We start from the raw sequence: 71,335 nt of genomic DNA on the forward strand, positions 1-71,335 counted from the left end.
AGATTCAGGAGTCTGGCTTGACAGGGAGTGAGTGCCCCATTGAGGGAGGTATTCAAGCAGAAGCTAACATTGGTCAAGTGTGTTGGAGAAAGCATACAAGGGTCTGCTGGAGGAGGGGTCTGGAGGGAATAGACTCAGATTTGATTGAGACTGGAAGAGATCTTCTTTGTAGTCCCTTTTCAGAAGCAAAAGTTATTCTTTTCTTTCTTTTTCTTTTTTTTTTTTTTTTGAGGTGGAGTCTTGCTCTGTCGCCAGGCTGGAGTGCAGTGGTGTGATCTCGGCTTACTGCAGCCTCTGCCCCCTGGGTTCAAGCGATTCTCCTGCCTCAGCCTCCCGAGTAGCTGGAACTACAGGTGGGCACCACCACACCAGGCTAATTTTTGTATTTTTAGTAGAAACAGGTTTCACCATGTTGGCCAGGATGTTCTCAATGTCCTGACCTCATGATCCTCCCGCCTCAGCCTTCCAAAGTGCTAGGATTACAGGCATGAGCCACTGTGTCTGACCAAAAGTTATTCTTTAAAGGAGTCAAGATTAGGTAGGGATTCAAGAGACTTTCACTCTTGTGCAGTGTTGGTGAGAATGTAAATGGTACAGCCACTGTGGAAAACAGTATGGAGATTTCTGAAAAAATAAAAAACAGAATTACCGTATGATCCAGTTATCCCATGAAAAGAGGTCTACTCTCCTGTGTTAATTACAGCATTATTCACTAAAGCCAAAATATGGAAACAATGCCCGTCAACAGAAGAATGAGTAAAGAGAATATGGTGTACACATATAACACCCTCAAGCCAGGTGCGGTGGCTCACACCTGTAATTCCAGCATTTTGGGAGGCTGAGGCAGGTGGATTACCTGAGGTCAACAGTTTGAGACCAGCCTGGTCAACATGGTGAAACCTCGTCTCTACTAAAAATACAAAAATTAACCGGGTGTGGTGGCATGGGCCTGTAATCCCAGCTACCCAGGAGGCTGAGGCAGGAGAATAGCTGGAAACTGGGAGGTGGAGGCTGCAGTGAGCTGAGATTACACCACTGCACTTGAGCCTGGGAGACAGAGCGAGACTCTGTCTCAAAAAAAAAAAAAAAAAAGATAGAGAAAAGAAAAGATTCAAATAAAAAGAAAGAGTATTCAGCCTTAAAAAGAAGGAAATCCTGCCTTTTGTGACAACATGGATGAACCTGGAGGACATTATGCTAAGTGAAATGAGCTAGTCATGATGCCGTTTATAAGAAATACCTAAAATCATCAAACTCATAGAAGCAGAGAATTGGATGGTGGTGGTGGTTGTCAGGAGCTGATTGGGGAGGGTACCAGGGAGTTGTTGCTCAGTGGGTATAAAGTTTCTGTTATGCAAGATGAATAAGTGCTAGACATCTGCTGTACAAGAGAGTGCCTGTGGTTAATAATACTTTATTACACACTTAAGAATTTTTTTTTTTTTTTTTGAGACGGAGTCTTGCTCTGCCACCCAGGCTGGAGTGCAGTGGCCGGCTCTCAGCTCACTGCAAGCTCCGCCTCCCGGGTTCACGCCATTCTCCTGTCTCAGCCTCCCGAGTAGCTGGGACTACAGGCGTCCACCTCGTCCGTCGCCCGGCTAGTTTTTTGTATTTTTTAGTAGAGACGGGGTTTCACCGTATTAGCCAGGATGGTCTCGATCTCCTGACCTCGTGATCCGCCCGTCTCGGCCTCCCAAAGTGCTGGGATTACAGGCTTGAGCCACCGCGCCCGGCACACACTTAAGAATTTAAGATGGTAGATCCCATGTTAAGTGTTCTTGCCATAAAAAAAAAAATGAAAACAAACAAAAAAACAAAGGGGCACAGGAAACTTTTGGAAGTGATGGATATGTCTATTACCTTCATTGTGGTGACGATTTCATGGGTGTATGCATATGTCCAAACTCATCAAATTGTTCATATTAACTATGTGCAGTGTTTTTGTGTTTTGATTATATCTCAATAAAGCTGTTTTTTAAAAAATAGAGACTTCCATTCTGATGCTTGGTTTGCTATTGACTTGCACTGTGACTCTGGATAATTCACACCCATTCACATTCCCCACCCCACTCTTTGCTCAATTCCTGGCTTCCAGTAAGCCCTGCAAAGATTTGTTGAACAAATGGGTGAATGAGTGAATTAGTTGGACTGAGTATGAAGTTGACATTCACAATTGTGCCTGTATGAGTAATTTCGTTTTTTTTTTTTTTTTTTTTTTGCGGGGGGTAAAGCCTATATCTTGAATTGCCATCACCATTATTTATTGAGAAATTACTATGATATGCTAAGGGCTTCATATACTTATCACATTTAATCATCAGAACCCGGAAGGGAGACCAGACGGGCTACCACTTCCACTGTATTAATGAGGAAGCTCAGGTTTGGGGAGGGCAAGTCTCTTGCTTAGGGTCCTACTCTGGGATTTGAACCTAGGTCTACCAGACTCCACACCTGAGCTCTAAAGCCCAATGGTAAATTACTTCAGCTTCTCAAAGAGATCTGTGACCCCAGAAGGGTGAAGAGAAAAATGCCCTACTGCACTAGATTCTAATCATCCGACAGACTTTGGGGGAACAGGTCGGGTGGTTGCTGGGGCGGGAATGGAGGAGAAAGCAAGTAAGCAGGAGCACAGGAGGGCAGAGCCCGAGCCAGTAAGGGCTGCTATTTACAGTAGCCCCAGAGCCCCCAGAGAGGATGATAAGGGGGCGGACTGGTAAGAGCCGTTGTAAGAAGAGCCAGGGAGCGGGAGGGTGCAGTCTCCTCCCAGACGCCCTGCTGCCTCCAGCTCACCCTGTCGCCTGATGTCTAAATAAGGCGCAGAGACACACTCCCAGCAGCTAAAAATAAACTTCCGCTCCCCCTCCTGCCCTTGGGCTCTGGCGACCTCCCCAGCCCCATCGGGGCTCTCCCTTGGCCCTACCGGCTCCCTCTTGGCCCTGAGGCAAGCCCTCGCCCGAGCTATAGAATCATCTCCCCGGAACCCCGACTGCAAGTACATCTGGACCAGAAGGCAGGGGGCGTGGGTTTCACACTTGGCTCTGCATTGACAAACCTGGGCAAATCTCTTTTCTTCTCTGGACCTCAGTCTCCCCACACGTAAAATGAAGGCATTAGAATAGTGACGTAAAGCTCTAGCATTTTTGAATGAAGCCAAGATCCCACACTCTGGGGTCACATTTCACCAGAGTTTGCCCACAGGAGTTTTGTAGATTCGGCAGATCCATGCAGATTGTTTTTGTTTTTGTTTTTGCTTTAGACGGAGTCTCTCTCTGTCACCCAGGCTGGAGTGCAGTGGCACGATCTCGGCGCACTGCAACGCCCGCCTCCCAGGTTCAAGCAATTCTTCTGCCTCAGCCTCCTGAGTATCTGGGATTACAGGTGCCCGCCACCACCCCCAGCTAATTTTTTATACTTTTTGGTAGAGATGGGGTTTCGCCATTTGGCCAGGCTGGTCTCAAACTCCTGACCTCAAGTGATCCACCCGACTCGGCCTCCCGAAGTGCTAGATTACAGGTGTAAGCCACCACACCCACCTCCACGTAGAGTTTTTTGTTTGTTTGTTTTTGTTTTCATAAATATCGGAATTATCTGGCCTCCATTAAATATCTGGAGAGTTCACATGGAAGTGGATTTCCAGCTTCTCTTGAAAAATCTGGCCACATTTGGCCAGCGTGTGAGCCTGACACAAGAGCAACAATGAGCCTGAGTTGGGTAGCGGCCGCCCCCTCTTGGCGACACGGGTGTGCTACAGGTGGTTGGAGGCATTCTTAACGTTTCTTCCAGCCCTGCAGTCAATGGTGTGTGAGGTGCTGGGAGCGATTGCAGTGAGTATTCTGAGTTCAGGCAGATTCTGTTTGTATCCCAGAGCCCGGGACACTGGTATTGCTCTGCCTGGCAAATGTTTGCTGAATTAGCCAGCTAATGGAATGCTTTGGAAACTGTAAAGGACCCATGATGATGGTGCCCCCTGCCTGAAATTTGGTGCCGGAGCACTGCTATTCCCTGTACTGGAATCCAGGCTCCAAGCCCTAAGGGACAAGGTCCTCATACCCTCACCCTAAACCCAACCCCATCCCTCCTTGGGAGGCATTAGACAATTAAGACTCTTTTGGGTACTGCCTGGGCCTTCCAAGGCATCGGTGGGATTATCCTTCATTGGAAAACTGCTGGCACGAACAGCCAGGGTCTGCTAAACTCAAATAATTCTTGACAGCCACTTTGGAGGGACAAAAGGAAGAGGGTAGGAGGAGAGGTAGGAATAGTAGAGCAGAACTGTTTAGAGAACAGATTTCTGGTCAGCCTGCTTGGATTCACACACCTTCTCTTGGGCAACTCATCTGAGATAAACACTTCACTGAATTAAAGAGTACTGAATTTGGGCGGGGTACCATGGCTCACGCTTGTTATCCCCTTCTCTACTAAAAATACAAAAATTAGCTGCGCGTGGTGGTGGGCACCTGTAATCCCAGCTACCAGGGAGGCTGAGGCAGGAGAATTGCTTGAATGTGGGGAGGGGGGGTGAGGGCAGAGGTTGCAGTGAGCTGAGATCACACCACTTCACTCCAGACTGGGCGAAAGAGCAAAACTCTGTCTCAAACCAACAATAAAAAAAAGAGTACTGAATTTGGACTCATCCTCAGACATCACAGAATGAACCTATTTCAACATACAAGTGTTGAGTGATAGGGCATAAGGAAGAGAATCTAGGAAGAACTGAGGCTCTGTCCTTCCTGTCCTGTTTCAGTAAGGAGAAGGGGTGGGGAAAGTTCCCCAGGCACCTTCCTTAGGGGGAAATAGTTGGCTCCATCTGTATCCCACTCCTACCACCCAGTGGTGGAGAAAGCCAGTCTAATCTAGACCCTAACTATTCAAACCCTGGGGCTCAGACCGGCTGCTTTGGTGTCATGGGGAGCTAGTTAGAAATGCAAATTCTCAGACTCCACTCCAGACTTGCTGAATCATAATCTGCATTTTAGTGAGATCTCAAATATTTTGCATGCATGTTACTGTTAGGGAGGCCTTTAGAACAGTGGTTCTCAATATCGGCAGCATATTGGAATCCTCTGGGGGACTTTAAAAAAATGTTAGTACATAGGTCCCAACCTGGTGTGCAACCTAGGCCTGGGGAGGGTTTCAAGCACCCTGATGACTCCAATGTGTAGCCAGCATTGATCATCACAGCTCTAGAAAAAAGCTCTAATGAGATGAAAATCTTTGGGAATCAAAGCAATGCCTGCCTACACAGACGCCACCCATCTTGGGCCCTCAGACTGAGGCTGGTGAGGATGCTGCTCCCAAGCCTGCCTTCCATAGCCCTCCCCAGCCTGCTTGACATCCCTGCTCCCCATTGTCCAGCCTCTAAGTGCTCTCCAGATTCAGACTGGTGAGGTGAGAAGGGGATGGTTCTCTTATCAGCTCTGCAATCTTGCCCAAAGGTGTGGCCCTGAGCTGGGAGACTGGAAACCTGAATACTTACCCTAGCTCTGCTGTGTGGTCTTGGGCAAGGTAATTTCTGTCCCTCACTAAGTTTCAGTCTCTTTTCCACTAAAATAACATCTAGTGTTCCTTTCATTTGTATACACATATATGTACAGAGACTCTCAAAGTTGAATGGGATTTTCTAGTTTGAACTTACCCTCTTACAAATGGGGAAACTGAGGCACAATAAGATTAAAGACTGCCTATAGTCAGAAACATCATCACCATTTAGAGAGAAATTTTGACCAATGAAAACTTTTTCATTATCTAGAATATACCCTTCTACATTCCTGTGAACCCTGAAAATCTGAGGTCTCAGTTAATTTAGAAAGTTTATTTTGCCAAGGTTGTGGACAAGTGCCTCAGGAAGTCCTGACAACATTTGTCCAAGGTGGTCAGGGCATAGCTTGGTTTTATACATTTTAGGGAGACATGAGACATCAATCAAAGTATTTAAGAAGTACATTAGTTCCATCCAGAAAGGTGGGGACAATCTGAAGTGTGGAGGGAACTTCCAGGTCACAGGCAGGTGACAGACAAATGGTTGCATTCTTCTGAGTTTCCAAAGGAGGCAGTCAGATATGCATTTATCTCAGTGAGTGGAGGGTGACTTTGAATAGAATGGGAGGCAGGTTGGCCCTAAGCAGTTCCCAGTTTGACTTTTCCCTTGAGCTTAGTGATTTGGGGGCCCCAAGATTTATTTTCCTTTCACATACCTATACAACCTGTTTCTGATTGTATCGGGGCACTGTGCCTTTTATTGCCCTGAAGTTATAGTTAGCTCATAACAATGAAAAATTATCTTTGCCTATATACATGTACATTTTTGTCCCTTGGAGTTTAAATGGACTTCCTTCTCCCACTATGGAAGAGGCCAATTTTCCCTCCAATTTGCACATTTATTCCACTATTCCTGATCTATAAACAAATGTTGTTTGGATTTTCCTTGAACTGGTTATAACGTCTTACAGGTTCCCTCCCTCAGTGAGTTAAATACAATCTTTAACACCTGTTCATTTTATATGTGTGTGACAGTTAGGATATCTTCTTTTTGAAAATTATCTTTTAATAACAAGAATAGGCAAGATTTAAAACAAGGTGTCCTGACTACATTTGGGGTCGAACCCTCACAGAGAGCAGGTGATACCAAAAATGGGAGCTGCATATGCTATAGGGGCTGTGGAGGCTGCAGGGCCTGGCCCCACCTAGAGGGTGGTGGCAGCACAGCTTCAATGAACTGTTGCCCTGGGGAAAAAAAGCTGGTGTTTCCAAATTGTCTGATTTTTCAGAAAAAGCTGGAAATCTATGGTTTAATGAGAAATCACTTTTTATTTTTTTGAGATGGAGTCTCACTCTGTCTCCCAGACTGGAATGCAATGGTGCAATCTTGGCTCACCGCAACCTCCACCTCCCTGATTCAAACGATTCTCCTGTTTCAGCCTCCCGAGTAGCTAGGATTACAGGTTCCTGCCACCATGCCCAACTAATTTTGTGTTTTAGAAGAGACGGGATTTCACCATATTAGCCAGGCTGGTCTCAAACTCCTGACCTCCTGATTCACCCGCCTCGGCCTCCCAAAGTGCTGGGATTACAGACGTGAACCACCACGCCAGCCGAAATAATCTTTTAAAATTGTACATTAGCAATTAAGTGATATTTTCTAAGAAACTCCATGGAGACCAACAAATCATGTTTGAGGCTGGCATCACCTATCTGTGACCTCTACATCTGACTCACATGACTGCCACACACATAGTTGAGGTGTAAGTGTTATTGATTGAGGGTGTCCAGGTTTTTGGCGTTTTGAACAAAGAACTGGACAAAATGCACAAACAAAGCACGGAAAGAATGAAGCAATAAAAGCAGAGATTTATTGGAAATGAAAGCACACTCCACAGGGTGAGAGGGGGCCCAAGCAAGTGGCTCAAGGGCCTGGTTACAGAATTTTCTGGGGTTTAAATGCCTTCTAGAGGTTTCCATTGGTTATGTGGTGTAGGGCTAGAATGAAGAGGCTAAATTGAAGTTACAAAGTTATTTACTTGGTGTACACCCTATGTAAATGAAGAGGATGAAGTAAAGTTACAAAGTCATTTACCATATAAATAAAGAGGATATTTCTTGTCATAGCTAAAGTGTTTCAGTTTGATTGACTTCTAGGAAGTCTTTAGGTTCACTGCCTCGGGGCCCTTTTCTCCTGCCTCCTATGCACTTTTAACACTCAGAGCACACACACACACACACACACACACACCCCAGCCTTTAGGTATGTGGCTGGTCCCCAACAACACCCATACCCACCACACATAAGCATGGCTGGTAGGTTGTACACTGGGCCATATTATTTCAAGGCCCAGATCCTTGCTGTGAATAGTAAGCTGGCAATAATTTCCAGTTTTTATTTTACGTTTTTTTTTTTGAGACAGGGTCTTGCTCTGTTGCCCAGGCTGAGGTGCAGTGGCACAATCGCAGCTCACTGCAATGTCCACCTCCTGGGCTATGGCAATCCTCTCATCTCAGCCTCCTGAGTAACTTGAACTACAGATGTGCGCGGATACTTTTTTGTATTTTTTGTAGAGACAGGGTCTCACCGTGTTGCCCAGGCTGGTCTCAAAACTCCTGGGCTCAAGTAAGCGAGCACCCACCTCTGCCTCCTAAAGTGCTGGGATCACAGGCATGAGCCACTGCACCCAGCCTAATTTCCAGTTTTCTAATCAATCACTCTTAGAAGGTGAGTGTTTTGTTTAATTTAATTTAATTTAATTTAGGAGAGCTAAATAATTAAACATGAGGCCAAAGTACATCAGAAAGTGGCAGTCTTTTATTGCAAATATGCGCACACTCTTGGGCGGGATTCCCCGGTCCTCAGGTATGGGGCCAGGGAAGTCTCGCCGGTGCTCTCGGGTGAGGTTCTTCCGTCCACAAATGCGGGGCCGAAGAAGTCACACCGGTTCCTGCCGGCAGCGGACTTTTATGCATTGGTACTGGAAGCGGGAGGGCAGTGGGCGGGATAAGGGCGTGATAAGGGCGTGATAGGGGCGTCTCCATAGGCGTGGCCGGGTAAGTTTCGATCTCTTCGGATTGACGTCACCTGGCGCATGCTCGGTTGATCTGCATCGTCCCACGCGCGGGCTGCATTTTCCTGCGCACGGGAAAGTTGGTGAGGAAGAACCCAGAAGCAACATGGATTGTGCCTTCTTGTTCACCTTCTTCCATCTTGTCCTTTGTCCCTCACCCAAACAGTGAGTTCTTCAAGGACAGAGGCCTTGCTTTTAATACTTGCCACTTCTATGTATGTGTGCACTTATTATATGTATGTCAGATACTTTACATCACTGTATGTCAACCTTGGCTGCACATTGTAGTCACCTTTTTTTTTTTTTTTTTTTTAAGTATCAATGATTAGGTCTCATCTGGAGAGATTTAGATGTCTAGACTGTGGCCTGGGGGTTGGAATTTTTAAAAGCTCCCAGAGGACTGCAATGTGAGGCCCTGGCTGGGAAGCATGGCCTGATGATCTTGACCATGTTTAATTTTTCCATTGGCTCTTTCCCCAAGTGTTTCTCATTTCTCCCAGGGACAGTCAAAGCCCACCTTCTCGGAGAGTTCTTATCAGACCCCAAAAGGCAACTCACCCCAATTTGTGCTACTTTAATCTGATTTTTTTGTTATCTAGTATTATTACTTAATGCTATCATCTTGTTTCTTTCTTTCTTTGCTGATTGCCCTTTACTAAGATTCTAATCGTAGGGGGATGGGGTGTGCCTGTGGGGGTAGGGGCAGGGCCTTTATCTTGTTCAGTAGTTAAATCAATGAGTCAGTGAGTGAATAGTTTGTCACTGAGAGGTAGTTTCATTATTATCATCTTGAATCTTCATTTTGCAAATGAGAAAACTGAGGTCGGAGAGGTTAAGGCCCTGCCCAAGTTCTCTCAGCAGGAGGTGGCAGGGCCAGGGTGCACCTGGGGTCTACCTGACTGGGAACATGTCCCTTCCCTTCTTCCATCTTGTTTATGGCTTGGTTTCCAGTCACTGTGTCTGTGACCTTCCAAAATTTCATCCAAATTCCTTTATGTGGAGATGCCAGGTACTCTCATCTGAAAGGAATATGCCACCGAGGTGGCTGGGAGAGTTAACCTTCCACTGCCTGAGGGTGTTGACCTCTTGTATGATGGTGGAGTGTGTCTGTATTTAGGAGTTGAAAGCAAGTGGGTAACTGGGTTGAGGGGACTTGGCTGCTAGAAAGATAGACAAGGAATGATGCTGGAAGGGTCTGTGCAGCCCCTTCCTATTTCCCAGTGACTCTGCAGGGCACACCATGCTGGCATTGTGGTTACCCTGAGCAACCACCCAAACCTCCACCAAGAAGCAGAGCCACAGGGGTGTCTCTCACCCACATGTACCAAGGAGCGGAGCCACAGGGGCATCCATCACCTACACGCCCACTGAGGACCAGAGCCACGGGGGATTCGCTCATCTACACATGTACCAAGGAGAAGAGCTACATGAGCATCTCTCACCCACATCCACCAAGGAGCAGAGCCACAGCAGCATCTGTCACCAATATCCACCTGGAGCAGAGCCACGTGGCCATCTCTCATATAATCTGTAGGTTCAGCCTTAGGAGAAGTGATGTCTAGTTTCACTTCTTCTATGTACCACTGGGCAAGTCCTCTTCCTCATGGATCTCATGAAGAGGTTGTGTTACCGGTAGAGGGTCTTGACTGCAACTTGTCCAGATTCTTGGCATTTTGAACAAAGAAATGAACAAAACGCACAGCAAAGCAAGGAAAGAAAGAAGCAATGAAAGAATGCAGCTGGGTGCAGTGGCTCAAGTCTGAAATCCCAGCACTTTGGGAGGCTGAGGCGGGTGGATCACCTGAGGTCATGAGTTCAAGACTCAAGATCAGCCTGGCCAACTTGGCGAAACCCCGTCTCTACAAAAAATTTACAAAAAATTAGTGGGGCGTGGTGGTGAGTGCCTGTAATCTCAGCGATTCGGGAAGCTGAGGCAAGAGAATCACTTGAACCCAGGAAGTGGAGGTTGCAGTGAGCGGAGATGGCTCCACTGCACTCCAGCCTGGGCAACAGAGAGAGACTCCATCTCAAAAAAAAAAAAAAAAAGAATGAAAGTGGGGATTTATTGAAAATGAAAGTACGCTCCACAGTATGGGAGCAGCCTGAGCAGCAGCTCAAGGGCCCCCCAATACAGAATCTTCTGGGGTCCAGACACCCTCTAGAGGTCTCCCATTGGCTACTTGGTGCTCCCTTCATGTAAATGAAGTGTTGGCCCACAATCAGTCTGATTGGTTGCTGAAGCAACCAATAGGAGGCTGAAACGTCAAAGGTCACCCTCCTGTGCAAACATCTGATTGGTTGCATAAAGCAACCAGTTGTCAGGGCACAGTGACTCAAGCACTTGGGAGGCTGGAGACAGGCGGATCACCAGAGGCCAAGAGTTCGAGACCAGCCTGGTCATTTCTCTACTGAAAATATTTTAAAAATTAGCCAGGTGTGGTGGAAGGCACTTGTGATTCCAGCTACTTGGGAGGCTGAGGCAGGAGAATTGCTTAAAACCGGGAGGCAGAGGCTGCAGTGAACTGAGATTGTGCCATTGCACTCTAGCCTCGGTAACAGAGCAAGACTCCATCTCAAAAAAAAAAAAAAAAAAAAAAAGGCAACCAATCAGAGGTACTTTTGATTTCCCATCTGCTATACAGACAAGGTGAGGGTTTGCAAAGGGAGTAGCCTCTGGTCCTTTTGTTACTTAAGTGTGGAAAGTTAGAGTTTTCATTTCAATTTAGTTCTAGGAAGTCAGTGTGAAACAACCTTAGGTTCCCTGCCTCCAGACCCTGTTCTGTTGCCTCATCTCATCCCTGAGAGACGTAATACCCATAAATCTTTATGGAAGGCAGAGGGACTGACGGACTTTCTTCTGTAACTGCTTCATGCTGACTTGGGCGTAGTCCCTATCTGTTGGAGATCACGGAACTCTCTCCCTACTCTGTCTGGTGGAGACAGGGTGGCTTCTTGATGGTCAGGGGTGGTGTCTTCACTTGAAACTGGCTGGAAACCTTGTTGCATGATCATCTGAAGCTTGATAGTCTCTATGCGAGAGAAAATGAATTCAGTTAAAAGACTTAATGGGAACTTTGGGTGTGGATACCTATGCTGTCAGGAATGTTTGTTATAAAAATGAATAAAACATTCAGCTTAATTACTACAAAGGAAATGATTCCACCCATTTGGAAGAAGGCAATTAAACTGCAAAAATAAAATAAATGACTACTATTATCCAGCCTACAGTAATTATGCAACAAAGACACCAAGGAAAATTGGTAGGCATTTACTCATCTTTTGGCTGTCTTCTAAACAGGTACTTCAGGGCTTCTGCAAGTTCACAAGTGTAGTGGCTGATGGAAACTTCAGGTTCCTGGGCCGGAGCTTCTGGTGTTGCTGGTTTGATCCTTGAAAGATGTACCCAACTATCTAATCCTTGTACTTTGATGGCAGAAGGCATAGCCAGTATTACTGAACATGGTCCCTTCCATTTGGGTTGTAATTGTTGAACAGTTGATCCCTCCTTCTGTGTTTTAACAAGTACCTTATCTCCTGGCCTGATTTGGGGTTGCTGGTTAGTGGCCAGTATGGGGAGCCTTTGAATTCCACACTTTTGTAAAGCCTGCTGAAATTGTCCTAGGTTGACTAGGTATTTTACTAAACTGGACATTTCTGGATCAGTAATTATTAGTTAAGAATGGCCTTCTGTATAACATTTCATTATATTCGCTTATATTAATTTTTGCTCTAGAGGTATTATGGATCCTTAAGAGGGCGATGGACAGTAAGCTGACCCGAGTTTCTGATGTTTCCTGACATAGCTTAGCTAACACCTGTTTTAGAGTTTGGTTACCCGTTTCTACTTTCCTGGAGGATTGAGGCCTCCATGCTGAATATAAATGGTATTTGATTCCAACAACCTTAGCAACCGCTCAAGTTATTTGGAGATAAAGGACAGGACATTATCACTTTGGAGGCTCTGAGGTAACCCAAACTAGGGGATTATTTCTTTTAAGAGAACCTTTATAATCTCATTAGCCTTCTGTGTTCTGGTAAGATAAACTTCAACCCAACCAGTAAAGGTATCTACTAGTACTAACAAAAACTTGTATCCTCTGCAAGCTGGCATATTGGTGAAGTCTAATTGCCAGTCTCCCCCTGGAAACTTTCCTCTCCTCTGGACTGGTTCTATTAGAGGGGGCATTTTGTTTCCTGGGTTGTTAAGTGCACAGAGTAAGCAGGCTTTGCAGACCTGCATAGCCACTGAAGTTAGACCCAGTAAAGAGCTTGTTTACCATAATCAGAGTTGCATCCCTCCCAATATGGAAAGAGTCATGCAGGGCTTTTATAACTTTCTACTGGGCTGTCTGAGGGAGATATATTTTTGACCCCATATACCACCAGGATCCTTCTTTTTGTTCCCCTTGTTTCTTTATTAACTGTTCTTACTAACCAGTATTCCCCTGAAGAACAGGTAAGATGGGGGTATTGCAGGGAGAATTACAGGGTTTTAAGAGCCCATGGGTAAGTAATACCTCAACTATGGGTGCTAGGTCATTTCTCACTTCCTGCTTAATTGGGTATTATTTTTGATTGGGAAAATAGCTGGGGTCTTCAAGCTGTATTTTGACTGGCATTGCTGTTTTCGCCTTCCCCGGTTTTCTAGTATACAATGCCAGCAGGTTAACCTGTTTATTAATGTGGTCTTGGACATTGTCTGTATTTTTGGCTATTAGCAATTTCACTGGATGATGTTTAAATTGTAGCCGTGCCCTTATTTTAACCATAATCTCTCTTCCCAGCAGGGGGTTGGGTAGCTTGATACTACTAGGCATTCCTGTTGGAAGATTTGTTTCTTAAATTGACAAATCAAAGGAGGAGTAAAAAATCTGGTTTGTGGCTTCCCTTCCATTCCTGTAACACTCATGGACCAGGAGGAAAGTTTCCCTGCATAAGCAGTAAGGACAGAGTAATTTGCCCCTGCATCAGAACGAAACTGAATTTGGGTGCCCATGACATCCAGAGTTACTCGGGGCTCCCCAGTGGTAATTATAATGTTCCTGGACAGGGGCAGTGAGGAAGATCCCGGGCCCCTTCAGTCTTCATCTGATTCCTCCTTTCGCACTGCTAGAGTTTTGCCTAACCCAGCCCCTCCGTGGGAGAAGGGCAGTCAATTCTCCAGTGCTAAGGTTCATGACTGGTGCCTTTGCACTGACAGCAGGGGCCTTGGGCAGGGAGGGGGGAGTATTTAGTATATTCCTTTGCCCAATGCCTGCTTTTCTTGCATTTGCAGGAAGACTTGCCTTTGCTGGCATTATCTTTACGGTCCTTCGGGTTTCTCTTAGACACTCTTTGGGCATTCAGGGCATCACCAACGATGGCTGCCATAATTTTGGCTTGCATCTTTCTTTACTCTGTTCTCTTTTTCCTTCCTCCAGGTCATGATTGTTATACACCATAAAGGCAGTATCAAGAAGCTGATTTTGATTAGTTTGTGGCCCCGTCTGTAGCTTTTGGAGTTTACATCTAATGTCTGGGGCAGACTGGCTAATGAAATGCTGTGCCATTAATATTTTGCCTTTGGGAGAGGAAGGGTCCACATTAGTATATATTTAAAGGCTTCCTCCAGCCTACCATAAAACATGGCTGGATTTTCCTCCTTGCCTTGTGTAACCTCCCTTACTTTATCACAGTTTACTCCTTTAGTTAATCCCTTTCTCATTCCTCCAAGGACAGCCTCAAGAAATTTAGCCCAGTGGTTCATTCCCATGGGGGCATTATAGTCTCAGTTAGGATCAGTAGTGGGAACTGTGTCTGGGCCTCGGTAATTGCCCTGAGAGTTTCAGGAGGATAATTCATCCACTTCCCTGCTGGCAGCCTCAAAGATGTGTTCCTTTTCTGAGGGAGTGTCAACAGCTTGCTAGAATGAATTGACCGTCTCTCCATGAGAGATGAAAGGCTAAGGTCAAAGTTTGGAACCCATCTGCAGATTTCCTAGGATTCTCAGAACAGCTTCCTAGCCTTTCCTTACATTGTTGTACATTAGTTATAGAGAAGGGGGCCTGCACTAGGACTGGCCCCTCAACTCCTGCTACTTCCCTAAGGTGTAGCAGGGCTGGAAGGAGAGTTGAATACGGGGTTCCCCTCTGAATGTGAGGGGGACTTAGTAGGGTCTCTGGTGTTGCTCCTGGGCTTTAGCCTCAGGAGCACTTGCAAGGGGCTATATGGGAGTAGTCACTGTTCACTCTGAGAGACAGGTGGCCCTTGTAAGAGGAGGCCATCTATAATATGTAGTTCTCCCTTAGAACTTTCCTTTGTAGGGTGGGTTCTGGGAGTTTCACAGATTCTTAGGTTTTGGTATAGGGTCATGAAAGTCTATACATACAAGATTTCTGGCCATTTGCCCTGCCTCTTGCAAAATAGGTCTAATTGCAAGATGATGTCATAATTAAGGCTACCATTGACTACCCATTTTTTCCAGGCTGGGCAGCTCATAATGGACCCAAACAATACTGCAGAAAAAAATTATATGTTTTCTCTTAAGATTGTCAGGGTCAAATTGATTCCAATGGTGGAGGATGTAGCCAAGTGGGCAATCAGGTGGAATAGGTGGAGAATTGCCCACAGTGGTCTGGAAAAGAGAAGAGGACTTTGAAAAGTGGAGGGCTCACCAGGTGACCCAAATTTTACCTGGGGCATTCCTACTATGAACTTTCCTTAAGGTTTTCCCATGCCACTTAAACCAACTCTTTAACTCTTTCAATTTAGGCAACAATAGATTCCCTTTCATGAATTACCCCCACTCCCCATGCACCACACAGACCACCTATGACACGCCTGGACCCTCTGACTCATATAACCTTTTTGCATAGCTGGATGGATTTTCTGTCCTTAGCCAGTCGAGTAGGGGAAGGGAAGGGAAGGGAAGGGAAGAATTTAGCATAAGAAAGTTTAAGTCACCTGAAACATGTGTGAGTTTGCCCTGAATGAGCTGCTGCTGCCAACCGAGACACAGGTAGGGATCAGGGACTATAATCAGAAAGGATAGAAAAGAGTTTTTCACCCTTCTGGGCAGGGCAGCCATCCCTGTTCACTCGTTGGCCTTCAGAGAACACTAGAGAGTGGCCCTGGCCAGTTCCCCTCAATTACCAAGGAGTTACTAGGAAACAACTAGTGAAAGACTGAAAAAGCAAAAAAGGAAAAGAACTCAGAAAAAGAAAGAAAGAAAGAAAAGGAATAGGACTCAGACAAATGAAAACAAGGAAAAACACTCCTCACCCTAAACAGGCAGTGGTGGTCAAGTGCTTTGACATGGAAGCCTTTCAGTTTTACCAGACAGTGGTCCTGGCCAGAAACTTGCAGTTGCCTCTGTGCTTAGGCGCTGTCTACTGAGGGTTCCGAGTTGGAAAGGAAAAGAGAGAGGGAGAGAAAGATTCCCCTGCATTAAAAGGGAAAAGGAGAAAAATAAATTCCAAGCTTTGGGCCTACCTTCTCTCCTGGTTGGCTTGCCAAAATATGTTACCTGTAGAGGGTTTTGACTGAAGGTTGTCTAGGTTCTTGCGGTTTTTGAACAAAGAATTGGAGAAAACACACAGAAAAGCAAGGAGAAAATGGAGCAATGAAAGAACAAAAGCAAGGGTTTATTAAAAATGAAAGTACACTCCACAGTGTGGGGGCAGGCCAAGCAGCTGCTCAAGGGCCCAGATACAGAATCTTCCTGGGTCCAAATACGCCCTAGAGGTTTCCCATTGGCCACTTGGTGTTCACCTCATGTAAATGACATGGTGGCCCACAATCAGTCTGATTGGTTAATCAGAGGACAAAGTGAAGTTACAAAGGTCACACTCCTGTGCAAACATCTGATTGGTTGTGGAAAGCAACCAATCAGGATGAAGTGAAGTTACAAAGTTGCACTTCTATGCAATTTTAACACAGAAATTGAAATGTAGCATAGCAATTGAAGTGTGCTTTCAATTTCCCATCCACTGCACAGAAAAGGTGGGGGTTTGCAAAGAGAGTAGCCTCTGGTCCTCTTGTTACTTAGCTGTGGAAAATTAGGGTTTTCCTTTCAATTTAGCTCTAGGAAGTCAGCGTGAAATGGTCTTAGGTTCCCTGTCTCCAGACTCTATTCTCCTACCTCAGTTGGGCTAGATGAAAGGGAAGAGTTGATCACAATGGGAGGATCATTAGGCAAAGTGTGGAGCTTAGTTAATAATAGTGTACCAATGTCATGCTCTCAGATTTTTTTTAAAAAAATTAATTTTTTATTCTTTCGCCACCTCCTTGTCGCTGGCAGTTGAAAGGACCCCCACGCCTGGGGGTCCCAGTTATGCACAAGCACAAGCTCTGGGTCTGCAGCCTGAACCCCGGGCCAGGCCACAGGAGTCATACTCAACAATAGAGGGAACGAAGAGAACTTTGTACTATTTTTGCAACTTTTCTGTAAAGCTAAAATTAATTCCAAAATAAAAAGTTTACTTTGGCCGGGCGCGGTGGCTCAAGCCTGTAATCCCAGCACTTTGGGAGGCCGAGACGGGCGGATCACGAGGTCAGGAGATCGAGACCATCCTGGCTAGCACGGTGAAAACCCGTCTCTACTAAAAATACAAAAAACTAGCCGGGCGAGGTGGCGGGCGCCTGTAGTCCCAGCTACTCCGGAGGCTGAGGCAGGAGAATGGCCTAAACCCGGGAGGCGGAGCTTGCAGTGAGCTGAGATCTGGCCACTGCACTCCAGCCCGGGCGACAGAGCAAGACTCCATCTCAAAAAAAAAAAAAAAAAAAAAGTTTACTTTAAAGAAGATGATCAGGTGAGTTTTAAATTCTACACATGCATTCATGTACTCAACAGATTGTCTATTATGCATCAGGCACTGGGTATAAATGGGTGCCTCAGTCATGATCCCACCCCTTGTGGAGTTTACAATCTTGTGGTAAGTTGGCGGTACCAGTAACCCTGTTTTTTCTAAAAGCAAATCTCCAACTCGTGTATTAACCTGACAAAATCTTGGCTGTTGGGGTGTCTAAAAAGAAGTCTTGCTCCATCCCTTCCTAGCTGTGTGACCTTGGCGAGCTAACCTCACTGTGTATCAGTTTCCTCAGTGCTAGAATTGGGGAAGAAGAAGAAGAAAAAAAGCATTCCCTCGTGAGTCCTTAGCATGCTTTCAAGCAGTTACTAAATGTTAGTTTGTATAACGGCTATAATTATTAAAAAAACACGGATTCGTGAAGTCAAGAGATCAAGACCATCCTGGACAACATGGTGAAACGCTGTCTCTACTAAAAATACAAAAATTAGCTGGGCGTGGTGGCGCGTGCCTGCAGTCCCAGCTACTCGGGAGGCTGAGGGGGAAGAATCGTTTGAACCCGGGAGGCGGAGGGTGCAGTGAGCCGAGATCGCACTACCGTACTCCAGCTCGGGCGACACAACGAGACTCCGTGTCAAAGCAAGAAAAAGAAAAAAAAAAAAAAAAGACACGGAAATGGGGAAGCGTAACATGGCAGAGAGCCTGACATTTTTGTCAAGAAAGACTTGGGGATGAAAACACTGAATCCGCGGTTTCCCAAAGGTCCTTCCTCTGGGAAGGAGGTGATGGTCCCGGCACGAGTTCACAAACCACAGGTCCGCTCCATCTCCCTCGCCCGGCGCCGCTCTTCCCAGAAGCTCGGCTCCGCCCCGCCCCCGACTCCGCTCGGCCCCTTCTCACGCCACTGCCCCGTCCCTCCAGTGCGCGCAGCTTCACCCTGCCCTCGGGATCCCGTCCCAACCTTGTGCTAAGCTCCCTTTAGTTTTAGACGCATTCATTCCTTCGCACTCAGCTCCGCCCCTTTCTCCTCCAACTCCGCCGACGTCCCGCAGAGGGAAGGCCTTAACACCTACGCTAGAGAGATAGACTCCAATGAAAAGAGCGAGGGGGCGGAGCCGGGAGGAATCGGTCCAACTCTCGGCCGGGAAATCTCTGGCCGGGGCGGGGCGGGGCGGGGCGAACCTGCCAGAGACTGGACTCAGCTTTGCATAGTAATACACAGCTTTGCGTAACCAATACAGGAAGGCATTTAAAGGCGCCTCTGCCGCCACAGACCTTGCAGTTAACTCCGCCCTGACCCACGCTTCTCAATGCAGTCCCTGATGCAGGCTCCCTTCCTGATCGCCCTGGGCTTGCTTTTCGCGGCCCCTGCGCAAGCCCACCTGAAAAAGGTGAGTGCAGCCTCCTGATCCAGCTACGGGTGTGCGGGTCTGGCTGAGATATGGGGGTGGCCACTGCGTTATCTAGAGTTGGCTCTCTGCACTAGAGCCTTCCAAAGTAACTCATTATGGGATTCTGGTCTGTACAATGAGGGTGGCCTCTAAAGACTTGTTCTGCTCCAGGCCCTTTTTGGAGAGATTCATCTCACGTCTGCACTCTGCTGCCCTCTCTCCAAGCGCCGGAGTGAAAATGCAGAGAGCCTTAAAACTAAGGCATTACCCCCAGAGATTCAGTCCTGTTACCCTGCACCTTACTCCTGACTCCTACTCCTTATGTCCCCATGATAAGGCCTGTTGCCTCATCTCTTCCCCTGCTCGAATGCCCTGAGCTCTTCCTGAGACGTTGGAGGACTTGAGAGCTTCTCCAGGCCAGAGGATCCAGATTTGCCCAACTGGTGACAAATAACCAGGCCTGTGACCCCGCTGCCCTTGGTTGTGAGCCACTGAGACAACAGTCCCCCTACCCTCCAAGCTTCCACCTTTACTTCTCATTCACACCGTGCTGCAGATCCCTGGGAAAGGGAAGTTCTGTAATCCCTTGACCTGAAAAAGCCTAGTTCCTGGCTTATTGCAACTAGCTTCATAGATTCCGTCTATGTTGTTGCAAATGACAAGACGTTCCCCCCTTTAAAGGCTGAATAGTATTCTGTTGTGCATATATGCCACATTTTCTTTATGCATTCAATTTGATGGATAATTTCTTTATCCATCAAGTGTCTGTTGATGGACACTTAGGTTATTTCCATATCTTAGCTATTGTGAGTAATGCTGCAGTGAATATGGGAGTGCAGATAGCCCTTCGAAATTTCAGTTCCTTTGGATATATACCCAGAAGTGGGATAATGGTTCATATGGTAGTTTTGTTTTATTATCTCACTTATATGCGGATTCTAACCAAGCTGAACTTACAGAAGTTGAGAGTAGAGATGGAGTCTCACTCTGTCACCCAGGCTGGAGTGCAGTGGGGTGATTGTAGCTCACTGCAGCCTTGAACTCCTGGGCTCAAACAGTCCTCCCACCTCAGCCTCCTGAGTAGCTGGGACTACAGGTGTGGGCCACTGAGTTCTGCTAAGGAGTAGGCTTTGAGATTTATTGCACACCAGGGTGACTATAGTTAGTAATGTAAAATATGCAGAAGCTCCTTAACTTTCCATGGGGTTATGTTCTGATAAACCTATCATAAGCTGAAAATACCATTAAGTTGAAAATGCATTTAATACAACTAACCTGAGCATCATAGCTTAGCCTAGCCTACCTTAAACATGCTCGGAACATTTACATTAGCCTACAGTTGGGCAACATCATCTAACACAAAGCCCATTTCATAATAAAGTGTTGAATGTCTCATGTGATTTATTGAAGACTGTACTGAAAGTGAAAAACAGTATGGATACTTAAAGTACAGTTTCTACTAAATATTTATCACTTAGGCACGATTGTAAAGTGGAAAAATGGTATGTCAAACCATAGTAAGTCAGGAACTGTGTGCATTTCAAAACAACCAAGAGAATACATTTCACATTGTACCCCGTAAATGTATACAACTGTGGTTTGTCAATTAAAAAAAACCCCAAGACCAGGTGCAGTGGTGCACACCTGTAATCCCAGCACTTTGGGAGGCTGAGGTGGGCAGATTGCTTGAGCTCCGGAGTTCAAGACCAGCCTGGGCAACATGGCGAAGCCCCATCTCTGCAAAAAATACAAAAATTAGCTAGGCATGGTGGTGTGCACCAGTAGTCCCAGCTACTCGGGAGGCTAAGGTAAGAGGATTGCCTGAGCCTGGGAGGTCGTGGCTGCAGCTGAGATTGCACCACTGCATTCCAGCCTGGGTGACAGAGTGAGACCCTATCTCACAAAAAAAACCCCAAAAACAAAAACCTGATTCCATTGCCTCTTGGCTGCTAGCTGTGGGCAAGACATCAAACATTTCTGGTAGCAAAGGGATAGGTCCACCCTTATCTCCTCCCTCCTACCATCTTGGAAGTGTTTGAGAGTGAGGAACAGTGCTGTGTAGGGGAAAGTGTATAGTACTGAAAGCAGGGAGGCTTGGCTTCTGATCCTTCCCCTGTCTCAATCCATGGATTACCTGAGTCTTGGTCTCCTCATCTGTGCGATGGGTGTGATGGTGCCAACCTGAATCTCGTCAATGAAGGGAAATGCATTCATTGATGGAAAAGTTCTAAAATCAGAAACAAATAAAGCCATATAAATCTGTGGGCTTGGCCTCACTGTGCCCCCGAGGCAGAAAGTCTGTTTTGCTTGTTGAATGAAGGAATGTGGAACTTTTGACTTCATTTGCCTGGAGAATTTATACCTTGTTCCTGAATATTGGCTGAGAATGTTTCTCTTGGCTCCAGGGCTGGCCGCTATGAGGTGGAGTCTGGCTAGAGGCTGCTAGCTTACCCTACAAACTTGTTCTCATTTATGCTGTGGGTATGGATGCCATCTCAGACTAGGTCTTAGATTGGCAGTTTTGAAGAGGCTCTGAGACATTATAAAGGTCACTCAAAATCACACAGCACCTACATCTCAGGGCCCATGTGATTCAGAGGCCTGACCTTGAGTCCCTGGACCAGATAAAGACTGGGGGAGGGGGGGTGACAGTGAGTGAACATCAGGAAACTTGAATTTCAGTTCCTCTTCTAGCATAACTGATCTTGTGACTACAGGCTGTGATGAGTGTTAGATAACAGGAGAGGATATCTAGCCCCATGCTAGTCATACAGTAGATGCTTAATAGACTATAGTGCTATATAGTGGCTGTCATTTGTTGTACACATACTATGCGCTATGTACTGAGCTATGTGCTTTTTTCCTAAAAAAAAAAAAAATTTGGGATAATTTTAGGTTTATGGAAAAGTTGCAGCGGGGTGTAGTGGTTCACCTCTATAATCCAGCACTGTGGGAGACTGAGGCAGGCAAATCACTTGAGGCCAGGAGATCGAGACCACCCTCAACCTGGCCAACATGGTGAAACCCTGTCTCTACTAAAAATACAAAAATTAGCCAGGCATGGTGGCGTACACTTGTAGTCCCAGGTACTTGGGAGGCTGATGCAGGAGAATCACCTGAACCTAGGAGGCAGAGGTTGCAGTGAGCTGAGATCGTGGCTGCTGCACTCCAGCCTGGGTAACAGAATGAGACCCTGTCGAAAGAAAGAAAGAGAGAAAGAGAGAAAGAGAGAAGGAGAGAAGGAGAGAAGGAAGGAAGGAAGGAAGGAAGGAAGGAAGGAAGGAAGGAAGGAAGGAAGGTTACAGAGATAATATAGAATTTCTATATAATCCTGACTCAGTTTCCTCTGTTAGCATCTTACATGTACATATCTCCAAAACTAAGAAACTAACATTAGTACATTACTATTAATTGAATTCTAGGCTTTATTTGGATTTCACCAGTTTTCCCATTAATGCCCTCTTTCTGAGTCAGGATCCAATCCAGGGTACTGCACTGCCATTGTCATGACACATATCATTGTAGTCCCCACTCTCCTCTAGCCTATGACAGTTTCTTAGTCTTTCCTTGTTTTATTCAGGAGCCTGACAGTCTTGAGGAGTTGTGCCCTGTGTTTTCTGTATACAAACATCTTGCCCTCACAGTAGTCCCGTGAGAAGATATCATTATGTCCATGTAATAAATGAGGAAATTTTGAACCTCTAAGGGGTTAACTTACTGATGATCTCAGCTAGTGAGACTGGCTGAGCTGGGTTTTAACTCATACCTGTAGTACCCATATCTCTGCCTCCAGAGCTGTGCCCTTCCCCTCCGTCTTGTGCCACCCCTTCCCACTTGTTGGCCTAGGCTGGGATGACAGATATCTGGTGACCAGCCTGGCCTTGGTGGGCATTGCTAATCCATGACACCTCCCTTCCCCATGAGCCTGGACTCAGCAGCAGAATTTGTCACTACAGAGACAGCTAGCCGGGCACTACCCTTAGGAAGCCATCTTGTTACAACGTCTCCCCCAGGACCTGGGGAAAGGAGAGCTTAGGAGAGGGGAAGGGATTCTTCTCCAATAGGTACTCTGGACTCTGGATACCCTACCCCCACCCCCAGCCCGGAATCAGTCCTCTGTGTGGATCAGGCTGCCTTAGAATCTATGAAAGCAGCCCCACCCACAAAACTAGTCCTGCTCCCATGTTGTCCTCCAGCCTGACTCTTAATTCCAGGCATTCTTTCCCTTGACCATTTTCAGTCTGTTCACAACCACAAATCACAGTGTAGCACTGTCCTTCAGTGGGGTTCCACTGCACCTATGGTAAAAGCAACCTCCCGATTATGGCTTGTGGGGTCCTGCATTAAATGACCCTGCCACCCCTCCAACCTCATCTGGGTCCCTCGTCCACTACATTTAGCCCATGGCCTTCTCCCAGTGTCTAGAGCAGTCAAGCTTCTTTGTGCCTCGGGGCCTTTGCCTGAGTTCCCTCGGCTGGCCTGCACTTACATGTCTGACTCCTCATCTCCCAAGTGTCCAGCTTAAGTATCACTTCCCCACCACCCTATGTAAGTGAGTCCTTTGTTGCTGTCACCATTACCTTCTGCTCTTTTCCTTTGTGGCACTCACAAATCATAGTGGGTGATAATTATTTACATTAGATGGTAAGCTCCTCAAGGCAGGGCAGGAGCCAGGTGTGATTGTTTACCACTCTTGCCACAGTACTTAGCCCAGGGCCTATCATCATTGCTCCATAAATATTTGTGAAATGATTGTTGAAGGAAACATTTATTGGCAACTATCCTGTCCTGCCTTTCTTAGCCATGACATGACCTTTCATTCCAAGGGGTAGGAACCTATTCCTAAAAGCTCAGCTAAAGGGGAAGTTTATTACAGAGCTACAAGACATCTCATTGAGCTGCCAGCAGGAAGCGGAGGCAAGGATGCTAATGGCTCCCATTTAGTGAGCCGGCTCACGTGCCTTGTGCCTGGCATTGGGTTATGAGCTTTACATACATGCTCTAGCCCTTGCAACATCCTGGAGAGGAAGGTAGAAATGCCTCCAGTTAAAAGATGTGGAAATTTAGACTTCAAAGGTGAAACTGGCCTATAAAATCACATGGTAAGTGTGGCAGAGATATGATTTCCACCCAGGGCTGTTTGGCTAAAGCTGTCATTCACCCATGTCTCTCCAAAGCCGTGCCCTTCACTACTACTCCATACTGCTTTTATAGATAGGGAAGTGGGACTTCATCTGTTCCCTTTTCCACAGACCAACAGAGCCCTTAGCTCTTATCCCTTCATTAACTTCTGCTTGGTCATGGATCACAGATCTAGATGGTCTGGCTTCAACCCAACACTTAGGATCCAGTGACAGCACAAAAACCCCGTATCCCCAGCCTTTTATGCCTTAATTCCAAAATTGGGCAGAGAGAATCTGTCGTCCTAGCTGGGGTTAAGTGATCCATCTTGATCCAGTCAGTGATGGGAGTATTGAAGGTGGGCATCAGCTTGGGGGTGTGGGACTGGTAGGTTTTCTCTCTGAGACAGGGTGTGGATGGAGGGAATGCCAACAGTCTCTCATAGGCGGCCTCCGGGGGCTGGGAGAGGTGTGAGTGGGTGGGCAGAGAATCTTCACGGTGTGGGAGGTGTTCAGGGTCATCAGACAGGCCGGGTGCGGTGGCTCACGCCTGTAATCCCAGCACTTTGGGAGGCTGAGACGGGTGGATCATGAGGTCCAGGAGTTCGAGACAGGCCTGGCTAACATGGTGAAACCCAGTCTCTACTAAACAAAATACAAAAAATTAGTCGGGCATGGTGGTGGGCGCCTGTAGTCCCAGCTACTGGGAGGCTGAGGCAGGAGAATGGCGTGAACCCGGGAGGCGGAGCTTGCAGTGAGCTGAGCTCGCGCCACCGCACTCCAGCCTGGGTGACAGAGCGAGACTCCGTCTCAAAAAAACAAAAAATAATCAGACAGGATCCTGTTGGAGTGCAGAGTGGTGGTCACATGCAGTCACATGCAGATGTAGTGATGGTGGAATCAGGAGACCTGGGGGATGTGGAGGAGGAACAGGAGGAGCAGCTCAGCAGACGGGTGGTAGGTGACCCTAGTGGGCACATGACCTGAGAAGTGGGATGGGAAGAAGACACTGGTTAGGACTGGGGAAGTCCATTCACTGGGGATTATTCATCATTCATCAGCAAGTGATCCACTGGGGATCTTTTCATGAGTGTCCTATTCCTTCCTGAGTTAATCACCTGCCCCTTGACAGTGGGATTTCAGATGCTGTTAGATTTCCCATTGTGTTTTGTGTTTCCCATTGTTCCTGGCTCTGGGTTGGGCGTGGGGTGTGACATGAACAAGGTCCTGGGTGTGGGCTGCAGAGCTGAATCCTCCAGGAGCTTGCCCTCTGCTGGGATCCCAAGGCTGGCTGGAGAGGAGCGGGCAGCAGGGAGGAGGGAAGTCAGAGAAGGTGCCCACCAAAGGACGATTAGGTCAGTCTCCGGTTTTGAAGTACCAGGTCTGTCATATCCTGCCTTATAATTTACAGTATGCTTTTGAGAGATTATGTCTTTTGAGTCTTTTGGTTTAGTCCTGCCTATGAAATGAGTAGGACAAGTGTTATCCCAGGTTCATAGGTATGGAACCTCATAGAGGAGGCTTAGGGACGGGGGTGCCTCACCCAAGGTTACGCTGCCAGGAGCTCATTTTTCCTGTGATCTGTGATAGTTTCTTTTGTCAACCTTTTTCTTCTCCTCCTTCCTTGCTGCCCGATTGTCCCCGGCCATCCCAGCTCAGTAGCTTCTCCTGGGATAACTGTGATGAAGGAAAGGACCCTGCGGTGATCAGAAGCCTGACTCTGGAGCCTGACCCCATCATCATTCCTGGGAATGTGACCCTCAGTGTCGTGGGCAGCACCAGCGTTCCTCTGACTTCTCCTCTGAAGGTGAGCCTGGGGGTGGGTAGGGAAGGGGAGGTGCCAGGTCTGGCCAGCAGGGGCACTGGGGCGTGTATGCTTGGGGAACTGAAGAATTTCAGAATCCTGGATTCCCAGAGAATAGTACAGGACATGTAGATTCAGACACTCTTTCACAGGTTCATGGAATCTCAGGATCATGGGATTGAAAGGAATCTCTGATGTCAGCGCCAGCAATTTCCTGGTGAGGGCAGGAGTGATGGATACCTTGCGCCTGGCAGGAGCGTCCTGGCCTTCTCTGGGCCTGATGGCCAGTGGCTCGTTATTGTCTGACAGCTCTGGTTGGCCAATTTGGTTTTGTTGTTAATTATAAAATCGATATACCAATTAGCCAGTAATATATAGTCACTTTAGAAAACAGAAGTCATCAAAAAATAAAATAAAATAGGCCAGGTGTGGTGGCTCACGCCTGTAATCCCAACACTTTGGGAGGCCGAGGTGGGCGGATCTTTTGAGGTCAGGAGTTTGAGACCAGCCTGGCCAACATGGTGAAACCCCATCTCTACTAAAAATATAAAAATTAGCTGGGCGTGGTGGCATGTGCCTGTAATCCCAGCTACTCAGGAAGGTGAGGTAGGAGAATTACTTGAACCCAAGAGGCAGAGGTTGCAGTAAGCCAAGATCGTACCACTGCACTCCAACTTGGGTGACAAGAGTGAAATTCTGTCTCTAAATAAATAAATAAATATCACTTGAAATCTCACTACCTAGTGATAAGGGGTAAGCACTTTTAACATCTTATAGGGTATTCTTTGCAACTTTTCCCCATACAATTACATATATAACATACATATTTATTTTTAATGGATATGTATGATAATAGGCAGTGCTCATTGTAAATGTCCTCCAGTAATCTAAATCCTAGAGATAGTCAGTGTTTGCTCTTTATATATCCAGTCCGAATTTTTATGTGTTTGTAAATACATATACACTTATACTCATGGGATTATATGAGATATGCTATTATACTTGCTTTTTTTTTTTGCATCATACTATATGTTCCATATCTGTTTCCAAGGATTAGGTGACTCTACTTAGTCAATTTTTTTAACCCAATCATTATTTAATTATTTTAATTTATTATAATTTTAGAACAGTGTCTCACTCTGTTGCTCAGGCTGGAGTGCAGTAGTGTGATCATGGCTTACCACAGCCTTGGGCTTAAGGATCCTCCCACCTCAGCCTCCTGAGTAGCTGGGACCACAGGCGCATGTCACCATGCTTACCTAATTTTTTGATTTTTTATAGAGACAGAGCCTCCCTGTGTTGCCCAGGCTGGTCTCAAACTCCTGGGCTCAAGCAATCCTCCTGCCTCAGACTCTCAAAATGTTGGGATTATAGGCTTGAGCCACTTCACTCAGTCCACCCAATCATTTTTAATGGCAGAAATATTCTGATGTGGATCTTTCATAATTTGTATAACAAGTCTATTGTTGAACATTTAGTTTGTTTCCAGGATAGTTTTTGTTTGTTTGTTTGTTTTGAGACAGGGTCTTACTCTGTCGCCTAGGCTGGAGTGTAGTAGTGCAATCTCAGCTCCCTGCAATCTCTGCTTCCCGGGTTCAAGCGATTCTCCTGCCTCAGCCTCCCAAAGTGCTAGGATTACAGGCACCTGCCATTTCACCCCACTAATTTTTGTATTTTTATTAGAGATGGGGTTTCACCATTTTGGCTAGGCTGGTCTTGAACTCCTGATCTCAGGCAATCTGCGTGCCTCGGCCTCCCAAAGTGCTAGGATTACAGGCTTGATCCACTGTACCCGGCCAGAGTGTTTTTTATTTGTTTGTTTGTTTTTTGTTTTGCTATAATAACCACCTTTGTAGAAATTATTCTTATAGTACATCTTTTTATAATTTTCTGATTATCTAGATACACACTTTTTAGGTCTTTTAATACATGTTGCCAAAGTGCCTCCCAATGTTTGAACCAACTTGCATCATTCCTAGTGAGCACAGATGTCTATTCATAAGTTTATTTGCCTTTTGTATTTACTTTGGGAATAACCTGTTTGTTTCCATCCATTGACTATTTTAGGGTATGTTTTTATATTTTCTTAGAAAACAATGAAGACTTTTCATATATCCATTACAACACCATTTATTATGGTCCTTTCCTCTCTAGCTAAAATTGCTACCTTTATATGATGTTCCTCTATGCCCTTCAGTCTGTTCCTGGTCCAGATCTATTCTGGTACCAGTTTTGTCTTAATTATTTAGAGGATTCCTGATTTGGAATCTGTGTTTCTATCATTACCCTTAGACCTGTCTTAATCACAGCTCCTACCTTATGGGCTTTCCTTGAGCAATACCTGAGTTAGAAAATAATGTAGAGAGTGCTTTGCACAGGGCCTGGCACCCAGGACATGCTCGGTACATGTTAGATCTTGTGAACATTTCGATTAGTATCTGTCTTATCCTGCAGCCTCTTGACCCAGACACAAGTCCTGGATATGTGGCAGCTTTCAGCTCCCCTGCACCTCCTACCAAGTCTTTTCCTAGCAGAGTCATTGTGTTTCCATTACTGTTCCTCAAGTGATAGGGGGTCAAGCCCTGTACCCTTGGATCTGGGCCAAAGGATAGAATCATTCCCTATGTATGGACACTGGACTGTTTCTCTGCCAGGGTCACACACATTTATTTGTATGCTCCCTCTGCTGAATCTGGAGTGTGGGCTCTCCTGGTAGGCCATCCGCCATGCTCCCTCTGCTGCCGTCACCGTGCAACCACTAATGGCGTTTCCAGGGATGGGGCTATGCAGCTGACTTGGAAACAAGCAGCTGGCAGACCCCCTCTTCTGCCCTCAGCCTGCTTTTCCTAGCTTCTTCACAAACCATTAAGATGGGTTTTACTCCCTACTCTTCTTTTCCATTGCTTCATTACCTGTCATAAATTTGGGCCTACATAATCTCCTCTGTCTTTACTGTCACTTGTGCGTAGTAAAAATTGGCCTCAGGGCCGGGCGCGGTGGCTCAAGCCTGTAATCCCAGCACTTTGGGAGGCCGAGACGGGCGGATCACGAGGTCGGGAGATCGAGACCATCCTGGCTAACACGGTGAAACCCCCGTCTCTACTAAAAAATACAAAAAACTAGCCGGGCAAGGTGGCGGACGTCTGTAGTCCCAGCTACTCCGGAGGCTGAGGCAGGAGAATGGCGTGAACCCGGGAGGCGGAGCTTGCAGTGAGCTGAGATCCGGCCACTGCACTCCAGCCTGGGCGACAGAGTGAGCCTCCATCTCAAAAAAAAAAAAAAAAAAATTGGCCTCAGATCCCCTCTGCTCCTTCTCTTTCCCCAATTTATTTATTTATTTATTTATTTTATTTTATTTTTTTTGAGATGGAGTAAATCTTGGCTCATTGCAACCTCCACCTCCTGGGTTCAAGGGACTCTCCTGCGTCAGCCTCCAGAGTAACTGGGATCATAGGCGTGCACTACCACGCCTGGCTAATTTTTGTATTTTTAGTAGAGATGGGGTTTCGTCACATTGGCCAGGCTGGTCTCGAACTCCTGACCTCAGGTGATCTGCCCACCTTGGCCTCCCAAAGTGCTGGGATTACAGGAGTGAACCACCATGCCCGGCCCCCAATATTTCTCTTCTATATATATATATATATTTGGTTCAGTTATTTCTTCAGGATATGTGCATATCAACTATTAGATGAAAGCTCTTCTGACCACTTGCTAGGGAGAAGAGACGATGAGGGACAAAGGGTCTCAGGAAAGGTTGCAACTTGCTCCAGGTCACAAAGCTAGTTGTTAGCATGGACAAGGCTGGTGTGTTTATCTTGGGGTTTGGTTCCTGAGCTTTTATTGGCAGGGAGGTAGACTTAGTGCTTGGTGTATTTGCAGGGGAGGGGAGAGGAGTGCTGCAGATTCGGTTCCAGAACTCTCCCCTTGCCCAGCAGACCCGCTTATGAGAGCTGCCCAGAACTAAGCTCTGGATGAGCCTGGAGCACTCTTGGGGTCCATGGGGCTTCGACCCCTTGTTACACTGAGGCCCAGAGGAGAGTGACTGCCCAAACCCAAGAAAGCAACTGCCATCCTTTCTTCCTCTGATCTTGCTGTAGTGAAATTTCTTTAATCAAAAGTCAAATCTGCGACCTGAGTGGATGTGACCCCAGCTGCAATGTTTAAAAGTTAGATATCCCAGATTCCATGGCCATGGGTAAGACTGGAGCCTGCTCAGGAGCTCCCTTTTCCCTTTTCACTTGCTCCATGGGATCTGGCATAGCTACTGCCCAGCCCTCCCTCAAGTTCCAGCCTGTGGGACTCTGGTTTTCCCATCCTTGAGAATTGTAAACTGTCACTGTATTTGTCTTATTCCAACCTTTCAGGCCTGATAACTTGGCTCCCCCAGCACCCAAAGTCATATACATGCCTGGGCTCGTTACTCCGCCCCGCTTCCTTTTCTGAGTCATAGTAGCAAATAGATTGAGAATAAGAAATGAGCCATCATTTGTAATTTCCGAATGGTAGGCGTGGCTGCTGCCTTAGAACCCTCTGTTGACTTCAGTTCAGTACACTTCTTGTGTCGTGCTGGTCCTGTGCTAGGGGTAGAAGTAGAGATGAGGGAGGCACTACCCCTTCTGGTAGATGCAGCCCTACAGGTTCCAGCCTGGTGGGAGGAGCTCTGGCAGGACTTGTCCCCCTACTGGCCTCCTCTGCTGCGTGCTCTCGCTCAGGGCATAACTGGTTCAAACATTCTCATTAAGGTATTGGCGACACAAGGAGAGAGTATTGGCTAAGGAAAAAGGCAGGGCAGAAGTCACGGAGGAGGAAGCTTTTGATTTCAGGCACTGTGCGAAGTGCTGGTATTTCCCTCTCAATGGGACCTGTGAGAGAGGTGGGCACTCTAAAATATCCCATTTTTGAAGATGAGGTGAGGCTGAGTGCAGTGGTTCACGCCTGTAATCCCAGCACCTTGGGAGGCCGAGGCGGGTGGATCATTTGAAGTCAGGAGTTTGCGACCAGCCGGACCAACATATTGAAACCCCATCTCTACTAAAAATACAAAAACATTAGCTAGGCGTGGTAGCTCATGCTTGTAATCTCAACTACTCAGGAGGCTAAGACAGGAGAATCACTTGAACCCAGGAAGCAGAGTTTGGAGTGAGCCAAAATCGCACTACTATACTCCAGCCTGGGTGACAGAGTGAGACTCTGTCTCAAAAAAAAAAAAAAAAAAAGGTAAGGGGATGGCCACTGAGAGAGATTAAGCAACTCACCCAAGGGGACAATAAAACTAGGAAGTGGCAGAACTATAATTCCAACCTAGGCCCTCTGACTTTTCCTAGGCAGCGGGGTAGAAGCAGGTTTGATGAGAGAGAGGAGGGCTCAGAGGGTGCTGTGTGGCCAGTGGTGGAGATAATGGGTATGTCTTAGCAGCAGATGAGGCCAGTGAGAGGAGCAATTTGAGTTTGTCCACTCAGAACACAGGATGTGCTGACTTCTTTGTTCTTTCTGGGCCTGGAGGAAGGCAGGAAGGCAGCTAGTATCTTGACATCTGGGGCATCTGGAAGACTTGAGTCTGTGGCCTGGGAACCAGCCTGAGCCCAGCAGCCTCTGTGGATATAAGTGCCTATCCAGGATTTATCTCTTAGAAACAGAGCCCCAAATAAAGTGAGCCTAGAGGCTGGGATTCCTAGAATGCTAGAATGTCAGAACTGAAAGGGATCCTAAAAATGTGATTTCCTGCCATAATGCCGATAAGGAATCAGATATTTGAGAAAGCTAATTTCCTAGTACTCTTTCCTTAGAATTTTACCTTGATACCTTTGGTGGGTGATGGACATGGTTCTGAAGGACAACTCATTTGGCACTAGAGGCAACGAATACATGGTGATTGTTCAGCACGTGCCTGGCACAACTGGGACATCCGTCATGAAATTCTGGCCACTTCCTCCTGGTCAGCTTCAACCTCCAAAACGGGAGCAAAGTCACGACAGCATGGAGGTGTGAAGTGTGTGCTAGAGCTTCTCACCCAGCTCGCCTCCAGGCACAAGAGTCTTTTGTAGCTTTCCCAGCTGAGTCAGGGAGCCCACTACTCCTTGAGGTAGCTCCATCTGTTGTAACCTAGCTATGATTTTATACCAGCCCCAAGGTGATCTTTCTCTACATTCCTGTTGTCCTTAATTCTGTCTTCTGTGGCTGTAGAGAGAAAATGTGACCCAGGAACAGCCAGTTGGGTTCATTTTGGTAACCAGCTCATCAGTTGGTAGTAACTACCTGAAGTCCTATGCAGAAAAGGATTCTGGGGCCAAGACTGGGCTCAGAAGGAAAGCCCAGGAAACAATGCCACAGTTAACCAATTAGCAGTTAGATGACAAGTGCATTTCAATGCAAGTGTTAGAGTCAATCAATGGGTAGTGACTACCTAAAGAATTCTAAGACTATGGATTGGGCATGATGGCTCACACCTGTAATCCCAGAACTTTGGGAGGCAAGGTGGAAGGATTGCTTGAGGCCAGGAGTTCCAGACCAGCCTGGGCAACAAAGTGAGACCCCATCTCTACAAAAAATACAGAATGAGCTGGGTGTGGTAGCATGTGCCTGCCTGTGTTTCCCAACTACATGGGAGGCTGAGGCAGGAGGATCATCTGAGCCCAGGAGGTTGAGGCTGCAGTGAGTGCAGTGAGCCATGATACAAAAAAAAAAAAGAATCCTAAGTCTATGTATAGTTCAGTGTAGGGGGAAAATTCACATTTGATTATTAATGTCTGCCATGGGCACAGTAATACACTATACTCACACATGGGCCACAGTGTTGCCACTCCTGGAACAGACTGTCTCTAAGATCTCATCCAGTTGAAAATTCTATGATTAAACTATATTGCTGCTTTTTTGAAGAGACAGAAGAGCTGGTATGTTTGCCCTGGAATTTATACTTGTAACCCTTTTCAAACTTTTTTTTTTACCAGTTGGAATTAGTTCTGGAGAAGGAAGTGGCTAGCCTCTGGATCAAGATCCCATGCACAGACTACATTGGCAGCTGTACCTTTGAAAACTTCTGTGATGTGCTTGACATGTTAATTCCTACTGGGGAGCCCTGCCCAGAGCCCCTGCGTACCTATGGGCTTCCTTGCCACTGTCCCTTCAAAGAAGTAAGTACTTAGGGAGGAGAGAGCGTTACCACTGTGGCTAAAGAGATGGGGTTTGGAGAGAAGGGTCTTTGCATTCTCCTCCTGCAGATCTGGATGTCTCTGGATTTGTAAGCCAGTGTGACCTATCAGGAATCACTTATCTTTCGGGAGCCTCAGTTATCCATCTATGAAATAGGAGACTTGTACTTATATGTGATCTTCAGGGCCCTTTTTCCATAATAATCCATGCTGTACAGTACTATGGCAGTCTCTAGTCTTGTGTGGTGGTTTCAAGAATGGGAAGAGGGGTGGTAGTTCATGGCTACAATCCTAGCAGTGGCTCTAGGAGAAAGACCCCATCAGTAGGCTCCCACTGACTGGCTGTCCACTGGCTTTCCCACAGGGAACCTACTCACTGCCCAAGAGCGAATTCGTTTTGCCTCACCTGGAACTGCCCAGTTGGCTCACCACCGGGAACTACCGCATAGAGAGTGTCCTAAGCAACAGTGGGAAGCGTCTGGGCTGCATCAAGATTGCTGCCTCTCTAAAGGGCATATAATGTGGCATCTGCCACAGCAGAATGGAGCAGTGTGAGGAAGGTCCCTTTTCCTCTGTTTTGTGTTTGCCAAGGCCAAACTCCCCCTCTCTGCCCCGCTTTAATCCTCTTTCTACAATGAGTCTGCTACCCTCACTGAAAATCATTTTGTGCCACTTATATTTTAGGCTGCGGCAAGCAGCCCTGACCTAAGGGAGGATGAGTTGGGCAGTTCTTGATAGTCCAGGGCATCTGCTGGGCTGACCACGTTACTCATCCCGGTTAACATTTGCTCTTTCTCTCTAAAGAGCCTCGTTCATTTCCAAAGCAGTTAAGGAATGGGAACCAGAGTGTTTTAGGACCTGAAGAATCTTTATGACTTTCTCTCTCTCACTCTTTTTTTTTTTTTTGTCACTAAGTTAAAAGCAAAGTGAGAGTATTAACATTTTTGTTCTCCTCCAACTCCCTGTTACAATGAAGGGGCGAAAGTATTTGCTCTTAGTCTATTCCTCCCTTAACTTCTGTGACTAATTTTAATTTCCTTTCTAGATTTGCCCAATTAATACTAGGGTGCAGTGTATCCCGAAGAGGTAGGGTGTCGGGGGGAGGAATCCCTTGGGGGAGATATTAGGGGTGCTCCGTTGTTTACAAACTCAGGTACCCGCAGGGCTTAGCAAGAGACTTAAATGAGTGACAAGAACCTTGAGAAACAAGTTACTTCCAGGCTTGATTTCGACTTTTCCCTTTTTTTTTGGAGACAGAATCTCACTTTGTCACCAGGCTGGCGTGCAGTGGCGCAATCTCAGCTCACTGCAACCTCTGCCTCCTGGGTTCAAGCGATTCTCCTGCCTCAGCCTCCCAAGTAGCTTGGACTACAGGCGCCCACCATCACGCCTGGCTAATTTTTGTATTTTTAGTACAGATGGGGTTTCACCGTGTTGGTCAGGATGGTCTCGATCTCTTGACCTCATGATCTGCCCACTTGGCCTTGGAAAGTGCTGAATTACAGTTGTGAGCCACTACGCCCAGCTGATTTTTCCTTTTTGATTAAAGACACTATTACAATGTAAATGTTTCTTATACAGAAAGTCACAGCACATGTGCCCATTGATACAAGGCCGCTGAGGCCTGGTCTCCACCTGGAAATATAATTAAGGGTGACAAGGACTGGAGTAAGTTGGAGAGTGCATAGCCAGTCTGTGACGACAACTGCTACCTAGCTATGACCAGTCAGTGCCACACAAGAATGGTGTGGGCCCAGTATTGCCAGATACTGGCAATACTTCAGCCTGGTGACAGAGTGAGACTCTTGTCTCAAAAAAAAAGTTTCAATGTTTACTCCTAGAGAAGCCAAAAATTCAGATTTTTATGAAGTCTTACCATTTTAAAAGATTGGCAGCTAATGATTGTTTTAAAAAGCTGTGCAGTGTGATGTATCCCAAACGGACTGGCTCATGGGTGGCCACTTCGCAACCTCTGATCTCAGACCATGCATGCCTTGTCCTCTTAAGACAACTCCTGTGGCACCATTTCTCCCTCCACAGGACCAAAGCCATAGAGTCCGGTCCCAAGGAGAAGGCTCTTCCAGTGCTAGAAGTATGGGCAGCCTCTCACCCGTGAGCTGTGGCTGCCTGCCTCAGTCTTGGAGTCCTGTCAGGTGAATGAGGCAGATGGGAAAGAGTTAGCTTCACCAGCAGCTGCTTTTGGAGCAGGGGTCCAAGGAAGAGAGGGTGGCCTCGACATCAAACTGCCTGGATTTTTCTACCACCCTGTTACACCGTAACAACTTCTGAACCACACACCAGCCCTGAGTTCTGGGCTCATCTGAAGCCTGGAATAGCAATAAATCTTTTTAACTTGCTGACAGTTTCTCCCTTGCTTTGGCTCCAGATTTCACTGATCACATTTCCAAAGTGTTTTTGAGGTGGGGCTCTTTTGGTTGGAAGGGTTTGTTGGAATGGTACAGGTGAGCCGAGGCGATTCCAGGGACGGACCCTTCTGCTTATGTCGCAGGAGCTTGCTTGTTGTCTCTGCTTCATCGCCATCCAGTTCCCTTGTTTGCTATTTTGCTTTCCATCACATCATGACTGCGGAGGGTGAAAATCACCTGGTGACCATTGAACAGGCCCCGGAGACAAAATCTTTTTATCTGAGGAATTTAAAAGGGAGCAAAGACCACCTGGTGACTATCAAACAGGCCATGCAGAGGCAAAACTCCTTATCTGGGGAAAATAAGAAGTAATTAGACTTTCCTATTACCTAAAGCAGGCATCTGGTTCCAGATTTCTCTTCCTCAAAAAAACCTTACAAGTAACTAAAATTTCTGGCCGGGTGCCGTGGCTCATGCCTGTAATCCCAACACTTTGGGAGGCCGAGGCGGGTGGATCATGAGGTCAGGAGATTGAGACCATCCTGGCTAACACGGTGAAACCCCATCTCTACTAAAAATACAAAAAAAAAAAAAAAAAAAAATAGCTGGGCATGGTGGCGGGTGCCTATAGTCCCAGCTACTCGGGAGGCTGAGGCAGGAGAATGGCGTGAACCCGGGAGGTGGAGCTTGCAGTGAGCTGAGATCGCGCCACTGCATTCCAGCCTGGGTGACAGAGACTCTGTCTCAAAAAAAAAAAAAAAAAGTAAAATTTCTGTACATCTCTAGAATGCCATGCTGAAACTGACTGTGCAACCCCAAGGTCCTGCTTTAAGGTCCATAAATATCCCTAAGGAAAAAATCCACCGTGGTATGCTCAGTCCTCTCGCCAGGGCGCCCCACTGCAGTCTTATGCAGCATTCTTCCTTTCTAATACCTTTCCTTTTTCAAACCTATACTGTTGTTGGTGAATTATTTTTACCCACTCACGAGTTGACCAATTCTCAATGCTGGGGCTCTGACACCTTGCCTGGCGATGACCTCCATAGCCATTTCCCTCTGTTGGATCTTCCAGCCTTATTCTCAACAGTTGCTTTTTAGTTCACATTCTTGACCGAATCTCAGTAGCTCAGTTAATCTTTTTATGTCTGCTCTGCTCTTGAGTCATACGTTCCTTAAGGTTTCTTAGGGGTGGGGGATGAGGAGTTAAAGGTGGCATCTTCAATCGCAGGTCAAAGCAGACTTTTTAATAAATGGTGCTGAGCCAACTGGAAAGCCACTTGGAGAAAGCTGAGGTTAGACCTATACTTCACACCGTATGTAAGAATGAACTCCAAGTGGATCCAGGATCCAAATGAAAGAAAATGAAGCCATATAAATACAGAAGGAAACGTGGTGGAAATATCCAGTGGCAACAAAATATTGACACATTTGACTACATAAAGAGAAAAAAAATGCTTGGTAAAAACACAATAAAATCAAATGACTGGGAGAAAAATTTATCCAGCCTATATCATAGACAAATAGTATTCTTACTATATAAGGAATTAAAAATTAAGGGACTAAGGACCAAAAACTTGATAGAAAAACTGGGAAAAGACATGAACATACACACTCATGTAAAGATATAAAATGGCTCTTTAAAATGAAATATTTGAACTAACTCATTAGAGAAATGTAAATTGAGATAATACTGAGATACCGTTTATCATCTCTCAGACTGGTGAAAGAAAGAACGACACATTCTGTTAGGCAAGGCTATAGGGAAACACTCTGTCGTCACTGTTGGTGGGAATGCAAACTAGGATGACTTTTCTGGAGGGAAATTTGTCAGTACTTAACAAATTGCAGAAGCATTTACCCTTTGACACAACCATTTCCACTGTGGGAATTTCCCTTGAAGATGCACCTCCAACAGTACAAATATACGGATGCACAAGATTACTCATTGCAGCACTGTGACTGCAAATATTGGAAGCAAAGTCATGTTCATATACACAAGAAAGGCTGAGTAAACCATGGCACCATGGCATACCCACATGAAATATTAGTGAGCTGTAAAAAAAAAAAAAATGAGGAAGATCTTTATGAATCGGTATTGAGTTATTTTCAAGATATATTAAATGCAAAAAGTGAAGTACAAAAAGTAGAATGTGGTACTTTTTATGTAAGAAAGAAGGAGATATAAGAACATGTATCTGCTTGTTTATGCAAAGTAAATAAGGGAAGATTGGCCAGAAAGTAATGAGCCATTACTCTATGGATGGTAGGTGGGTGTAGAGTAGAAAGAAAGGAGAAATCATAATGGTATAAATGAGGTAGGGATGGAACACTGCCGAGTGTATCTGAGTATATTTTGTTTAACTGTGACTCTTAGAGCCATAGTAATGTTTCTTATGCCCCCAAAAGTAATTAAAGTCAACCAGGATATGAGGAGTGTTCAAAATGAAATACAAACAGTAACAGATGAACTTAACTGTATTTCAAATGCATAGTACAACCACATTGAAGGAGGTGGGCAAGAAAAATAAGAAGTTACAGCATTTTGATGGGATACTTGAAAGAGAAAAGGAACAGTACACAAATACCAGAGTCTAGTTAGCAAATTTTTCACAGAAGCAAAAATTAGCAATTCAGGAAGTCCTTTAGGTGTATATTAGAATTGGGAAAATAAATATATGGTAGGTAACAACAACATGGGGGACATATTGAAAGGACTCAGGAACCAAATTGAACATCCCTCAGTGGCCAAATCTTGGGCAATTTGAGCAATAAAATAATGACAAGAATGGGTTATAGTCCACTGACTAAAAATACACTATAGAATCCCATACACAATGGAATCACAAATGTAGAAGGAACGATAGAAATAGAAGTTATGATTGGGTATGGTGGCTCACACCTGTAATCTCAGCACTTTGGGAGGCCAAGCCATGTGGATCATCTGGGGTCAGGAGTTCAAGACCAGCCTGGCCAACATGACCAAACCCCTGTCTCTACTAAAAATACACAAAATTAGCCAGGTGTGGTGGTGCGCGCCTGTAATCCCAGCTACTCCGGAGGAAGGAGAATCACTTGAACTCGGAAGATGGAGGTTGCAGTGAGCCGAGACCATGCCGCTGACCTCTAGCCTGGGCGACAGAGTGAGACTCCATCTCAAAAACAAACAAAAAAACACCATTAGGCAAACACCCTAGGAGTAGTTGTTGCAGACAAACACCTATGAATGCCGGATTAGTGAATAGAAGTATGATGGGAAACAGGATTTTGCATGATTTTAAGATCTCTTCACAAGATACTAATTACAAAGGGAAAAACAGTCACTATAGTGAAGAAACCTGACAGAAACCACCTTAACCAAGTGATGAAGTTAACATCACCACTAATAAGGCATACTGATACCACATACCTTCCAGTATGATGCACTGAGAAGGGCACAATGTCACTTCTGAGGAATTGTCAGAAATGTGCAGTCTCAGTGCAATCATGAGAAAAGATCAGACAAGCCCAAACTGAGAGACACTCTACAAAATAATTGGCCAGTACGTTTTGAAAGTGCCAAGGCCGTGAAAAAGAAAGACTGAGGAACAGTCATGAACTGGAAGAGAATAAAGAAATATGATTCAAGCCTGTAATCCCAGCACTTTGGGAGGCCGAGACGGGCGGATCACGAGGTCAGGAGATCAAGACCATCCTGGCTAACACGGTGAAACCCCGTCTCTACTAAAAAAAAAAATACAAAAAAAATTAGCCGGGCGAGATGGTGGGCGCCTGTAGTCCCAGCTACTCGGGAGGCTGAGGCGAGAGAATGGCGTAAACCCGGGAGGCGGAGCTTGCAGTGAGCTGAGATCCGGCCACTGCACTCCAGCCTGGGCGACAGAGCAAGACTCCGTCTCAAAAAAAAAAAAAAAAAAAAAAAAAAAGAAATATGATAACTAAATGCATTGTTGAGATTCCCGATTTGGATGCTGGATTAGAAAAAGGACCAGAAATAGGATTTCATCAATGTCAGTTATTTGGTTTTGATAATTGTACTGTGGTTATGTAAGATGTTAACATTAGTAAGAGCTGGGTGAAGGATACATGGAAACTATTATTTTTGCCACCCTTTGAAAGTCTAACATTTTTCAAAATAAAAAGTTTTACAGATATATTGCTGAAGTTTTCATTTTGAGAAAAAAAAGATATGAACCTTATATGAGTCAGGGTTCTGTAGAGGGACAGAACTAGTGGAACTAACAAAAATATATATAAAGGGGATTTGGGAACTGGACAAAGGCTGGCTGGTGTGGCTGGAAGGAAAGGGTGTAACTGGGGCAAGAAGAAGCTGGAGAGGTGGGGAAAAGCCTTTTGGTTCACCTATGTCTCCCTGACTAGGAAACCAACTTCCTAAGTGTCTTAATTTAATTTAATGTAACTTAATTTAGGAGAGCTAAGTAATTAAATATGAGGCCAAAGTACATAAGAAAGCGGCAGCCCTCTATTGCAAATATGCACACACTCTCGGGCTAGGTTCTCCGGTCCTCAGGTATGGGGGCCAGGGAAGTCACGCAGGCGCTCTCAGGTTAGATTCTCTGGTCCACGAATGCGGGGCCGAAGAAGTCATGCCGGCTCCTGAGGGCAGCGGACTTTTATGCATCGGTACTGGAAGGGGGAGGGCAGTGGGCGGGATAAGGGCGTGATAGGGGCGTCTCCATAGGCGTGGCCAGGTAAGTTTCGATCTCTTCGGATTGACGTCACCTGGCGCATGCTCGGTTGATCTGCATCGTCCTGGGTGCGGGCTGCATTTTCCCGTCGCGCCAGTAAGTTGGTGATGAAGAACCCGGAAACAACAGGTACTGCTCCATCTTGTTCACCTTCCTCCATTTTGTCCCTTCTCCCTCACCCAAAGACTAAGTTTAAGTCCACCTGAGAATTTTCCTTTGAGAGAGTCTATCTTGCCAAATAAATTTCACTTCCAATTCGGGTTGGCATGCCAGGGAGATGTTCTGCTCCCCAGCCCCTTTTTCTTCCCTTTTGAACTCATCTCTGGGAATTGCTGAAGGAGCTCCTTTGTGGGTTTGAGTCAGGCACAGCGTGGGCATGGCGGATAACAAGACTTGTAGATCCTTAGAGAGCTGCCTGTCAGTTCCATTCCCAGGGCACTGTGGCTTATAAACCACTGCACTTATGCACTGACTTATATCACCTGGTAGCCAACTCTTAACTCTTAACGCTTCACCTTCACATGGGTGGCTTCCCCAGCCCAGTACATACAGGGCTTATGTGCTTAGCAATCTCAGTTTGTGTTCCTTAGCAATCTCCACTCTCCCATTTCTTTTTTTTCCAATGGCCTTGTTTTTCGTTTTTTTTGAGACAGAATCTCACTCTTGTTGACTAGGTTGGAGTGCAATGGCATGATCTTGGCTCACTTCAACCTCTGCCTCCCGGGTTCAAGCGATTCTCCTGCCTAAGCCTCCCAAGTAGCTGGGATTATAGGTGCCCCCCACCACGCCTGGCTAATTTTTGTATTTTTAGTAGAGACGGTGTTTCACCATGTTGGCTAGGCTGGTCTCAAACTCCTGACCTCAGGTGATCCACCCACCTCAGCCTCCCAAAGTGCTGGGATTACAGGCGTGAGCCGCTGTGCCTGGCCTCCAATGGCCTTGTTGAAGATCTGAATTCAGCTTCTTCTTAAACTGATTGATTTTACGTATCATTCCCCTTTATGCCCCAACCATTGTCCAGCTCAGTCATGTAGAGATAAATCACCTTTGTCCAGTAGAGAAGTACAGTGGGAATTGATTCTGAAGGTCATGGGGGACCTTCCCACATTCTTTGTATCCTTCTAGATCTCTCTGTTCCAACTCTTAGGTCCCAGTTTTTGCCAAAGAAGCATGTGGCAGCAGAGAATTCCGCCTATGTTGGAGAACTGGAATGACCAATTTGGATCCTATCAGTGCTGACTGCCATCAGAAAGTGTTTTCTAGGCCGAGCGCGGTGGCTCAAGCCTGTAATCCCAGCACTTTGGGAGGCCGAGACGGGCGGATCACGAGGTCAGGAGATCGAGACCATCCTGACTAACACGGTGAAACCCCGTCTCTACTAAAAAATACAAAAATCTAGCGGGGAGAGGTGGCGGGCGCCTGTAGTCCCAGCTACTCCGGAGGCTGAGGCAGGAGAATGGTGTAAACCCGGGAGGCGGAGCTTGCAGTGAGCTGAGATCCGGCCACTGCACTCCAGCCCCGGTGACAGAGCGAGACTCCGTCTCAAAAAAAAAAAAAAAAAAAAAAGCGTTTTCTATATCAGTTACATGGTGACCTCTTATCTGATAGCTTACCTCCCTTATCTGATTTTTGTATATTGCTCTATTCTGCATCCAGACCTTTGTTCCAGGCTTGGCTATCTATCATCTGCAGATCATATCATGTATGAGAAGCAGAAATCCTTGCATTCCTCTTTTTTCCAGAGGTTCTTTTGCAACCCAGGGTCTATACACTTCATGAGGTTTGTGATTGTTTTGGAAACTGCATGCAAAACTTATGCATATATGTGAATTTTATAGAAGGAGGAGCCACAGCTTTTATTGGAATGTTGGTGGGCTGCACGAGTCCCCAAAAGTCATAAACCACTGCCTTACCTCCATTTAATTGCTCCATATTCTATAGTAAGGTTTCCATATGTTCCTCAAAGCCTTTCTTTCTCCAAGTTCATCGTCTCGATCCCAAAAGAGCACAGACTTTATATTGGCTGATAGCTTTCTATCTAGTGGTAGGATATTCTTCCCTACCTCTCCTTCATGATAACACAGCTAGCTACCTCATATCTCCTCTGAGAGGTTGTTGTTTGGCATCTGACCATTGGTGAATGGACAATATATTACAAAGGGGGAATGCTGCTAACTCCAGCTGAAATGCCTGTTATGCAGGTCATAATATCAATCATCTAATAGAAGGTGAAGTTGAAAATTGATACTCTACAAATATTCATTATGCTGTAGAGTTATGCTTTCATTGGTGTTACAGTTTACAATAAAAAGCTTTTAGAAGGTGGCATTTCTACTAGAGTGAAACAAATCGTCATTAATACTTTCCCCCTTCAAATAAATTTTCTTTAGTTCTGAAATCAATACATTATTTTTTTAAAAAATGCAACAACACAGGCAAGCAAAAGAAAAATATAAAAATTTGACTGGGCACGGTGGCTCACACCTGTAATCCCAGCACTTTGGGAGGCTGAGGCAGGTGGATCGCTTGAGCCCAGGGGCTTGAGATCAGCCTGGGCAGCATAGTGAGACCCTGTCTCTATTTTTAAAAAATATATAAATACATAAAAGAAAAAGTGTAACATTTTACTCATAATTCAACCCACTTGGTGAAAATTCCTATGACAATGTGCTTAGTATTCAAAATTATTTGACTGTATGCATGTAACTGATTTAAAAAAATGGAATCATGTTTCATATTCTATTTTTAACAGCTTTATTGAGGTATAATTGACGTATAATAAACGCCACATATTTGAAGTATCCAACTGATAAGTTTTGACACATGTACCCTCCTGTGAAACCATCTTCACAATCGAGACAGTGAACATGTTATCTGTCCCTTCCAAAAATTTCCTCATACCCCTTTGTAATACCTCCCTCCCACCTATCTCATCTTCCACCGACCACTGAGCTGCTCCCTGTTGCTACAGATTAGTTTTCATTTTCCAGGCTTTTATATGAATAGAATCATCCAGTTTGTATTCTTTTTTTTGGTCTGGCTTTTGTCATTCAGCATACTTAAAGACTCATACATTTTATTGTGTATTTCAACAGTTTGTTTCTGTTCCTTGCTGAGGAATATTCCATTGTATGGATACATCACAATTTGTTTATCCATTCTCCTGTTTATAGACATTTAGAGAATTTCCAACTTCTTTGCTTTTTCAAGTAAAGTTACCATGAATATTTTTGTACCAGTCTTTTTATGGATATATATTTCTTTTTTCTGGAGTGGAATAGTTGGATCATGTGGTAGGTATATGTTTACATTTTAAAGAGACTACAAGATGTTTATCAAACTGATTGTAGTACTTTCTATCCACATAGCAGGGTGTGGAATTTCAGTTACTCCACCTGCTCACCAACACAAGCATGGCCAGTTTTTGTGGTTGGTGGATAAGTTAATTTCTTTTATTCACTTTCAGAATATCAGAGTTGACAGAGTCCTTAATAATCCATTAGTCCAGCCCTTCACTTCATAGACTGAGAGATGGGGAGGAACTTGCCTGAGGGCCAGTAGGAAATCCATAGTGGAGACAGTGGTTGGACAAAATTACTGCTGAGTTCTGTTTTTGTTCTCTCTGTGACTCTTCTACTTAGAATATCTAAATAGAAAATTCCCCTCGCCCAACATGCACTTTTTTTTTTTGAGACAGAGTCTCGCTCTGTCACCAGACTGGAGTACAGTGGTGCGATCTCGGCTCATGGAAACCTCTGATTTCCTGGTTCAAACGATTCTCCTCCCACAGCCTCCTGAGTAGTTGGGATTACAGGCGCCTGCCACCACGCCCAACCAACTTTTGTATTTTTAGTAGAGACGGGGTTTCACCATGTTGGCAAGGATGGTCTCGATCTCCTGACCTTGTGATCCACCGAAGTCAGCCTCCCAAAGTGTTGGGATTACAGGCGTGAGCCACCGCGCCCGGTCACACTTTTCTAAATCTGATGGTTTAAGGGCAGCTACCGCAGTGTGGAGAAAACAATTACTTTTGTATTTATGCTTGGTCTCTGTTTCAAGGGCTCTTGGGGGTAACTGGCATCCCTTTTCCATAAAATGAGGCTGATAATGTGAGTAGTTGAATCTAATTTTGGTTCAGAGGTACAAAAGGCCATCCAAAAAATATAAAACAAAAAAGGTGTAACCTGAGAGACATCAGTGCTAACTTTTCTCATCTGCGTTTCTCTTGGAAAGATAAAGAAACCACTAATTAATATCGAGATGTTGGGATTTGATGAAGGTATATAACATCCACATGGAAGTCAAATTGGGGATGGGAGGAAGGGAGAACTATTAGAATAAAAACAGATAATTATGCATAGACACCTGTGGAGTTGGCCATGGAATGGTTGATGGGTTGGGTCAACTCATAGAGGGCTTGGTATGTCCCAAATATACACCCTAAAAGGCCCAGGATGCTAATCATGATGTCCTTGGCAAGGGTGACACAGCTCATGTCCTCAGAGTAAAAGATGACGATCTCCAGGAGGGCTGGGATGATGAGGGCCAGGGCGCTGCTGCTCACGGAGCCCAGCAAGGAGATGACCAGGTCAAGGCGGGGGATGAGGATGGCTGAGACACCTGCAACGAAAGGAGAAATTTAGAATCACTGAATGTGCCTGCAAAAAGGGAGCTCAGAAACAAGCCATTGCTTTGGAGTCCTAGAATTTCACAGATACCAAAGAGACCACTTTGGAGAGGTGAGAGGGAGGTTTGGAAGGTTTTGGAAGGTCAGGCAAAACTGCAGGGTTTGGAAGGTCAGACAACTCCCACCCCTGTCTTAACTACTAATACAGATGCTCTCCTTTTCTATTTTATCTATTGGGTTTTTTTTTTTTTAACCTATAATCTTTATTGGAAGGGCTCCTCTACCACTTATCTGTTATAACCTCGTCAATGTAGAGATGGGGAAATCTGGAGCTCTAGAAGGAACAGGACTTGTTCAAGGTCACACAGAGCTGAGATGAGAATCCACTGGGATGCCCGATCTAAGGTCCTTTTCACTCTACTATGCTGTCTCTCATGTATAAGAAATAACTTGGTACACAGTAGGTGCTCAATAAGTGCTTGACTCTTGCCCAGGCTCAGAACCAACGTTTGTAGTATCTATGTAATACAGCTTTTGTCTAGAAGCAAGGATGGATAAAAAAAATGAGAGATGCTTCTGCTGCTGTCGGAATATCAACCACTTATTTTTCTCTCTCTCTTTTTTTTTTTTTTGAAACGGGGTCTCACTCTGACGCCCAGGCTGAAGTGCAGTGGTGCGATCTCGGCTCACTGCAAGCTCCAACTCCTGGGCTCAAGTCATTCTCCTGCCTCAGCCTCTGGAGTAGCTGGGACTACCAGCGCCCTCCACGGCGCCCAGTTAATTTTTTTGTATTTTTAGTAGAGACAGAGTTTTACCGCGATAGCCAGGATGGTCTCCATCTCCTGACCTCGTGATCCACCCACCTCGGCCTCCCAAAGTGCTGAGATTACAGGCGTGAGCCACCGCGCCCAACCTCAACCACTTATTTTTCTGTTCTTCATAGGATCTTAGTAATGAAGCAGGCCATAAAACGTGAAGACAGCATTAACCTATCCAACCCCCATCCTTCTCTTCTCTTCACACTCCTAAATTTCCATCTCTTATACACATGGTGAACATATAGTATCACAGATTTTCCAGGGGAGTCCAATTTCAATAATGTTTGAATGAGTAAATACATAATTTATATGGTTTAATTTTATGCAAATTTATTATTTTAAAACAATTATTACATTGATGTATAACATATGTACATAGTTTTGGGGTATGTATGATAATTCAATGTATTTATATAATTAGTAAAGATCAAATCAGTGTACTTGGGATATCCATTACATTAAATATTCCAATCATATGATTTTCCTGTGAACAAAATAGAGAAAGCCTGTTCTGGAAAGCATCCATACAAGCTTGCTGGATCTTTAAAAAAATCACGTCTTTCTGAAATTGCTCTGACACATCCAATCTGAGCATGAGAGAGACTCATAGACTTTCACGGCTAGGAGTGCATTACCCTTCCGATGGAAAGTCCCTGTCCACAGCTTTCCTTCATCCGATGTTTAATTAGCTGCTTACAGAGAAAACTCAGCATCAGTCTTCCAGGAAACCTCACTACCAGGTGGTAGAGAAGATATATGCAAGAAAAGCTATAATGCAAGGTGGACTGGAGGAAGGTCTTACACTCCATTCTGGTCATGTCAATCCTCTGCTCAGTGCCTTTCCATGGCTCCCCATGGCCCAAACTCCTCAGCACAATGACCCTTAGGACTTGGCCCTGACAAAGCTCTGACCTCATCTCTCAGCACTCTCCACTTCTCCAAAGTGGCCATAGGCAATACTTGCCTCAGGTCTGTGCACAGTCTGTTCCCTTCCCGTGGTACATTCTTCACTCCTCCATCTATTTCCTCCTTATCATTTAGGTCTTCACTGAAGTGTCACTCCACTGGAGAGGACTCCCTGACCCAACCAGGCTTAGTTATAGGACCCTCTTACATGTAGAGAATGTCTTCTACTTATGATCTTAACCATCATATGGTGCATCATCATGTCCCATCTTAACAATCATTGCAATGCGCTGTAATTATTTCCTTGCACATACTTGCCACTCAATTGTAGGTCCTATGAAGGCAGAAGCTACATCTTCTTCATTATTCATCATTGTATCCCTTGTGTCTAGCACAATGCCACGCATGTAGTAGGTGCTCAACAGATGATTGTTGAATGAATAAAGAATAATAGAATTGATGGATGAATAATGGAGGAAGAATGGGACATTCAGCATATATCAAAAGCAGGGCATGTCATTATAAGGTCAGTTGTCTCTAGTCATGCATTCCCTGATACTCAGAGGCTCCTCAGACTTTCTTGTCAATGTACAGCCTTCCCAGTAGGAATGATTGCAAACAATATTATTTACAGCTTCTTGATGTCTTGGCACAGACTGTGAACTCTAACACCTCAAACCAAGTAGGTTTTTGCTGTTTCTGTGCATAAAACGCCAGTCATTTAAAGCTTGTTATCTGATAGTATGTTCTACTAGACAGCTCCAAGCATTGCATAGTTTCTCCTGACCCCGTACTGAGACTTGATTCCTTCAACGACTTTAAATTCGGACTCCTGAAGCCTCGAAGACTAAATTTCTTCCTTCAGTTTTACAACAATCCCACAGGTGTTTAAGGAGAAATATGGAAATTTCCTGAGCCTCTGCTTCTCCAGGCAAAACATCCCTTGTTGTTTTGCTCATTCCTCATGGGTCATGGTTTGTGATCCTCTGTCCAGACATGTTCCAAAGAAAGAATTCCCCAGCCCTTTTCATGAGATTCCCAAACGCTACAACAGTGCTCATGAATGAGTGAATGAATGAATGGAAAGGAACATGAAGAAAGGAAGGGAGGGAGGAGAGAAGAGTACACCCCAAAAATGATCTCTGGCCGGGTGCGGTGGTTCACATCTGTAATCCTAGCACTTTGGGAGGCTGAGGTAGGCAGATCACTCGAGGTTAGGATTTCGAGACCAGCCTGGCAAACATGATGAAACCCCATCTCTACTAAAAATACAAAAATTAGCCGTGCATGTTGGCAGGTGCCTGTAATCCCAGCTACTCAGGAGGCTGAGGCAGGAGAATCGCTTGAACCCTGGAGGCAGAGGTTGCAGTGAGCCGAGATAACACCACTGCACTCCAGCCTGGGCAATAGAGCAAGACTCTGTCTCAAATAAATAAACAAATAATCTCCAAGGCTCTGAAAAATCAGTCCCATTGGGATTTTTCCCTTCAGTTAAACCTCACTTTATGATATGGGACTTGTTCATCATTTATGATAAGAAGAAATATGGCACCATGAAAAACAGATGCGTTGGTGCTGCACAATCTGTGTTCATATCCCAGCTTTGTCACTTAGTGTGAATGACTTGGGCATGTTACTTAATTTATCTGGGCCATAGTTCCCCCTAATGGTAATATATTGTTACGCTATCATCAGTATTAGATAATGTCAGTACAGTGCCTGACATATAGGATTGAATGAATGATACTTCTGCAAACCAGCCAGCATCTATTTTCTATGTGCAGTCAGTAGAGATGACTGTAACATTTACTGTGTGGTAATTGTGTTAAGCCCATTTATTTTTTCAGGTGGAAAAATTGAGGTCCAGGGAGGTGAAATATCTTGCCCTAGGTCACAAAGAAGGCAAGTGGTAGATCCAGTGATGGTGGGGTGGGCGCCAGTGAGGCTCTCTGTCATAGCTTTGGGTAAAGAGTGCCCTTTTATGCTACTCACAGGTTAGACAGACCAAGGCTGAGCGGACAGACAGGTCTACAAACAATGCCCAGCTCTCTGACACTTGGGAGACGGCAAACGGGATGATGATCTCAGCTGGGATGTGGAACTGGAGGGCATAGGTGAAGAAGATGCCGATAGAGTACATCAGCTTGACCGACTGGTACAACCTGCAGACACATGAATAGGATGTGAAATGTGATGCGGCTCCCCGGAAGGGCCATTGAGGACTCACTTACTGCTCAGAAGGTGGTATGGGTTGAGTATCCCTAATCCAAAAATCCAAAATCTGAAATGCTTCCATATCCAAAACACTTCTGGTCCCAAACATTTTGGATAAGGGTTACTCAATCTGTATTTGTCACTGAGTTATAGAGCTGACTAATGTTGGATGACTCAGGCCAGACTGGACACCAGGACCATCCGGGAAGCTTATTAAACGTGCATACTGCTGAAGACTCTGAGTCAGTGGGCTTGCAGCTCAGGAATCGATGCCTCTTCTTTTTTAATTTTTTAAAAGACAATAGCTGGGCGTGGGGCTCACGCCTGTAATCCCAGCACTCTGAGAGGCCGAGGCAGGTGAATCACCTGAGGTCAGGAGTTCAAGATCAGGCTGATCAATATGATGAAATCTCCTCTCTACTAAAAATACAAAAATTAGCTGGGTGTGGTGGCATGCACCTGTAGTCCCAGCTACTCAGGAGACTGAGACAGGAGAATTGCTTGAACCCAGGAGGCAGAGGTTGCAGTGAGCTGAAATTGCACCACTGCACTCGCTCCAGCCTGGGTGACAGAGTTTGTTTCCAACAAACAAACAAACAAAAAAGACAATATATGCATAGCGTAAAATTCATGGTACAAGAGTCACACAGTGAAAAGCATTCCTCCCACCCTTGATTCCTATCTTCTAGTTTCCCTTTCCATAGGCAACCACTCAGAGTTTTCTTGTGGCCCTTCTAGAAATGATTGGTGTTTACACATGCTCATACAGAATGTAGGAACATACATGCACATCCATGCACACAGACATGCACACACATATGCATATACACATGTAGACTCTTCTTTTAGTTACCCAATATTTCTTTTCTTTTTCTTTTTTTTTTTGAGACAGAGTTTCGTTGTTATTGCCCAGGCTGGAGTGCAATGGAACGATCTCACTTGATCTTAGCCAAAAGGCCGAGAAGCAATGCAATGGTGTGATCTCAGCTCACCACAGTCTCCGCCTCCTGGATTCAAGCAATCCTCCTGCCTCAGCCTCCTGAGCAGCTGGGACTACAGGTGCGTACCACCACGCCCAGCTAATTTTATATTTTTAGTAGAGACAGGGTTTCTCCATGTTGGTCTGGCTGATTGCGAACTCCCAACCTCAGGTGATCCACCCTCCTCAGCCTCCCAAAGTGCCAGGATTATAGGTGTGAGCCACCACTCCTGGCTGTCTCATCTAGTATGTCTTGAAGATTGTTCCCTGCCAGTACACACAGATCTGGCTCTTCTATTTAATAGCTGGCTGGTATGCCAATTGCATGGATATGCAATAGTTTTAAAAATCAGTCACCATTTAATTGATATTTAGATTGTGCTTAGACTTTTCCCAAGTAAACTATGCTGCACAGACTATCCTTGTACATATATTAATGCATATATAATATACAAGCTTAGAAGTCAAAATGCTGGGTAAAAGCCTACGTGATTTTAAATTTTGATAGCTGTTGACATATTGCCCATTTGCTGTCCTAGTGTATTAAAAGACCTGCTTTCCCACGTCCTTGTCTAAACTGTGTTGATGCATGCATCTTTGCCCTTGTATTTATTTTTTTAACTTGCATTTCTATTTTCTTTCCTTCCTCCCTTCCTCCCTTCCTCCTTCCTTCCCTCCTTCCTTCCTTCCTTCCTTCCTTCCTTCCTTCCTTCCTTCCTCCTTCCTTCCTTCCTTCTTCTTTCTTTCTTTCTTTCTTTCTTTCTTTCTTTCTTTCATCTTTCCTTTTTTTTTTTTTTAGATGGATTCTCACTTTTGTCACCCAGGCTGGAGTGCAATGGCACGATCTCAGCTCACTGTAACCTCCGCCTCACAGGCTCAAGCAATTCTTCTGCCTCAGCCTCCTGAGTAGCTGGGATTACAGGCTCATGCCACCATGCCCAGCTAATTTTGATATTTTTAGTAGAGATGGGGTTTCACCATGTTGGCCAGGCTGGTCTCGAACTCCTGACCTCAGGTGATTCACCCGCCTCAGCTTCCCAAAGTGCTGGGGTTACAGGTGTGAGCCACTGCACCTGGCCTTCTGTTATCTTTCTGAGCATCTCTTTATCTGGCCATCTGGCCATTTTTTTTTTTGTTTGTTTGCCTGTGAAATATCTGTTCTGCCCTTTGCCCATTTCTCATTGGGTTGTTGGTCTTTTTCTTATTGGGAAGGTATATTTGTTTAAGGCTTTCCTGGAGAACCTGATGACTAGTGAGGTTCACACCAGCAGGTGTGAAGTCCTGATGGAGTTCAATGCCCACATTTTCTAGCTGAGGTCCCAGGAAGGAAAGTGCCCTGTCCAAGGTAGCTAGTGGCAGCCCAAATTGCCTAGAACAAGAACAGCATATTAGGATGATGGCTTGCGTAAAATAAGGCACAACTTCAAAGAAATTCCACATTTATTGTCTCATCTAGTCATCACCATAACACAGCAAGGTGGGTAGGGATGGTTACATTTTTCTCATTCTACAGCTCCAGGTTTGTGGGAAATAAATGCACCATAATCCTACTCACCTTGGAAAAATGAAGGCTGTGGGGATGCATAACAATGATAATAGCTAACACTCATGAATGCTTACCATGTGCTAAGCACTTTTCTAAGCATTATCTGTGTATTCATCCAATTAATCCCCACTGTCACTGCATCAGGTGGCACAGCAGTTATATGTGCTGTCCACCAAATACTGCCAGGCACATGGCAGAATTGCACTTCCCTGCCCCTTTGGAGTGAGGTGCGGCCATGTGGCTTGCTTTGACTGATGCAGTGTGAGCAGAAGAGACATATGTCACTTCCAGCGATGCGTTACCAGCTTCATGGCTCAGGGCATAATTCGCTGTGCTCTCTGCTATGACAACCAGAACAGATCCCATGTCTCTCCCTATCTCACCTGAGGTGGGCAGTACATACCAGCAATTGGGCAGGTTGAGGGTGATGCTAGCCTGGGTGTCTGACCCAAACTTCATGTAGCCCAGTGTCCCCAGGAAGATATAGAGGATGATGACAATGGACATACCCAAGTACAGAACAAAAGAAAACTGCTGTGGATGCGTCATCTGGTTTTTGAGAGGCAGAACCTGGAGGAAAAAAAAAAAAAGTTGGGAAAGAAAAAGTAGAAAGAGATGTGGCCCATTGTGAAGGAGACGGTTTCCATGCAAGCACAGATGTCCTTCCCCAGGTGGGCCCAGAATCAGAAAGGGGCCTCTCCACATGGCCACACTCCTTTCGTTTTCTCTCACGCTTGCTATTGGCAGGAATGTCCTACTTAGTCTTGGTTGATTAGTAAATTCTCAGTCTTCAAGGCTTAGCGTGGTGTGTTAGAGCAGTAGGGACCCTGTATGTGGGTACAGACTTTCCTTTCACCGGGAGAAGATCAGAGTCTGCACTTCCCATAACTACTATTTATTTAGACATCTGGAACTACAGTTGGCCACTGTAAAGAGCACTAGGGACCATTCATGTGAACCCCATCAATCTTACCATACCGACGCCTTCAAACGTGAAGATGGCTGTACCAAAGAACAGCAAGAAGGTCTTCCAGTTTGCCATCAAGGGTAGGTTGCTGGGATATGGAATCCCCTGAAAGAAAGTGGGAGAAGCACATTGGTGTTGTTACCATGCCAGAGTCATCCTGAATCTTTGCCTGGTGGAAAGTTGGGTCACACCTGACCTCAACAGAGAAAATCAGAAGATACCTAGACCTCAGTCAGCCTTCTAATCTTTTAAATATGATTATTTATTTATATTGTGCTAAAATACACAGAACATTTACCGTTTTAACTATTTTAAATGCACAGTTCAGTAACATGAAGAACATTCACATTGTTATGTATCTGTCACCCCATACATCTCCAGAACATTTTCATCACCCCAAACTGAAACTCTTTATCTATCAAATAATAATGCCCCACTACCCAGCCTCCTGGCAAGCCCTACTCTACTCTCTGTCTCTATGAATTGGGCTATTCTAGGTACCTCATGTAACTGGAATCCTACAATAGTTATTGTTTCTGTGCCTGGCTTATTTTACTTAACTTTAGTGTCCTTAAGGTTTATCCACATTGTGGTATGTGTCAGTGTCTCCTCACTTTGTAAGGCTGAATAATATTCCACTGTATGTATAGACACCAAATTGTGTTCATCCTTTTGTCACTTACTTGGACACTTGGGTTGTCCCACCCTTTGGCTACTGGTAGCCCGCTCATCTCTACATGTGGAGAAAGCTGAACATGGAGGAGAGGGGAATTGCCCAAGGCCACTCTGCAAGTTAGTGGCACAGCCCAGATAAGAATTGAGGTCTCCTGTTTCCCAGTCCTCTAACGTGTCTCTCTCACACTTCTTTCAGGGCTGTGCAGCCCACTAGTTAGTATAGCAGCTCTCATGAATCTAGAGGGAATCATGTTAGATTTCTATGGTGAGTAGAATAATGGTTCCCCAAAGATGTACACATCCTAATCCCCAAAACCTGTGAGTATGTTTTGTTACACAACAAGGGAGAATTAAGTTTTTAGGTTGGATTAAGGTTTCAAATCAACTGACCCTAAAACGAGATGATCCTGGATTATTTGGGTGGGACAAGCATCCTTAAAAGTGAAAGAGGGAGTCAGAAGGGGAAGATCAGAGGGAAGGCAGCATGAGAAAGACTTGGCTTGAGGCTGCTAGCTTTGAAGATGGAAGGGGACCCAAACCAAGGCACACAGGCAGCCTCTACAAAGCTGGAGAAGACAAGAGAACAGATTCTTCCCTGGATCCTCCAGAAAGGAATACCGCTCTGCTGCACCTTCATTTCAATCCAGCGAGACTCAAGCACTGGAAAATAAATGTGTGTTGTTTCAAGCCACTAGATTTGTGGTAATTTGTCGCAGCAGCAATAGGAAGTGAATACAACACCAGAGACTTTCACTCAAGAAAATGAAAGTATAATGGTGGGATTTTATGGTCTGTGATAATGGAGCATGGACATGGCAGGCAGTCTGAAATTCATGAAAAATTTACTTTATCAACTTCCTTGTCTGTAAACTGCGGTTAAAGATAGTATAGTTGCTCCTTGGTCTCCATGGGGCATTAGTTCCAGGACGTCCCGTGGATACCAAAATCTGCAGATGCTCAAGTCCCTGATATAAAATGGTGTATGGTGTAGTATTTGCATATAACCTATGTTGTTTTTTTTTTTTTTTTTTTGACACGGTCTTGCTCTGTCACCCAGGCTGGAATGCAGTGGTGTGATCATAGCTTACTGTAGCCTTGACCTCATGGGCTCAGGTGATCCATCCACCTCAGCTTCCCAAGTAGCTAGGACTACAAGTGCAAGCCATCTTGCCTCACTCATTTTTTAATTTTTTGTAGAGAAGGGATTTTGCCATGTTGTCCAGTTGGTCTTGAACTCCTGGACTCAAGTGATCCTCCCACCTCAGCCTCCTAAAATGCTGGGATTACAGGTGTGAGCCACTGTGCCTGGCCAATAGTTGTTAGACCTAATTGTTTCTTAATTTGTATGATGTTTTATTGTTGTATATTTTTAGTGTTTTTTTCTCCCAATAGTTTGCATTTGTGATTGTTCAGATCCATGAATGTGGAAATCATGGATGCAGAGCGCCGGCTTTACTTCCAAAATAGTATTGTGAGGGTTCAATAAGTTAATGTATGTAAATAATTTGGCACCAAGTAAATCAAATTCCTTTATCATCTGTATTTCCTTTGTCCACCTACCACTTTTACAATTTTTTTTGGTTATTTGATTGATGTTTATCTCTCCAAGTAAATGCAGCCTCCATGAGAGCAGGCACCCTATTTATTTTTACTTACCACTGAGTCCCTGGCCCCTTGCACAATGCCTGGATTGCAGAAGGTATTCAGTAATTATTTGTTGCATGACTCATTGTTATCCAATGCGACGACGATGATGATGATGAGGATGTTGATGACAATGATGATGATAATAATTAGCTTTTACAACTTGTGGGACAGAAGTGTTCCTAGATGTCATGTTGGCAGGGGCTGCTCAGAGCAGAGGATCAGCTTCCTCAGCTTCATGATAACAAACCCTCCTCCCCAGGTGTTTCAGAGAGCCTGGACCCTGATCCCTTCTTCCCTGTGGCACAGACCTGCATGATATACTCCAAGATCAGAGCCATGCTCCCCACGGTGGTGATGCTGGCCAATGTCGAGAAGACGGACAGCACTTTGAGGTTCTGGATAAACACCAACAGGATCAGGAAGGGCAGGATAGTCAGCATGTAGAAACGAATGTCCAAGATGGGGGTCAGCGCCAGAGTCTTCCTGGGCTGGCAGATGTTAGAGGTCACGTGGGCTTCTTCCACCATCTGACATAAAGCACACAATGACAGGCAGTGTGGTTGCTACATAAAACATGGGACACCAATTACAAGTCAATTCCAGGTAATTAACATAACTTAGTATAAATATGTCCCAAATATTGCATAAGACATGCTCATAGTAAAAAAAAATCACTACTTATCTGAAATTCCATTGTAACTGGCTGTCATATATTATTATTTGCCAAATTGGGCAACCCTAACTGTTGTGCCCATGATTTTGACAACCAGAAACTCTTAGAATCATAAAATCTCAAGGCTTTGAGGTTGTTATCCACCCAAACCTTTTCTTCTCTACAAAATGGGCTTCTTTCATACATCCAGAGAAAGGGAATTCATTACACAAGAATATCATCTTCAAATTTAGATAGCCCTAAAAGCTGGGAAGCTCTAAATATTGGTCAGTATCTATCTACTTGAATATCCCATCTACAATACTTGTCACAGTTCTTTCTGGCTGTTTGGGTGCACAAAAACAAGGATGCTCCCTCTAATCCGCAAAGCCAAGAAAGAAGGCTGTGGTTGATTTGTAATGTCTGATAGGAATGCAATGAGGGGAAGGTGGCAGCTTGTTGGCCTTGTATATTTAGACATCTTCTACATGACAACCTTGAGATACTCAAAGTAAATGTCACCAGTGTTTTTCAGGCTAACAATTATCATTGATTTCTGATTGGACATGATTGCATGTTTCTCTCTTTCGCTCTTCTATCCTTTCAAAACGTGATTCCCAGGACTGAGAGCTCCCAAGTGCGGTCTGATCTAGGAGTAAAAATGAAGCTGTCTCCTCCCATGACCCTAACACAATACGTTTGCTAATGTAGCCTCAGCAGCAGGAGGTCTGCTTTTCTCCCACTCCACCCAGAAGAGGCCTCTTTACCTGTTGTAAATTGTCTGCCATAAACATAAAATAAACACTGCAGAAGCCCAGCTGGGTGATGATTAATAAGAAGCTGACAGTGTACCTGGGAAGGAAAGGAAGAGGCCAATAGAGGGAGGAAACAAACACTACAATTATTTCTTAATAGTTTATTATTTGAAACAATTATTTTTATTATTTTAAAAATTTTCCCTACTTTTTTTATTTTGAAAAATTTTTAAGCCAAAATGTTGAAAGAATAGTATAATTGGCCGGGCGTGGTGGCTCAAACCTGTAATCCCAGCACTTTGGGAGGCCGATGCGGGCGGATCACGAGGTCAGGAGATCGAGACCATCCTGGCTAACCCGGTGAAACCCCGTCTCTACTAAAAAATACAAAAAACTAGCCGGGTGAGGTGGCGGGCGCCTGTAGTCCCAGCTACTCAGGAGGCTGAGGCAGGAGAATGGTGTAAACCCAGGAGGCAGAGCTTGCAGTGAGCTGAGATCCGGCCACTGCAGTCCAGCCTGGGCAGCAGAGCCAGACTCCGTCTCAAAAAAAAAAAAAAAAAAGTATAATTAACATCTATGTACCCTTTTTTTTTTTTTTTTTTTTTGAGACGGAGTCTTGCTCTGTCGCCCAGGCTGGAGTGCAGTGGCCGGATCTCAGCTCACTGCAAGCTCCGCCTCCGGGTTCACGCCATTCTCCTGCATCAGCCTCCCGAGTAGCTGGGACTACAGGCGCCCGCCACCTCGCCCGGCTAGTTTTTGTATTTTTAGTAGAGACGGGGTTTCACCGTGTTAGCCAGGATGGTCTCGATCTCCTGACCTCGTGATCCGCCCGTCTCGGCCTCCCAAAGTGCTGGGATTACAGGCTTGAGCCACCGCGCCCGGCCTCTATGTACCCTTTAACTAAATTATAGCAGTTGTTAATTTTTGGCCCCAAATTGCATTACATATATATATGTATATATGTATTCATTAATCTCTACACACACACACACCCCCCACGCGCGCGCGCGCATACACACACACACACACACACACACGCAATTTTTTTCAGAATCATTTGAAAGTCAATTGCAGGTCACTTTGGGAGGCCAAGGCAGGTGGATCATTGAGGCCAGGAGTTCGAGACCAACCTGACCAACATGGTGAAACCCCGTCTCTACCAAAAATACAAAAATTAGCTGGGTGTGGTGGCAGGCACCTGTAAATCTCAGCTACTCGGGAGGCTTGGGCAGGAGAATTGCTTGAACCCTGAAGGTGGAGGTTGCAGTGAGCTGAGATCTTGCCACTGCACTCCAGCCTGGGTGACAGAGCCAAACTCCATCTCAAAAAAAAAAAAAAAAAAAAAAAAAAAAAAAAGAGAGAAAAGAAAAGAAAAGAAAAATGTCAATTGCAGGTATTCTAACACTTAAACCCTAAATACTTCAACGTATCTCTCTTAAGACTGTAATAGTCAGAAAATCAACTTCAATGTCTTCATATGTGCAGTTTCTATTTTAAATACAGTTATACAGTCATTCACTGGTATCCAGCAGCCCCAACAAATTCAAAATCTGCAGATGCTCAAGTCTCTTATATAAAAATGACTTAGTATTACCCCAATTCTCTCTAGAGTATCTTTTGTAGCTGTTTTATTTTTTAATTCAGGATCTAATGAAGGTTTGCATATTACATTTGGCTATGTCTCTAGTCCTTTTTTTTTCCATGTAGAACAGTCCCATAGACATTCACCTTTTTGTGTTTTCATCACATTGGCTTTGTTTGGAGAGTATAGGCCAGTTGTCTTATAGAATGCCCCACAGTGCGGGCTTGTATGTTGCTTCCTCATGATTAAATTCAGGTGAGCACTTTTAGCAAGAATACTACAGAGGTGATAGTTTTGTATCTCTATTTCATCATATTGGGAGGCACAGGGTATCCTGTTGTTCTGCTTTGTTGGTGACTGCCAGATCTTCCACTGGAAATGTACATTTTCCCTTTGTAATCTGTGGGGTAAAACTTTGAGATGGTGTGATTATCCTGTTCCTCAAATCAATGGTTTTATCATTCACTGATGTTCCTTGCTTGAATCAATTATGTCATTGGTAGTTGCAAGGTGGTGGTTTTCTGATTCTATTTATCATTTCTTCTAAATTTATTAACTGTTTTTTTCAGAGAGATATATTCTTTTCTCTTTTTTTTGGCATCACAACAGATTCACATTAATTATTTCTAAATTTAATATCTTATACTCTGTTATTGTCATTATTCTTTTGGGTTCTTGAAGTATTCCAAATTTGGAGATGCGTTTTTTTTAAAAGAACAAAAATATTTTCCTTTACTTAGATTATAATGTTTAGATAAGGGCTTTTCAAAATTGGTTTGTAGTATCAACCAACTTGTTGGTTGAGGCATATGTTAAAAATACGGACTCCTGGTTCTCATACCAGCCGATTGTGTCAGAATCTTGGCAGTGTCACATGTGACTTCAGAATAATATCTTTTTCTGTCTATCTTATGAAGATTTTCAAACATATACAGGAGCAATGAATAATTTAATGAATATAACAAGAATTTAACGAGAGTAATTTAATGAATTCGCATGTGCTCATCCCAGCTTCAACAGTGAACTTTTTGCCACTTGTTCTCTATCTCTTCAGCCCCATCACACACCTACTTAATTCGTCGGGGTATTTGTAGCAAACCAGAGACCCCAAATTATTGCACCTGTAAATAATTCAGTATGCAGCTCTAATAGATAATAACTTTAAAAAGTATAATCATTATACCATCATCATCTCTTACAAAATTAACAATAATTTCTTTTTTTTTTTTTTCTTGAGACAGAATCTCACTCTGTTTCCCAGGCTAGAGTGTAGTGGTACAATCATGGCTCACTGCAGCCTCAACCTCCTGGGCTGTCTTGACTCCTAGTCTCAAGAGATCCTCCCACCTTGACCTCTCAAAGTGTTGGGATTACAGGCGTGAGCCATTGTGCTCAGCCAATAATTTCTTTATATCATCTAATAATCAGTCCATATTCAGATTTCTCCAGTTGTCTCAAAAGTATCTATCTTACAGTTAGTTTCCAAACAAGTCTACACGTTGTATTTTGTTAAGTCTCTTAAGTTTTTAAAATTGCTATATTCCCCTTGCCCTGCTTATTTTTTCCTCGCAACTTTTACTTTTTTGTTTGCTGCTGAAGATACCAGATCATTTGTCCTGTAGTATATCCTATTTTTTCTGTTTGGCTGGTGACTTCCTCATGATGTTATTTATTTTGTTCCTCTCTCCCCTGTGCTTCCTATAAATGGATATTAGATCTAATGACTTTGATTAAATGGAGGTTTCAAATTTATTTTTGAAATATCTCAGAGGTGGTACTACTCTGTACTCCCTACTGTGTGCTATTATGAGACACACCACATCTAGCTGTCACGTATATAAATATGAGATGCTAAGATGAGTACATGGGGTCAGGTGGCATCAGTGCATTCTCCCTTTATAAAGTTTCCCAGTGACCATTCCCCTAACAGCTTGAGCATCCATTTATGACCATTACCTCCATGGAATGGGCAGTTTTTTGTTTGTTTGTTTGTTTTGAGATGTAGTCTCGCTCTGTTACCCAGGCTGGAGTGCAATGGTGCGGTCTCAGCTCACTGCAAACTCTGCCTCCTGAGTTCAAGCGATTCTGCTCCCTCAGCCTCCTGAGTAGCTAGGATTACAGGCACCCACCACCATGCCTGGCTAATTTTCCAATTTTTAGTAGAGATGGGGTTTCGCCATGTTGGTCAGGCTGGTCTCAAATTCCTGACTTCAGGTGATCCGCCCGCCTCGGCCTCCCAAAGTGCTGGGATTAGAGGTGTGAGCCACCACACCCGGCCAAAGAATGGGCACTTTTTAATCAAGCTTCTCACGTATCTCTTAGTAAATTAAAGATGAGAAATTATTACTTCAAATATTTTAAAAATGTTTCCAACTCTTTCTCATGACCTCACCTAATCATGATGTCATCTAATCATTAGAGTGGCTCCTGATCAGGAGATCAATGACCTACTGAGAATCTCAAGAGAGGAGCTGCAAAGGAATCTTAGCAGCCACAACATGACTCACTACCTCCTGAGGGACTTTGCTGGGGAAGGTTCCAATGTTAGGTTCTTGGTCAAATCTCTGCTCCACCCATATCAGCGTCCATGTCTTTGGATGTGTTATTTTATCTTTATAAGTCTCATATTTCCAGGACAATAAAAACCCACGCTGCCTACCTCGCAAGGCTATTGAGATGAACAGAGTAGCTAAGACATAGAAAACCATTTTGTACACTGTTAACTTTTATCAAGGCAGGGAACAACCTGAATGTTCACCTTAGGGGAATAAGCAAATGAAACAGCTATACGTCCACACTAGGGAACATTGTGAGCCTTAAAAAATAATGAGGTTGGCTGGGTGCAGTGGTTCACACCTGTAATCCTAGCACTTTGGGAGGCTGAGACAGGCGGATCATCTGAGGTCAGGAGTTTGAGACCAGCATGGCCAAAATGGTGAAAACCCTGTCTCTACTAAAAATACAAAAATTAGCTGGATGTGGTGGCAGGCGCCTGTAATCCCAGCTACGCAGGAGGCTGAGGAAGGAGAATTGCTTGAACCCAGGAGACGGAGGTTGCCGTGAGCCGAGGTCGCACTACTGTACTCCAGCCTGGGCAACAAGAGCAAAACTCTGTCCCCAACCCCCCCACCAAAAAATAAGGTCCATTTATATGTTCCAACGTGAAAAAATAGGGATATATTGTTAGATGAGAAATCAAATTTTCAAAAATTATCCTAAGTAATGTATAAGAAAATAGAAAGTAAATTATGTACTTCCATTCACACACATATAATGATGTTCATGTAGAGAAAAAAGTCTAAAGGAATATTTACTAACTAGATTTCAACGATTACCTTATGGGTACAGAGTGAGATGGGGAATGGGGTTATCGGGGTGATTCTCTATATTGTTTGATTGTTTACAATAACAGCATATTCATTTAAAACCTGTATAAGTAGAAATAAAGAAAAGTGGTGATGATGATGACTGCTATTACTACTAGGACATCTGTGACTCCTACCTTCCCCACACTGCATGGGCCCTCAGCCAGGTGTTTGGGCAGGTTTCAAGGCTGTACATCGTGGCCTCTTCATAGTTCACAAAAGTCTTTTGCAGTCTAGGGGGAAAGAACAAACAATGCATAATTTAAAACATTTTTGTTAAAGGTACAGTTTTCTCCCAAAGTGAGTGATTTTTCTGTATTTGTGTGTGAGCATGAAGCGTTCTATCGATTTTTTCACAGTGATGTACTTTAACAGCTTTCAGGATTTCGCCTTTTTTTTCTTTTTTTTTGCAGTTATCCCTTTAAATACAAATGTTTGACTGTCATTGGATTTAGTCTTCTTGAATAAACGGTAGCTGTGCACTGACATGGGTCTGCAAAGCAGGAAAGGGGATATGGAGGGGGAGAGGAGAAGGGAGGGAAGAGGTGGTGTGGGTGTGTCCAGGCCAGTGATTCCCTCCTTCCCATTGCTGAGGGTGTCAGAACATTTGAGATCCTGGCCTGGGCCAGACCCCTCACAAAGGTGATACTCGGGATCCTGCCCAGCACCCTTGGAGGATGTGACGCCTAAGTTGCAGCCTATTCCTCTTCCCATGTCCCTCTTCTTCAACCTTTTAGGGGTGGAGAAAGCCCTGCTGCAGAAACAGCTTTGGCTGGAGCAATTGGAAACAGCAGGTTGCCCAGATCCTGGAAGCACGACATAAACTGCAGGACTGAGGGGAACAGGTGGAAGAGAGGAAGGGCTCCAGCCTTCTTCAGAAGCCAGAGTTTAAATCCCAACATGACCCTCAGGTAGCCAGACATGTAGAGCCAGTTTCTTGAGATCTCTGGGCCTCAGTTTTCTTCACATGCAGTCTGGATTTTGGGGGAGGAGACAGTGAGAGATGGATATGGAGATGTGCTGGAACATGGCATTTTTATTACTGCTCACTGTGATAGGCATTTTCAATACAAATGAGGTCACCTTGCATAGAACTGGCAAGGATATGAATCTGAGGGTTGTAAATTCAAAAGCTATGGGATCAGACAGGTATTGGTGATTTGGTGGGTGACAGGGCTGTGTATGAGACAGTAGGGAGCAGTGGAGACTGTGGCAAACCAGAATACATGTCCCATTGTAAAAGGGATTGCTCAGGACTTGCCTCTAGAAGCACATCTAAAAAATGAAGGCTCAGAGGTAGTCGGCTGTCTAACTGATTAAGAAGGCAGAGTTTTTTTTTGTTTTGTGAATGTGAAATCTCCAGGTTTTTTTTTTGAAATGGAGTTTCACTCTTGTTGTCCAGGCTGGAGTGCAATGGTGCGATCTCAGCTCACCAAAACCTCCACCTCCCAGGTTCAAGTGATTCTACTGCTTCAGCCTTCCAAGTAGCTGGGATTACAGGCATGTGCCACCATGCCTGGCTAATTTTGTATTTTTAGTAGAGATGGGGTTTCTCCATGTTGGTCAGGCTGGTCTCAAACTCCCGCCCTCAGGTGGTCTGCCTGCCTCGGCCTCCCAAAGTGCTGGGATTACAGGTGTGAGCCACTGTGCCTGGCCGAAATCTCCAGGGTTTAAAGGTTGACTAAAGAATAAAACTGTGGAGATTCCCCAAAACAAAACTCAAGGCCATAGCCAACTCTTAGGCCATCACTCTGCAACCTCTATATTAGAAAAAATAAAAGACAAGTCATCAGAGAAAAAAAAAATCAGAGAAAGGCTTTCAGAAATGGCCTGATGTCAGAAGCTTATCTGGTGATCTAATGATCCCAGAAGGCTTGAGGGAAGAGAAGATTTGCAAAATGATTAACAGTGGAGTCACAGTAGGTCTTTGAATACCGGCTCTGCCACTTCCCAGCCATATGACCCTGGGCAAGGCGTTTAAACCTCAGTTTACTCATCTGTAAAATGGGAATAAAAATAGTGCCTACCATAGAGGCTTACTGTGAGGAGTAAACAAGGCTTGCAAGGCTCTTGGCATGGTAACCACAGTGTAATTGCACAGTACATTTAACTGCAGAATGAGTAAATGCTCTCAAAAGCGTTTTGTGAGCAGGAAAGTGCTCTGAGAGTTAGGTGTGGCTGATATGTACTCCAGGTACACCTCCGTGGGTTATGATAATTAGGCTTTATGGAGAGTTTTATTTACTGTCCCTACTTTGACTTTTGAGGCCTTTCTTCACATTTACGAGGACCTATTTGGTTTTGCATGCCTTGGGAGTAGCTGAGCGCTGTGGATCTCTGCATTCTTTGTTTTTACTGCATTTGTCTTTTCTGTCTGAATTGTTTTTGCATTAAAGTTTCAAACACGTAAACATTGATTATTATATGTATGCTTTGATAATGACTGAAATCATTGTGAATGCTTCTTTTTAGTAAGTTTGCTTTTTACTTTTACTAACTTGTTCTGAAAGGAGATTGCGTGAAACAAATTATCCTGACAAGGTGTGGGTATTGGAGTGGGAGAAGGTTGGGGGTGGGAAGTCTAAAAGGAAGAGAAGAAAGTCCATGTCTCAAATAAATAGAGCAATTTATATAGTGCTTTTGCATCTTTTATCACTTTCAATGCTTTCAGGTAAGGAGATTTGGGCTCAGAGGGATGCAGGAATTTGATAGTCATCCAGCTTGTTAGCAGCAGCATTGGATCTGTGCCTAGAGTCTCTAATTGGGACTCTTTGTCACGCTCTCCTTGCCTTCATAGAATCCAGAGTGGTAGCAAGGTGACCTGGAGCAGTGGCCGAATTAATTGGGTCAGTGGTCAAAAGAAGTGTAACACACCCTCAGAGGGGCCCCAGTGCTGGAATGGGAGAGAAGCAGGCCTCTGACCTCTGACTGAGGTGTTGAGCACAGTTCAACAGGATGACCATGCAGTGCACGGTGAGGACCCCGATGGCCAGAAGGCTGACAGGACCGACCTGCAGGGGAGAGGAGAGAGGGGGAAGTGAGCCAGAAATGAGCACTCCCATTCCCTGGCCCTCTCACAGTCTGGGTGCTGGGGCGTCTTGCATAATAAAACTGTCTTTGGGGTGACAGACCCAGCCTGACTGTCCTCATGCTCCCAGATGCTAGAGTTTGAATGCTCTTCTTAGCATCCCTGTAGAGTGGCTGCCCAGCTTCTGCTAGGATACTTCCAGTGACAGACAGCTCATTACCTTCCCACATAGCCCATGCATTTTCTCATTTTCCTTGAGTTCTACCAGTTTAGAGTCCCTCGTGGTAAATTTATTTCATATGATACACCCTGGCCCTCCCTTCCTCCAAGATAATTGAGGACCAAGGTGTCTTATGACTCAGTTCTCTTCCTCTAGTACAGAGTTTATCAACAGGTGCTCTATTGACATTCCAGGGCAGATAATTATTTATTATCTGTAGTGTGTCTAATCTGTCCAATTCCTTTTAAAAAGTGGAGCTGATTACTAATCATATCTTCCAGATGTTATCAGAAGGGCATAAAGAGGGACCCTCTCACATCCTCTGTTCTGAACACTTGTGTCTTTATAGATGTGACCTATCACAAAGACACAAATGAGGGATCAAGAGCACCACTCGACTCCACTGGAATGCAGGCTTCATGCAGCAGAGACTCTCATATCTTGTTTGCTTCTATATTCCCAGGGGCTACAAATGCACAGGGTAGGTAGGTACTCAATAAATATTTCTCGGATGAATCATGGCCAGAGGTTCTGGTGGGAGATGAAAGGTAAAGAAATCATCTAATGACTCTGAAGAAGCAAACATCAAAGAATGAAAGCATTGTCTTAAAAAGCAAATACCACCCTGGCAAAGATAGTTTGGCTGAAGACCATGTGTTTTTGCAGAAGCTTTAGAACCCAGAGGATTCCAAAGAGGAGAGTCCCATCTCTGGGTTGGAACCACTGAAGATCAGAAGTCATGACAGAGGAAGCAAGGGTCTCGCCTTCTTTAGACATGGGAGCCACTTACCAGGCCTGGAGATAAGAAAAGATTCACTGCAACGAAATGGAAATTATATATTTGGTATCAATTCCATTCAATAGATGTTAATGGAAACTTGCTGTGTGCCAGTCCCTACAGAGGCTACTGTGGGGAGGTGCAAAGGGAAATTAGACAGTTTTTGCCCACAGAGCTTTCAGTTAAATGAGGAAGTTGGGCCTATTAAAAATAAACATGTCGGCTGGATGAGGTGGCTCTCACCTGTCATCCCAGCACCTTGCGAGGCCGAGATGGGTAGGTCACCTGAGGTCAGGAGTTTGAGACCTGCCTGGCCAACATGATGAAAACCTGTCTCTACAAATAATATAAAAATTAGCTGGGCGTGGTGGCCCACACCTGTAATCCCAGCTACTCGGGAGGCTGAGGCAGAAGAATAACTTGAACCTGGGAGACGGAGGTTGCAGTGAGCCAAGATCGTGCCATTGCACTCCAGCCTGGGTGACAGAGCAAGACTCTGTCTAAATAAACCAACCAACAAATAAATAAATGTCTTATCTTCATACGTGCTTTAAGAATCCCAGGTAAGGTAGATATAAATGGTAGAAAAACACAAAGGGAGGATGGCATTAATGATTGTAGGAAAGAGTAGTTTTAGAGAGCAGGCAATTTAAAAAGACAGAAACGAGGGGGCAGGAACAGCACAGGAAAAGAGACAGAGGTAGGCTGGCATGGGGAAAGTGGATCGGTGGGATTGTTGGAGGCATCTATCCTTGTGTCCAAGATACTTTCTCATGCGCCATCATGTAGTTTGGAACAAGAGTCACACACTCAAATGCCTGCAGGGATTGGGCTGTTAATGTAAATGATGAAATGAGCTGCATGTGATCCTAGGGAGTGGGGAGGACTGTTGGGAGAATTGTGGCAAAGTAGAGTCAGATGAGCATGGTGAGTCTTTAAGAGTAATGGTGTGCCCCCTCCAGGGATGCTCAGGTTGGACCCAGGTTGGCTCCAGGGGATTGATGCCAACAGGCACATTTTCTGTTGCAGAGGATACCCCCAAATTGCCCATTGATAACAGTTTGAAGGCCTTCAGTACCTATCACACCCTTCTGCAAATGAGCAAACCTAGTTCCCATCCCACAGATGCCTCTTACCAATAAGCCGGCATTCTTCATGGCCAGGGGAAGCCCCAGGAGCCCTGTGCCAATGTTGCATTTCAACAAGTGGATCAAAGTCTGCATCGTGCTGTGGTGGGGAGAGTAGGGAGACAGAGGGTACTGTTAGTGGAAGGGAAGCATGGCCAGAAGCTCAGCCTCCTTCTGGCATCTCCAGAGCGCCTGATAGGAAGAGGGACAAAACCTCTTCCAAAACCAAGAGGTGGACTTGGAGACAACTGTCCTGGAACATCTGATCTGTGGATGGTGCTAGTTCAAGTGGCTCAATGAATATTTAATACACACTAGGCTCTAAAGGAAATAAAAATTGCTACTATTCTGGATAACACTCTAGTACTGGTTGGTTCATTAATTCATCCAGTGATTTCTTTCATGAGTTATTCTCTCAAATAACATTTATCGCAATCTAATACGTATCTATCAGTTAGATAGTCAATGGAAAAAATTAGTAATAGTTGCTTCAATCTACAGTGAGGCATCAGGTTATTTATTAACTCACTAGAAACAAATATCTACCATATATGGAATATTTACTGGTTTTAGTTATTCCTTCATCTATTTGTCAAACCAGTATTCATTGTGAATATGAACTGCTTGTGCACTCTCTCTCTGTCTCTCTCTCTCTCTCTCTCTCTATATATATATATATATAGTGTGTGTGTATATATATCTATGAATTGCTATATAATATATTCACATTATGCACAATTTAATAATTTAATAACAATTGTTACTGTGCATATAGAGTACTTATGATGGTCCCAGCAGGGTGCTAGGGCCTAGGGTTCTAAATATTCTTCACACCTGTGCTGGCAGCTCCTGCCCAGGCAGCTCCAATCCTGATGTGGATTGGGTAGGAAGAGTGGGAGCAGGATCATGAGAACAGAATCAAAAAGGAACTTAAATAAAAAGCACATGCACAAGCATTGAACCCAGAGGTAGGAGCACTTAGTTCTGAGGTCTAGCTCTGCCGCTAACCTACTGTGTTTGGTTACTACTTTGGGAAGCCCTTAGCTACTTAGATCCTGTTTCACTGCCAAAAAAGGAAGAACAATTCTGGTCTTTCCTATGTCTCAGGGAAGCTGTAAGACTCAAAAGAGGTGACAACATGATGAATCCTGGAATCTTGAAGTGCTTCACAGATATGAGCATCATCATCATATCATTGTCTCATCATCATCATCATCATCATCATCCTCATCATCACTGCCACCTTTGGTTTGGCCTTCATGGTGCTCACTTGTTAGAAAGGGCCTCCTTCAAGAAGAAGAAGAATTGAGATGATAGGAAAAACTCAAGCATGGGCTGGCTTAAGCAAGTAGAAGTGCCCCCTCCATCCGGAACAAAAGGGTACCTTGAAGATGCCATTGGGAGATACAGACGAAGTCTCAGGCTAAGACAGAGATGCCTTTGTGCCACACTTAAATTGTCTGCAGGTGGCCAGGACAGCCAAAACCAACTGCCCAAGTGAGTCCAGCACAGACAGTGCTCATGTCTCTTTGCTTTATCCATTAGGGAGTCATGGCAAGGGGCTTGCAAAAAGCTGTACCAGGTTTTTGCACTTCAATGCTGACCTGAGAGAGGGTTGGATTGAGAGGACAGCTGGACTGTTGGGGACTTCTGTGACTTCAATCTATTGAGTGAAGTCTATTGACCTAACTTCTGTTAGGGCAGTCTATTCACCTAAGGATTGGTGGGGGGGCACCCATTGTCCCTTTACTTTCGAGAGATAATTTTTATTTCTTGATAACTGTAATTTGTCAATTCTTTAGTAGTAATTTCTCCAAAAGATGTGGTCCAATTTTCCACCCTATGCTCTTTTTCCCTTTGCCTCTCACTTCTTTCTCATGGTAGCACCAATGTCTTGCCCCTACTTGAATCAGATCTTGTGGGAAAGGTGAGACAAGGTTTTGGAGGAACCACTGTGCCTTAGCTGACAGCATTACTCATCTGGACCTTGAAGCATAAATAGATGTTGTGAGCTCCCCTGGGACTTAAAAAATTGGGTTTATATTTTTTCTTGAAAACTACACAATTGCTATTATGAAAGGAAATTCCAAAATCCCACCAATTGAAAATGACCGCACACTATAATTAGCATTCCTCTGGGCATCTTTATTTGCGCTAAATGCACAGAATTTTACATGAGGAGAACCACTACACATGCTGGATCCTCAACTAATTTTCTGTATGAATAAATGTGCTACATATTTTCATGTCCAGTAGATTTCCTCCATCACTTGTAATGACTGTATCATATTCTACTCTATGTTTGTTCCATGTGTTAACTTTTCTCTTAACGTTTCCAAGTTTTCAGTATTATTGAAACTGTCTTTGCAAAATTATAGCTGAGGAAATTATGACAGCGAAAGAGATCAGACTTAACCAACTCCATCTTGCTTCTAACCTTTAAGAAGTCCTTGTTTATTCCTGGACATAGGCTGAACTAACTTTGGGAAGGAATTCACTTCATGATTTGATTCTTGATAACAACCCTTTCCCAAAAAGACCCCCTTCTTGCCTGGGGGCCATTCTGCCTTTGCAGGACTAACAAATTAGCTATAAGACTGGAAAGTACAGTTTAGGGGTCATACAGCCTCTGGCTCCAAGAGTCTGAACCTCCCCAAATTGCTCCTGGGGATGGCATCACTATTGTAAAACCTAACATCAGTTCTTGAGTTATTTTGCAGACCTTGAACTCTGATGGATCATCTGAAACCACCCAGACCCGTAATCTGGCTCAATCAGTTCTGCCATCCCACCCAAGAACAGAAAACAACAAAAACTCACTTCGAGCCCCTATGATTCTCGAAGAAGAGTTCTGTTGAGATCATGTCCTTTGCAGGGACACGGATGGAGCTGGAAGCCAGTATACTCCGCAAACTAACAAAGGAACAGAAAACCAAACACTGCCATGTTCTCACTTGTAAGTGGGAGCTGAACAATGAGAACACATGGACACAGGGAGGGGAACAACACACACTGGGGCTGGCTGGGGATGGGGGCCGGGGGAAGGGAGAGCATCAGGATAAATAGCTAATGCATGTGGGGCTTAATACCTAGGTGATGGATTGATAGGTGCAGCAAACCACCATGGCACACATTTACCTATGTAACAAACCTGCATGTCCTGTACATGTATCCTGAAGCTTAAAATTAAATTAAATTAAATTAAATTTAAAAAACAGAGAGAAGAGTTCCATACTGAGTTTGGGGCAGTAAAGGTAGAGACCTGGAGTTAGCACCTTTTGTTTTCTGGATGAATGGCATGGGGGGTTGGGGAGAAGAGGGAGAGAGATGAATGGCAGATGTGTGAGGAGAAGAAGGCAGCCAAGCCAGAGACCGTGGAAGAAAGAGAGGAAGGAGAGGGCAGGCAGCCTGAGATAGGAAACTATTCCTGGAGACTAGCTGCTCATGTTGAACGTGGCTGCTCTAGCTGGGTTCTTCATAAAAACTGGGAAACAGGGCTAGTAGCCAGAGCCACAGTGATTGACCTCCTTAGATTCTGATTCATCTTTTATCCATGCATCTCCTGTTAATGGAATAAGCGTGTTAAGGAGACAGACGAAGGAAGACAAAGTCCAGAGCTGCAAAAACAGCAGTGTTTGACCTCAGGCCTGGAAGGGCGGTGCAGCCACTTACGATAGTCCAGCTTCCCCAGCAGGATGGACATTCTCTGAAGTAATGCTACTGCTGCTCTCCGAGGGGGACTGAGATCTATTGTCCAAGGAGTTCAGCTCACTGTTGTAGTCCCTTCCAAGCAATGACATCTTCAACACGGTGGGTAGGTGGCGGAGGCTCAGGGTTAAGGCTCTGAATGAGCCTCTGATGGGTCTGTCTCCAGAGAAACCATGGCTGCCGACCTGAGATGCTGGCTCCTAACCCCAAGGATGTGTGCTGCTGGCTGAAGCCTGACGTGCATGAATCAGGGAGGCGGTGGTGGCAGGAGAGGTGATGATGATGCCTCACCTGGCTCTTGGGGGACTTATGAAAGACCCATCTCAGTCAGGGTGGTCCTCAGTTCCCCTCGCAATTGCTTGCCCAACCAGAACTTGCCTGGGCTTTTGGCCTCTCCTAGTTTAGCCCTTGCTGCTGTAGGGCAAAGTGAAAAGTGTGACTGGGAGGAAGAAGGCACCATTGGATTGGAGGTCCTGGTGCCTGGACGTGGGGCCAGTCTCAGTGCTTGTCTGTCTTTGGCAAGGAAGAAACCAGAGCTACCTCACAATGGAGGCTGCCCAGCCAATGAGCTGCTGCAGAATCCTGGAATGCAGGTGAGGCCCAACAGAGCACAATCCAGCTACCATGTTCCCTGGGTGGCGTGAAGAGTGGCTTGTAAGGCCCAGTTCAAATGCCACCTGCTCAGAATTCCTATACAGGAGGCATGTATGGCCTGCCAGTGATTTGGAAGGGAGTGCAGGTCATGTTTAAAAAAATCATTTGTTCAGAAAATATTTATTGAGCACCTAATATATGTTAGAAACTGTTCTCCATGCTGGGAATATATTAGGGTAGAAAACTTACTACAATCTCTCTTCTCATGGAATTTATAATCTGGAGGGGCTGGGGGAGACAGACAATAAACAAAACAAATAGATCAAGTATCTGTTAGTAGAAAGTGGTAGAGAGAAAGTTCAGGCAAGGGTAATGGAGAGTGTCACCTAGCGGGAGGGCCGCAATTTTAGATTGGGTGATCAGAGAGGGCCTCACCTAGAAAGTGGTATTTGAGCACAGGGCTGAACAAGGTGAGGGAGCACAACTCATGTAGCTCTTGGGTAAGAAACTCTAAGCAGAGGGGCAAGAAGTGCAAAGGTCCTGAGGTAGGAGAGTGCCTGGGGTGTTTTAGGAATGGCAGTGAGGTCTTATGGCTGTCTAGGAGTGCACAGAGGAGCAGGGATTCTCCTGGTTTGTGCCTATTGCCCTGGCATAATTACTAATGGTGCCTCCCTTCATTATTAAAAGTATCCTGCAGCTGAGCAGGGTGGTGCACACTTGTAGACCCAACTACTCAAGAGGCTGAAATGGGAAAATCGATTGAGGCCAGCCTGAGAAATGACCCTAAAAATAAAATAAAATAGGCCAGGCACAGTGGCTCACACCTGTAATCCTAGCACTTTGGGAGGCTGAGGTGGGCAGATCACCTGAGGTTGGGAGTTAGAGACCAACCTGGCCAACATGGTGAAATCCTATCTCTAGTAAAAATACAAAAATTAGCCGAGCTTGGTGGCATATACCTATAGTCCCAGCTACTTGGGAGGCTGAGGCAGGAGAATCACTTGAACCCGGGAGGCGGAGGTTGCAGTGAGTGGAGATAGTACCATTGCACTCCAGCCTCGGTGACAAGAATAAAATTCCATCTCAAAAATAAAAAATAAAAAATAAAATAATAAAAAGAGATAACCTGGTTTGGATGATAAATTACATAGTCACACCAGAGATGTAGCTAAAGAGGTAATGAAAGCGGGATGAAGTGGGTGTGTAGGATTTGCAGGCTATTGTAACAACTTTGAATTTTACTTTAAGAGAGATGAGAAATCATGGAGGGTTCTGAG

The 71,335-nt window shown here is 44.9% G+C and overlaps 2 protein-coding genes and 1 non-coding gene across 3 annotated transcripts; 1 reads left to right on the forward strand and 2 right to left on the reverse strand.

Annotated features, from left to right (window-relative positions):
* Positions 1 to 16,815: 16,815 nt before the first annotated feature.
* Positions 16,816 to 16,930, reverse strand: LOC117066269. The gene has a single exon (XR_004430248.1). It is a non-coding gene; the product is annotated as a small nucleolar RNA SNORA76 (small nucleolar RNA).
* Positions 16,931 to 18,536: 1,606 nt separating this feature from the next.
* GM2A (GM2 ganglioside activator) lies at positions 18,537 to 35,159 on the forward strand. The gene is made up of 4 exons (XM_033180652.1): positions 18,537 to 18,729; positions 25,504 to 25,656; positions 32,601 to 32,783; positions 33,166 to 35,159. The coding sequence occupies exons 1-4, from the start codon at positions 18,649 to 18,651 to the stop codon at positions 33,319 to 33,321; spliced, it is 573 nt and encodes a 190-aa protein (XP_033036543.1). The 5' UTR covers positions 18,537 to 18,648; the 3' UTR covers positions 33,322 to 35,159.
* An 8,608-nt stretch (positions 35,160 to 43,767) lies between these two features.
* On the reverse strand, positions 43,768 to 70,001 carry SLC36A3 (solute carrier family 36 member 3). The gene is made up of 10 exons (XM_033180653.1): positions 69,429 to 70,001; positions 65,766 to 65,856; positions 63,526 to 63,614; positions 60,741 to 60,836; positions 55,669 to 55,753; positions 54,558 to 54,776; positions 51,934 to 52,032; positions 51,364 to 51,530; positions 48,214 to 48,383; positions 43,768 to 44,490 (listed from the first exon to the last, which is right to left on the reverse strand). Exons 1-10 carry the CDS (start codon positions 69,554 to 69,556, stop codon positions 44,222 to 44,224), a joined length of 1,413 nt encoding a protein of 470 aa, XP_033036544.1. The 5' UTR covers positions 69,557 to 70,001; the 3' UTR covers positions 43,768 to 44,221.
* Positions 70,002 to 71,335: the final 1,334 nt, after the last annotated feature.

Source organism: Trachypithecus francoisi, unplaced genomic scaffold, assembly GCF_009764315.1.
Source record: "Trachypithecus francoisi isolate TF-2019V2 unplaced genomic scaffold, Tfra_2.0 Lachesis_group2, whole genome shotgun sequence".
Lineage (NCBI taxonomy): Eukaryota > Metazoa > Chordata > Mammalia > Primates > Cercopithecidae > Trachypithecus > Trachypithecus francoisi.

Bases quoted from the DNA above. Each gene is read 5' to 3' on its own strand.
- GM2A (XM_033180652.1), top strand. From the start codon at position 18,649: ATGCAGTCCCTGATGCAGGCTCCCTTCCTGATCGCCCTGGGCTTGCTT. The intron at 18,730-25,503 runs GTGAGTGCAGCC...CGGCCATCCCAG, and splicing joins CGCAAGCCCACCTGAAAAAG to CTCAGTAGCTTCTCCTGGGA. The intron at 25,657-32,600 runs GTGAGCCTGGGG...TTTTTTTACCAG, and splicing joins CTCTGACTTCTCCTCTGAAG to TTGGAATTAGTTCTGGAGAA.
- SLC36A3 (XM_033180653.1), bottom strand. From the start codon at position 69,556: ATGTCATTGCTTGGAAGGGACTACAACAGTGAGCTGAACTCCTTGGAC. The intron at 51,531-51,933 runs GTAAGATTGATG...TTTTTCCTCCAG, and splicing joins CGTTTGAAGGCGTCGGTATG to GTTCTGCCTCTCAAAAACCA. The intron at 48,384-51,363 runs GTATGTACTGCC...ATGTGTCTGCAG, and splicing joins CTCAACCTGCCCAATTGCTG to GTTGTACCAGTCGGTCAAGC.